We start from the raw sequence: 72,089 nt of genomic DNA, 5'->3' as shown, positions 1-72,089 counted from the left end.
GGGACTGTCGTTCAACTCTCGAGATCCGTGATCGAAGAAGGTCATGCCGAGATAAATATTACGAGATTAACCTAGGATTGGAAGAATAAGTATATTGAATACTTAAAGAATGGAAAGCTCCCATCGGACCTAAAAAATTCGAGGGCCCTACGAACCAAAGCTGCTCGATTCACATTAGCTGCAGATGGAACGCTATATCGAAGTACATTCGATGGACCATTGGCAGTATGCTTAGGTACATGAGACACCGATTACATCCTACGTGAGGTGCACGAGGGCACTTGTGGAAATCACTCCGGTGCCGATTCATTAGTCCGAAAAATAATCAGGGCAGGGTATTATTGGATCGAGATGGGCAAAGATGCAAAGGAGTTTGTTTGAAAATGCGACAAATGTCAAAGGTTTGCACCAATGATCCATCATCCCGGAGAGCAACTTCACTCGGTCCTATCCCCATGGCCATTAATGAAATGGGAAATAGATATCGTCGGCCCTCTGCCATCGGCCCCAAGTAAAGCTAAGTTCATTTTATTTATGACTGACTGTTTCTCTAAATGGGTTGAAACACAGGCATTCGTGAAAGTATGAGAGAAAGAGGTTATAGACTTTATCAGGGATCATATCGTATGTCAATTCGGGATGCCCACCGAAATAGTGTGTGACAATGGGAAATAGTTTGTCGGCAGCAAAGTGACGAAATTCTTCGAAGACCATTATCACGACCCAAACTAACCCCTGTCGTGATGGCGCCTATCGTGGAACTAGGCAAGCCGACTCATTTCCAAAACAAACCGATATTTTTATTTCAAAGATAATTTCAATGTTATTTCACATAAAAACCTTCGTAAAGGAGTTCAAATCAAAACAAAAGTGCGGAAAAGAAAAGCCCGACATCGGGGTGTCACTAGTCATGAGCATCTACTACCATTTGTATGACAATATCAAGACTAACATAGTTTGGAAATTAACTAAATACAACTAAAGGAAGATAAGATGGAGAAGAGTAGGGGTTGCGATCGCCAAGCAGCTACCTTGCTATCCCCGAGAAAATCTGCAACCAGAATAATCAACAACTGCTACCGTGTCCAGCTACACCTGGATCTGCACACAAGGTGCAGGGAGTAACGTGAATACGCCAACTCAGTAAGTAACAACAATAAATAAAGACTGAGCAGTAGTGACGAGTAATAAAGTATAAAAAGTTCATATCATGAAATCTCAATAAAATACCACATGCTTTTAAAATCAGGATTTGAATCAAAACATCTTGTTTAAACCCAGTTCCAGTAAAGTCATTTAAAGATATTATTCAACAGTTTTCAAATAGAGGCTAAATGCAAAGGTGAGAAACAAATGATGAAATCATAAACAGCCCCTCGGGAAAACCTTACAATCACTCATGCTTCTCGGGCATACCTCACAGTCACTCATGCCACTCGGGCATACCTCACAATCACTCATGCCGCTCGGGCATACCTCACAATCACTCATGCCGCTCGGGCATACCTCACAATCCCTCATGCCTCTTAGTCACTCAGCACTCGACACTCGCACTCAGTAGGTACCTGCGCTACTGGGGATGTGTACAGACTCTGAAGGGGATCCTTCAGCCCAAGCGCTATATCAAGCCAAATCATGTCATAAATCACTCAGGCCTTCGGCCTATATCGCACATGATGAGGCGTGCAGCCTGATCCCATAAATATCCTCACAAATCAAGCCCCCGGCCTCACTCGGTCATAAACCTCTCAAGCCACTCAGGCATTTCAGTAAAAACCGGGCATTCAACTCAAAACAACATTTATATGCATTAAAATAGAGTAATAAAACTGAGTTATGCAGTAAACAATTATAACCTTGACTGAGTATAGATTTTCAATCGAAAACAGTGAGAGGATAGTAAGAAAAGGCCCCTAAGGGTCCAAACAGCACTAGCACAATGCCCAAACATGGTAGCCAAATTTACAGAAACTCTTTCTAAAACATATAAGTATCATATAATTCCAACAAAATATGCAACTTTACAGTTTATACGGGATGGACCAAGTCACAATCCCCAGCAGTGCACGCCCACACGCCCGTCACCTAGCATGTGTGTCACCTCAAAATAGTAGAATGATACGGAATTTGGGTTTTCATACCCTCAAGACTAGATTTACAATTGTTACTTACCTCAAACTGGTCAAATCTCCACCCTGCAATGCTCTTGTCTCTCGACTCGGCCTCCAAATACTCCGAATCTATTCACAATCAGTACAATACCATCAATATACGCTAATGGAATGAATTCCACAAGAAAAACTATCAAATTAGCCCAAAAACCAAAATTAGCTCAACCCGGCCCCCGGGCCCACGTCTCAAAATCTAACAAAATTTACAAAACTAGGAAGCTCATCCACTCGCGAGTCCATACATACAAAATTTATCAAAATCCGACATCGTTTGATCCCTCAAATCCTTAAATTAAACTCTCCAAAATCCCAAGCCCTAACCCCTCATTTTCACAAATTACATGATTAAACAATGGGAAATCACCATACAAACGAGTATTAAGGCTCAAGCAACTTACCTCACTAATAGCCCTTGAATCACCTTTCAAAAATCACTCCAAAAGCTCCAAAAACCGACTTGAAAATAGTGAAAATGAACCAAATTCGCGAAGGGTTCTATTTATGGTTTTTGCCCAGGCTTTTCGTACCTGCGACAATTTCTCGCTTCTGCGCCACCGCACTTGCGGTCCAACCAACCGCACCTACGCAAGTCACTTAGACGCCCAGACTCTGCACCTGCGCTCTATTTCCGCATATGCGACCACACAGGTCCGAAAAATACCTCGGACTTGCGGCCACTGCCTGACTTCCTCACTTCCGTTTCTGCGTCACCTATCCACATCTGCAGACTAGCAGATGCGACCTATCCTACGCACCTGCGGACCCAGCCTACCTCGACATTGTCTCCACTTGCGACCTCTTATGCACTTCTGCGGACTCGCAGGTGCGAGAAACTTCATCGCACTTGCGCCTTCTGCCCAGTTCCTCCAATCTCACATCTGCGACATCCCGCTCTCTTTTGCGGGATCTCACATGCGATGAGACATCCGCAGGTGCGATTATGATAGTTGAGTTCTAGCTTCAACAATCCTCTAATATCCAAACTTGTTCCGTTAATCATCCGAAATCACCCCGAGGCTCTCGGGACCTTAACCAAAAATACCAACAAGTCATATATCAACATACAAACTTAGTCAAACTTTTGAATCACTCAAAACAACATCAAATTTCCAAATTACCCTCCGATTAAAGCCTAAGAACTTCTAAACTTCCAAATTCGACATCTAATGCTGAAACCAACCAAACCACATCCGAATGACCTCAAATTTTGCACACACGTCACAAATGACACTACGAACCTACTCCAACTTCCAAAATTCCATTCCGACCCTGATATCAACTTTTCCACTGCCGACCAAAAATCGCCAAATTTCCAATTTCGCCAATTCAAGCCTAATTCTACCACTGACCTCCAAATCATATTCCAGACGCACTCCTAAGTGAAAAATCACCTAACATAGCTAACAGAACCATCAGAATTCAAATCCGAGATCGTTTACACATAGGTCAACATCCGGTTAACTTTTCTAACTTAAGGTTCTAAATAAGAGACTAAGTGTCTCATTCCACTATGAAACAACTCCGGACCCGAACCAACTAATCTGGTATATCATAATATAGCTTAAGAGCATAAAAGAAACAGAAATGGGGGAAATGGGGCTATAACTCCCGAAACGATCGGTCAGGTCATTACATTAAAATAAAAATGATATTATCAACACCATATCATCCCAGTGGGAACGGACATGCCGAATCAACGAACAAAATTATCATTCAAAACTTAAAGAATAGGCTGAACGACACTAAGGGAAAATGGAGATAAATCCTACCCGAAGTTCTTTGAGCATATCGAACAACATCAAAATCCAGTACGGTAACCCTGTTCTCCTTAGTATATGGCTCTGAAGCCTTGATTCCAGTCGAGGAACCCAGTGTCAGGTTTCGATATACAATAGAAGAGTCAAATAATGAGGCTATGAATACTAGCCTCAAATTATCGGATGAGAAACGAGAAGTTGCTCTCGTCCAATTGGCCGCCCAAAAGCAGCGAATAAAAAGATACTATAATCGAAGAACCAAGCTTCGCTATTTTAAACTCGGGGACTTAGGGCTAAGGAAAGTCAACCTTAGTACCCAAAATCCAAACGAAGGAAAACTAGGACCGAACTGGGAAGGACCGTATCAGGTTCTCGAAAATGATGGAAAAGGATCATACAAGCTCGGTATTATAAACGACAAACAACTATCAAGCAATTGGAATGTTCGCACCTAAAATGATATTATTGCTAAGGTATAGCCCTCCCGTATTCGTTTACATTTCAAAACTAACCCCTACAGGAGTCCGATCAGGAGCTAGGATGGATCCTTCAATACAAAGCCCTAGGTCTGGAAGAACGCATTGCACTATTTTTCCCTTAGACCGGTTTTATCCCAAATGGGTTTTTTGGCAAGGTTTTTAATGAGGCAACCAATGATTGTGCTATACTTAGAGACAATTCGACAGTATCCAAGGCCTCTTTAGAATCGACCTCGAATACTAGGGGGGAATTAGCCCTCAAATATATCAAGTTCTGATGCAAGAAAGTTATTTAGTAACAACAGGGTTCCAATAGGAAAAGTTGTAAGAGCCAAATGGTCAAAACGAACCATAATCATGTAGAACGAACCATGATCATGTAGAACGAACCATGATCATGTAGGTTGCCCGAGCCTTGACGTAAATCGTGAACATATGTATAATGACTTGCAAAGAAAGTTCTCTTCTTTACCGATATCTTATATCCAAGAAAAATTCCTCTATGTCGAGATTCATTATGCAAACAGGATTGAGATAAATTTCTGAGTTCGAGCAAGCAATCACTCAACTAATAATCCTACATGCTACTCCTATTCCGAGTTTGAGCAAGCACTCACTCGATCATTACGCCTACGGGCTACATTACTTCAAGTTCAAAACATTCACTTGACTACTAAGCCTACGGGCTACATTACTTTGAGTTTGAAATAGTCACTCAACCGTTACACCTACGTGCTACATTACTTCGAGTTCGAAATATTCACTCGACTAATAAGCCTACGGGTTACTCTTATTCCAAGTTCGAGCAAGCACTCACTCGACCATTAAGCCTATGGGCTACATTACTTCGAGTTAGAAATATTCACTTGACTAATAAGCCTACATGCTACTCTTATTTCGAGTTCGATCAAGCACTCACTCGACCATTAAGCCTACGGGCTACATTACTTCGAGTTCGAAATATTCAGTCGACTAATAATCCTACGGGCTACTCTTATTCCGAGTTTGAGCAAGCACTTACTCGACCATTAAGCCTACAGGCTACATTACTTCGAGTTCGAAATAGTCACTCGACCATTACGCCTACGGACTACATTACTTTGAGTTCAAAACAGTCACTCAACCATTACACCTACGGGCTACATTACTTTGAGTTTGAAATAGTCACTCGACTACTAAGCCTACTGGCTATTTTTATTTCAAGTTCGAGCAAGCACTCACTTAACTATTACACCTACATGCCATATTACTTCGAGTTTGAATCACTCACTCGACTAATAAGTCTAAGGGCTACATCATACTTCAAGTTCAAACAATCACTCAACTCGACTACTAAGCCCATATTCGATCAAATTGCCTAAATCCTTATGAAAACATTCATAAGGCATGAGTAAAATCTTCACAAAGCAGGAAACAAAACAGAAGCAAGTCGGCAAAAGAAAAAGATATTTTTATATATACAAGATTGTTTACATGATTGATTACAACATAGAAGCTAAGGGATAAGCTTTTTGGTTACCCCCATCAGAGGTCTCTTCTCTATCGGGTTCCCCCCTCTACCCCGTTCTCGGATCCGCTCTTACTCCCATCATTGTCATCATTATCATCATCATCATCATCGGAAATCAAGGCTTCAACATCGGCTTCAAGTTCTTTAGCTCTTTTTATCTCTTTAGTGAGATCGAAACCTCTAGCATGGATCTCCTCGAGGTTCTCCCTCCGAGATCGGCACCTAGAAAGTTTAGCGACCCAATGTGCTCGAGTATCGGCGGTCTCGGCTGCCTCTCTTGCTTGGACCTGGGAAGCTTCAGCGTCGGCTCGATATACGGCCATGAGTGCATCTGCATCAGCCTTTGCCTTTTCAACGTTAGATTCGGCCTTGACAAGTTCAGAGGCCAACCGAGCCTCGAGCTCCTCTATTCTTCTCGCTTGAACTGAGATTTTCTCCTTCATACTATGAAGTTAGTTTTTAGCCGATGATAATTGGGCTCGAGCTGCTTCTTTCTCTGCAGCAAAGCGATCCATACCTTCTTTCCACTTCAAAAACTCCGCTTTTATCTCATCGACCTCCTCACGGAGTTTCCTGATCAACTCAATTTTCTGCTACAACTGTGAGACCAAACAATTAGCCATTGTTCCAGTATCGAGCCCATAGGATTTTAAAAGTATCATTACCTGCTCGGACAGATCGACCTGATCTTGGTAAGCCTTGGCCAACTCAGCTCAAAGATCTTTTATTTCCTCTTCCCTTTACCCTAAGAGGAGCTTACTGGAGTTCCTCTCCTCCGTAACTCGTTGAAGGTCGGACTCATATCGACGCGGCTCGGTTCGGGATCGAAAACATGATTCTCGATAAACTGCCGCGGCCTGCAAAGAAAGAAGAAATGATGTTAGAAAAGAAAAGCAAACATAAAGGTAATGCCATATAATTTAAGGCTTACCTAATTCAAAGCCTGTTGCACTCCGTAAAAATGATCTGATGCGTCACTTGTACCGGTAGCATCCTCGACACTGGTAAACAAGTCACGAAAAGGATCTTCTCCATGATGAGGCTTGTCCAGTTTGAGGACCCTCGAAGTTTGGGCTTCCCGAATCACCCCTGAAGAAAAAGCAGGGAAAGTGGGAGAGTATATTTATAGATTAAAACAATGGTTGTTCAGTATCAACGGTGGCCGACTACCGTCTGACATGCATTAAATGCCTTGAAAAACTAAATCGACGGGACAACTATCCTATGCGTCATGATCGAGCCTAATGTGAACGTCAGCTTATAGTCCAATCGATCCATTGAGAAATCATATCGTTTCTCACCATATCCTTTCCAAGAAATGAGGGGACTATCTGTATATGGTCGAAATAAATTTCGGCCTTCGTATGATTGATCGAGGTCGAAACGAAATGGATCGAAGAAAAGACTTCGTAATATCGAGACAGGTTCCGAAGATGGTACAAACAAGCTTCAGATTTCAGGTATAGGTCAAACATCGAGTTCGAAGTCATTATCGAGCTCGGGTCCGAATCGAACTATGGTGAGATAATTTCGAGCTTAAAGGGCAGAGGCCAACCAGGATCGAGTCCGAATTATCACCTGATTGCGAGTCCATATCGAGTTCTAAAAGCGATACCGACCAGCACCGAGGCCGATCGAGCTCGAGCTCATAAAGAAGAGCCGTTGCAAACACACTAAGGGAGAGAATCTCAGCAGAAATTAGGAAAAAACTGATTTATCATGGGTTTTCTATTATGTACTTTTAATTATATCTAAAGTAGGATCCTCCACTATAAAGAGCTTGTCTACATTTCTATAGAGGGCAGTTTTTGCTTACATTGTAATGCAACCACCATATTCTCAGATATTCAAAGATTATTCTTTAAGCTTCATTAATTGATTCACTATGCTTAGTCCTAAAAATCATCTTCTTTCCAACCTTGTTCATTTTGCATTTTTTGCAATACATATTTGATACTTCTATTTATTCCTACGATTTATATCAAGCTATATCACATATCCTTAGAACTACGTACAAATTCAACTCTATCTATTTTTCGGGTACAAATTCATGTATATGGATATTGGTATGGCCGTATAGGCCAGTACGTCATATGTATCAGTCAGTATATCAAGTTGGGTCACCCTATATTGAGTATTTCCTCATCTTTTATTCTACTTATATCACGACAGTCTCCGGCTCAATTACCTATGATAGTATGATACGAAAGATACATTACATTGGTACTCGGTTGAATAAGGTATCGGGTGCCCGTCGCGGCCCATCGGTTTGGGTCGTGATAAAAGTGGTATCATAGTAGTTCTTTCCTAGAGAGTCTACAAGCCATGTCTAGTAGAGTCTTTTTTATGGGTGTGTTGTGCACCACACTTATAAGCATGAGGATACGAGGCATTTAGGACTGTCACTCTTTCTTCTTACTCTAGATCGTGTGGTGGAGCTCAGTTGTAAGAAATTCAAACTCATAAGTTCTATTTTATTCATTATACAACGACATCTACATCCAGAAAGACAGTTGGTAAGAGATTGAATGTGGTTGTGGAAGAGTTGAGTCAGAGAAACTCGATTTAGCATCATGCTTATGATGAGTAAATGTAAGGCCTTCAATAGATATGTGTGTACTACGACGTGTGAGCCTCTTGATAAGGATCCCTAAGGCATGAATATTTATCTACCCCTATGGTAAAAAGCAACTAGAGAATCAGAAGGTAGATTCAACAAGTAAAAGAAGCTAGGTGAAGAAGGATACGAGGTACGCAGTTAGTGAAGATTATATGTATTTACAATTCAGGCAGAGAAATATAAGCATTCTGAGTTACATTCAACAATAACAAAGATATATTCACTTGACAACACCCATTTCAGTTATGCCCTGTGGGAGCTAACACATATAATTTAAGAGAATGATGGGATATCAGCATCCAGTTGGGGTTAGAGTAACCCAAAATTGTGGATGGATTGTTATCATTAGCTCACATTTCTGATGGATATTGCAAACGTGGTAATGGTTCTCCTTGTGAGGTACCCAGATGGTGAACTCTAGAATAGTACAATCAGATATAAATACTAGAATGTTCAGAAATTTCAGAAGATTGGCATTGGAATCCTAGAAGGGATAAATATTTAGCTTTGTATGGCTTTCATCCTTAGTAAAGAGAGAGTGTTAGGCGACCCGAAGAGCCAGTGAGTTGAATCAAGGGGGACTAAAAGTGAAAGAATATTTTGAAGAAGTTTTCATAATAAGGTGATAGACAGAAATATTAGGAGGAGAATAAAAAGAAAGTAAATGAAGCATTATGAGTAAGATATGATAAATGGATGATAACGGTAAATCAAAACATGACAAGACTACAGATTCTATAGTCAATTGAAGGAAAAGACAAGAAGTTACAAGCCTTGAGACAATAAAAGAGTATAAGCCATAAAGTCATGCCCCCATTTCGAGAAATGAGTTGGTGACTCATACATGATTACCAGAAGTAAAAGTTAGACCCCCGAAGTAATAGAAATTAGTATGGGCTAGAGAATAAGATAAACTGAACATGAATTTGGGACCGAAGGATTTGATAATAGTTGATATTGTGAGAATTTCAGAGATCGCGTTCCGAGCGATAATTGAATGGACAACAGAAGAATAACTTTTAAAGGTTATTCAGGAAGACGTTTTCCTAAAACAAGTGTTGTGAGCAGAGTTAAGCTTAAGGGACTAAGTGTGCAAGTTACACTAGGTGTCACCTTTGTGTGTAAGAAATTAAATTATCCCTTGTACGGAAGGGTTAACGCAAGGCAAGTAAGAGTCCGTGAAGATGTGAAAAGATGCCAAATATGAAGAGGTGAAACATTTATAAGTAAATCATCATAGCAATAAATGTTAGTACTCCCCTAAAGGGGGGAAGATGGTGTGATATGGTATTAAGTCAGAGTTATGTGGTTAATGTAACTATGGAATAGTAAACGAAGAATGTGGTAGAAAGGCAAAAGGAATGAGATTGCATGTATTCATATCTTACGGATATGATACGACTCCGGAACATTATGTAAGCATGATGACGGGGAGAGGTAGAAAGGGTTCCATCACTAGATGTTATTGATAAATAAGTGCAAATGAACACTGGATACACAAGGAACCAGTGTGCGGGGTAAGTTAAGACAAAGGATATAACCCAAGAGAGATTACATAGAATATAGATATGAGAATGGACTAACGTGTAGTTAGTAGTTGATTCAGGAAGAACCTAGCCATGGCTAAACAAGAGGATACAAACAAATCAGCAAGTTGTGCAAGATAAACATAGCAAAACCCAACATAGGGAATTTAGTCTCGCAAATATGATGACGTCGTAATCCTTGAGAAATATTCAAATAGGAGTTGGGGTTATTAAAGGTACCGTATAAGTGTTAAGGAAAACAAAAGTGCCACTGAGAAGACAGTCCAAATATTTCTGTTCAGAATCAACCTTACGAGTACAAAGGCGCATAGGTAAGTAATTAAGGATAATTATAGGTGAGTAAGAACGTCAAAAATTCTTTCGAGTATACGATGTAATAAGATCGCAGCCTTACAGGAGTCAAAAGGTCCCCCCTAAGTCTATAAAGAAAGACTAGCTGAGGAAATAAGGAAGAAGGCTTCAACTTAAGCATAGTGACATAAAGAAGAAATGATCTTGTAACAACATTCTCACTACAACATTGTATGCACTCCATAAGAAAGTGGCACCTATCGTGGCTAATGAACGGGGAAAAAATAATCAAAATATGATATTTGAGATCATATGAGTTACAAGAAATTCCAGTATTTGTGGGCAATGAGATAAGCCATGTATTCATGCAACAAATGGCAGAACGACCATGAAAAGTAATTGCTTATGTTTAAAGACAACTAAGAAAGCACGAGAAGAATTATTCGACCCACGATTTAGAGTTAGCCGCGGTGATTCATGCACTAAAGATATGGAGGCACTATTTGTATGGCATTCATGTTGATATCTATACGGATCATAAGCTCCTTCAATATAGCTTCAATTAAAAGGAATTGAATTTACGCCAAAGGAGATGGTTGGAGCTACTGAAAGACTATGACGTTAATATTTTATACCATTCGGGGAAGACGAATAAAGTAGCCAACGCCCTTAGCCGTAGATCTAAGGGTAGCCTGTCATATTTACAGCCAGAGAAGTGTGGGATATCCCATGAGATTCATCAGCTAGCTAGTCTTGGAGTTCGATTACTGGACTCCGGTGATACCAGAGTTACTATTTAGGACACGAGAACATCCTCTTTAGTAACTGAAGTGAAGGAACGCCAGTATGAGGATCCTGTGATAACTCATTACAGAGATACATCCCCTCAAAAGGAGAATACACCATTTGAGATTATAGGAGATGGAGCCCTCAGATATCGAGGTCGATTATGTGTTCTAATGTGGAAGGGTTGCACCAGCAGGTTATGAGAGAAGCTCACTATTCTCGTTATTCTATTTATCCAGGAGCGACGAAGATGTATCATGATATCAGGGGAATATACTGGTGGGACGAAATGAAGAAGGATATAGCAGAGTTTGTTGCTCAGTGCCCTAATTGTCAACAGGTTAAGATTGAGCTTCAGAAACCTTGTGGATTATTACAAGCTATAGAGATTCCGACTTGGAAATATGAAGTGATTAATATGGATTTCATCAAAGGCTTACCTCATACCCAACGTAAGTTCGAAGCTATATGGGTTATTGTCGATAGACTTACAAAAGCGGCCTATTTTCTGTCTGTCAAGACTACCTACTCAGTAGAGGATTATGCAAGGCTTTACATTAGGGAGATAGTACGACTTCATGGTGTCCCTATATCTATTATCTCAGATAGAGGTACTCAGTTTATAGGTAATTTCTAGAGGTCCTTCCAAAAAGGATTGAGGACTCAGGTAAGTCTTAGCACACCATTTCATCCCCAGACAGATGGTCAGGTTAAACGTACTATTCAGACATTGGGGGATATGCTACGGGCTTGTGTGATAGTCTTCACGGGTAGCTGCGATGATTGTTATATCCCATATTTTCGTACGTGAAAGTGCGCCATAAATAAAGTTACGAAAGCTTGGAAATGAGATTATTTTAAGATTATAAGCATTTTATACTATTTCAAATAAGTGATAAATAAATTCGTGAAGGTGAGAGGGTAAGAGAGTCGAAGGAAATGAATTTCGTCAAAGTTTGACATTTTGGGATAAAATACGGCCCGAGCTAAAATACCCGATATTTATGGACTAGTGCTAAAATACCCGGTATTTAAAAATAACGCTACTATACTCCATAACCCAATTACTTATTATAACACTTCATTTTTAATGTCTTGAATACAAGACACTACAACCAAAAAAGAATACCTACAATTCCTTACACACACTACAAACAGAAGTGAGAACGTTAGCAATTTTCATGAGTTTTCAACAAGACTTATTGCAACCAATTCCTACAAAAATCCATCGAGAATTATTAGAATCTCAGCAATGTAAATATTTTGCGGTTCTAAAGGAATACGGTGCAACCTTTTTCAAGAATATCATACGGATTTTCCCCTACTCTAGGTATGTTAAGGCTATCCCTTATTTCTTTTGGCATGATCAATACGATACAAAGAAACGAGCAAACGCACAGTTTTCATAAACGACTCTATTCATAGAAGTATTAAGGATGTCTATCTCCTTGATTCCCCATGTGAATTATTATTATATCTTCTGTTCATGGGTCTCAGAAAAATACGTATTTGATAAAATTTATCCGACATGCATATTAGTTTTATGACATTTCGAGAAAATATTATTAACGTATTTCTTATACATTTCATGCATTTATATATATACATTGACCCATGACCAGATGACGTTATATACGCGTATATATGTATATTATATGTATATATGATATGAAAAAAGGTTATGACGTTATATATGCACCATCACCCGATCAACTGGTATACGTTGATGATTTGCCCACAATGGCCGAAATGATATGATGGGATGCCCTCAGAGGCTTGATGATGTTATGAACACATATACCCATGCATGGTATGCCATTTATACCCATATGCATGACATTATAAAAATGAAATGATTCACAGAGCTATGCAGACGTACATGTCGAGTCTTTTACTCAATGTTTCTCTCATGTCTATTATTTACTGATTTTCATTCCTTACATACTCGGTAATTTATTTGTACTGACGTCCCTTTTTCCTGGGGACGTTGCGTTTCATGACCGCATGTCTCGATAGACAGGTCGAGAGTCCTCCAAGTAGGCGATCAGCTCAGCAGAAGATATTGGTGCACTCCATTTGCTCCGGAGTTGCTTGTTTGGTCAGTATGATTTAGATGTGTATGGTTTGGTATGGTGAGGCTCTGTCCCGACCTTTATGATAATTATGTACTCTTAAAAGCTTGTAGACATATGTCGTGTACGTGAAAGATTGTACGGTCTTGTCGGCCTATGTTTTGAGTTTATAAATGATCATGTTGGCCTATTAGGCCCGTATGTCACATGTATATGATAAAGTAATAAGAAAGATACGTTATGTTGGTACTCGGTTGAGTAAGGTACCGGCTGCCCGTCGCGGCCCATCGGTTTGGATCGTGACAATGATCATCTTCCACCTATTGAGTTTGCATATATAATAGTTATCATTCTACCATTCAGATGGCTCCATACGAAGCTCTTTACGGACCAAAGTGTAGGTCTCCTATAGGATGGTTCGAGATTGGGAAAACTAAGTTAGTAGGACCAGAGTTGATACAACAGGCAGTTGAGAAGATTAAGCCTATAAGGGAAAGGTTATTAGCAGCGCAGAGTCGTCAGAAGTCCTATGCAGATAACTGACGACGAGACTTGGAGTTTCAGGTAGATGACTAGTTATTCCTAAAGGTGTCACCGATGAAAGGCGTTATGAGATTCAGTAAGAAAAGAAAGCTTAGCCCTCGGTACAATGGACCTTATAAGATTATATGCAGAGTAGGCCAAGTAGCAAATGAGTTAAACTTACCTTCCAAATTGGAGTCTGTACATCCAGTATTTCATATGTCTATGATCCGTAGGTGTATTGGAGATCCCTCTAAAGTCATTTCAGTTGACGATGTTTAGGTTACAGAGCGGCTATTATATGGGGAAGCTCCCATTGCTATACTAGATAGACAAGTTTGGAGATTAAGAACGAATGATGTAGCTCGATTAAAGTACTTTGGATTAATAATAATGTGGAGGAGGTGACTTGGGAAGCTGAAGAAGAAATGAAGACTGGGTATCCTCACTTGTTTCTACTTCCGTAGAAGGATCAGACATAGGCATCACAACCTTTAGGTACGTATATGGTACTTGATTCTTATGTTAGATATTGTTATTGGTCGTTTGAGGCCATTGGTGTTATTGATGATTCTGGACCTGTGTGGCTTTGTATTTTTGGGTTTGCTGTGTGAAAAGTTGGTAGTAGTACCATTACAGAGGAGACTCTGCCAAAATTTCTATTGATTTCTAGGAGTTTAACATTCGAGGACGAATGTTTCTAAGGGGAGAAGATTGTTACACCATGTGCGTCCCAAGGTGACGTAATGAATATGAGACTTGTTAATCATGATTTAAATGATTTTAAAGTCATAATATGGCTATATATAATGTTTGGATAGAAAATATGAGGTTTGGAAAAATCGAATTAAAGTTGCGAAAACATCAACTAAAGATTTGCCATGTAACAGAGCTTTTTGAGAAATACATTTCGTGTGCTATATAAGGTCTTTTTGGAACATATTATATACCAAATTCATTCATACGACACCTGGATAAAAAGTTATAAGCGTTGGAAGAAGGGTCAATCATAGGGTGCCAAGTAGCACCTTTTTTACTTTTAAAAAAATGGGATATTTACATCTCATCTCGTCTCTTTATCCATTTTTCGAGAGAGCTCACCCAAATAACACCCCTAACTTTACTATTAAGCTCTTTACAAGATCTTCAAACAATATTATCATCCCGGGTACGGAATCAAGAAGCGATAACATTAAAACGATCCCTTCGACGTAAATATCGCTATATCGCCTCTCTTTTTCTTTGTAGTTTGAGTTTTGGAAGGTACTTCATAGTTAAGAAAATGTGTACTTTCTGTATTTAAGTGTTAAAATATCAAGGAATGTTAATAAATTCGTTTCCTAATAGTTAGAACTCACGGGACGGTGATCGAAAATCGTGAGTTTGAGTTATTTGACTTGTAATGGACTGTTTTGTGGGTTGTTTCGTGTTGCCTTTGGGCTGTATATTTTTCTACTGTTTAATGGAGTTTTGGAGGACAAATAGTGTGGAGAAACACCACATAATGATGGAATGGTGGGCTGGTCGTTCGTCGTTATATTTTTTAAGTTGTTTGACACTACTTTGGTTGTAGTTTTATGTATGAAGTGATTAGGGTGTGTGGGCTATTTTATGGCATATTGTGATGGATATAAGGTTAGAAAATGATGCTTATATTTTGTTATTGTTGTATTCTTGTTGTTGTTGGTATATGGTATTGGAGGAGGGCCTAGTTACAGGGGAGATGCTGCCCAAATTTACGTAAACGAGCTACTAGTTTAAGTTGAGGACTTAGCCTTTACTCAACACTGATTTTGAATCTCCTTATGATGTGGTAAATTAAATTGAGTTGTTTGAAGAATTTCTTGGAAGGTATTAAGGACTCAACGGAGTTATGGTATGTTAAGGCTATCCTTTCTTTTCTTTTGGCATGATACAAACGAAATGAACAAAATACGCAACTTTCATAAATGACTCTATCATAGAAATACTAGGTGTGTCTATATCCTTGATTTTCCATGTGAATTATTATTATATCCTATGTTCATGGGTCTCAGAAAAATATGTATTTGATAAAGTTTGCCCGAAAGGCATATTGATTTTATGATATTCGAGAAATCTTATTAACGTATTTCTTATGCATTTCATGCATTTATACATGAACATTGACCCATGACCAGAAGGTGTTATATACGCATATATCATATATATATATATATATATGGGATATAGGAAAAGGTTATGGCGTTATATACGCACCACCACCTGATCAGCTGGTATACGTTGATAATTTTGGCCACAGTGGCCGAGATGATTTGATGGGATGTCCTTAGAGGCTTGATGATGTTATGAACGCATATACCTATGCATGTATGATATTTATATGCACATGCATGACATTATAAATTTTCATGATTCACAGAGCTATTCAGAATTTCAGGTTGAGTTCATTACTCCATGTTTCTTTCATGTCTTTTATATACTACTGTCATGCCTTACATACTCGGTACTTTATTTGTATTGACGTCCCTTTTGTCTGAGGACGCTACGTTTCATGCTCGCAGGTCCCGATAGACAGGTTGAGAGTTTTGCTAGTAGGCTATCAGCTCAGCAGAAGGTGTTTGTGCACTCTACTTGCTCCGGTGTTACCTATTTGGTCAGTATGATTTGAATATATATTGTTTGGTATGGCGGAGCTCTGTCCCGACCTTTATGATATTTATGTACTCTTAGATGCTTGTAGATAGATGTCATGTATACGGATACTGGTATGGCCTTATAGGCCAGTACGTCATATGTATAAGTCAGTATATCAAGTTGGGTCACCCTATATTGAGTATTTCCTCATGTTTTATTCTATTTATCTCACGACAGCCTCTTCAGCTCAATTACCTATGATAGTATGATACGAAATATATGGTATGTTGGTACTCGATTGAGTAAGGTACCGGGTATCCGTCACAGCCCATCGATTTGGATCGTGACATTTAACTTGATAGGTTCGGCCTTTAAGATTCTCAATACTAAACTCATTATACTATAAGACCATGAATTCACATCTAATATCTTTTGAAATTCAGTGGATTTTTGCATATATACCTACGTTGCGCGTCGAGAATATTAGATTAAGATGAACTCATTTCCTAAGAGCTACATCCGCCCTTAGTGATAAAGGAGGTTTAAAATTTACTTCTAATCACAAGTTCAGACCCCAAATGTTATACTTTTACATCTTTAAGACATCGTTTGGTAAGATATATTAGGGAAAATAATATATGTATTGCCTTTGGTATCATTAATTCATAGTTTAGTAGTGTTTTTCAGCTTACGTATAACCCTATTCAGTACTATTATTATACATAGCAAACCCTGACATCAACAATACCATAATTTTTAATACATATATTAACTTGTATAAAGACATAACTGTCCTTTTAAAATCTTTAATACACCAAACCAACACAATCAATAAGAAATAATCCTAGCATAGCTAATCTCAGTATAATTAATCTCAATATTCCTAATATACCCTATTCAATATTATTCTTATACATCCTACCAAACGATCAGGGACGGATGTAGTGTGGTAGCGCTGTGTTCAATTGAACCCATAACTTTCGATGTGGAGTAAAACTTTATGTGTAAAAATTTATTAAAATTACAAAAATAGTACATATTAACTCATAACGTTAAAGTATAATGAGTTTAATACTAAAAATCTTAAAAGTTGAGCCCATAAAATCTAAATCCCGAATCCGCCTCCGCAAACGACCCCTAAATTCCTTGATTAGATTTCCTGGTTCGGATCCATGCTGCATCAGCTCTATGTTGGATGTAGGAAAACGGGGACCTTTTTGACATTGGACATAATGTCATGTAGCTAAAAATACTATGGCCCCTAAGATTTGAAGCAACCAATATGAAAACTACCTGTATTTGGAAGTACCTTATATTAGTGACAGAGAGCATGATACCTTCTTTACCCATAATGTCTCTATCCCTGTCTCCACCTCTAAAACAGGTTGTGATCCTTAACCCTCCTACGTAGCCTCTTTTTTCATCATATAAAATTCGTTTCTCTGTAATAAATTACTTCCTTATCTTTTTTGTTTGCCTTTCTCTTAACAACTAATCATGGATATGATAAAGAAGTAAAATCATGATTTAAAGTTTATGAGTTTTAAAATTATTATCGAATTCACGAAAATCGTCATCTTAGTTTATTGAGTTTGTTGTTAAGTATTTATAGTATATATTTAATAAATTTTTTAATTTAAATATAGAATCTAAGTAAAGCCGTTATCCTTCGAGTGCGCACTGAGTAACCTGTTCACTGTACAATAGCTCGCAAACCACACAGGAGATGTAAACCGCACTTGACAAGCTCAGTGCCACGAGCTCTGACTGGGAAGGCTGCTAGCGAGGGAATCGAACTCAAGTCTCCCACTTGGAATCACTCACCCGACCAACTCAGCCACCTCTTGAAAACAAGTTGGATATTATTATTACCTTGCAATGTAAAGACAAAAAGTTCATTTAGAAAGTATTTCCAGATTGTTTTTCAGGGTGTCATCTAGATTTTTCTTGCATTTTCATGATCCTACATATATGTAAAATCCTTTCTGCAGTTGTGGATACTATTCTGTCGTCTGTTAATGCTGTTATTCATGCATTTAATATTCTATAGATTTTCCACCAAAAGAATATTCTATAAAAGTATAAGAGCGTACACTGATATTACACTATTAGGCTAATTAAGTTGACCTAAAACAGTAATTCTTTATAACAAAACTAAGCGGCGGGGCTACATTGCTGCAAGGGATGTCAATTGATACCCGTTTGCCGAAAAAATACATTGTTTTGATAGGTAAAAATAATTTTTATGTATATATATTATATATTAAATCTACTTAATTTATTCGTGTATTTACTTCTTTAATTAACTACAATCCATGTTATATTAATAAATAATAATAATAATGACAAGAACATTTCTTTCATTACAAGAAAAACAGAGTTTGTGATGGAATATTTATGACAAACAATAAAGGTTTTATGATGGAATCGGTTTATTACGATTTTATTCTTCCTTCACAATCTCTTTCCCAATTTAATTTGGTTTTTCTTGTACTGTTAATCTTTCATTCTAATGTCAGTAAAAGAGATACTGCAGGAATATGGTTCCAAGTTGATAGAATTTAGAGTAAATATCAAAGGCGTCAATGGTGTACTTGTAATTTAAGGTAAAGGTATTATACATATCAAGTTTTGTAGGAAAGGAACAAGAATGAAAATATGATCATATGGGAGTACAAATGAAAAATCATAGAAGATATTTACTATAGTTATAAACTTAAATCTAAAGAGAAAATGATACATCCCATACCCCTTATGGCAGTAACAGTAACAGATGCATGCAAGAGGCATACAGTGGGCCTAAAATGCTCAGATCTATATATGAAGATATTTACTATAGTTATAAAATTAATTTCTTAATCGTAAGATATATTATTCATTAAAAGTTGTCCTAGCTAATCCTACCATTTTCTTCCTAGAGTTACACTCATATTACTTAACAGATAATTATAAGTAATCTTTTATACAATGTGAGATTAGTAATCTAAAAAATATTACAAGTTATCAGCTGCAACATGTTAGTAAAATATAATGACATACAATATAAAAATTCATGATAGTGTCAGTCGATCTTAGAAAAAGAAATTTAAGAGTAACTACTCTTAAAATGTGAGATTAATAACCTAAAAAGTAAGGCAACTTGTCTACTACATACAACATGTTAAAATATACTGATATACAGTATAAAGGGAAGAGAGATGCGGAGAAGAGTTAGAGAGTGGATCTGAGGATCTTGAAAGGCAAAAAAATTATTGTTTCCTCATGTGAGCTACTTGCGCAGAAATGTAAAACGTAGCTTTCAGAATTTTCAGTGGCCAAAAATTTAGCCGTTTTGCCTTTTTTTGGAGGATCGATCATTCCTATCGTTGGTGGCCTAGGGCAAATGTTATGCTAAATTAAGGCATCTGTGGCTTTAAGGAGACCAATGTTTGATAGATTTAAGTTATACACATCGATATAGTAAACAGAGGCGGACTTATATATAACGCTGAGAGGGAGGGGGTTATCAGACCTCGTAAACTTTAGCAAATCTTTTTATATATATATATATATATATGTGTGTGTGTGTGTGTGTGTGTGTGTATGTGTGTGTGTCTCTGTATGTCTATCTGTCTTGAGTATGATTATATAAATAACTTTGCACCTTGAAAATGTGAAAATAGTATGGGCTAGCCAATTTTCGGACCGATAATCGGAAAATAGCATGAGCTAGCCAATTTTCGGACCGATAATCGAAAAATAACCAGCATTTGCAAATTCATTGAAAAATAGCTAATGTTTTTCTAAAACACGAAAAGTTCCAGCATAATATGCGGGATTAAGGAGCCCATGCGTATAAACTTCCAGTATATTATGTTGGAACTCCATCACACAGAAAATTCCACCATAATATGCGGGATTATGGAGCTCCTACATATAAACTTTTCGCATATTATGTTAGAACTCCAACACATTATGAAATTCCAGGAAGCTCATATGGAATATTTCCGAATTTTTAAGGGTTATTTTTGTTCATCAGATTTTATCTTTACATGAAAAAGTTACTAAATTTTGATTACTTTTGAAACTGTGGTTATTTTTCAATTACCAGTTGTAAATCTGGATATTTTTTATTTTTTCCCCTTGAAAATTAAAAGCCTTGATTGAGTAGAATAGTAGTGCCTCATCGCGTTAAAATCTTGGGTCAAGCCTCTGATTGTTAAGTTCTTTTTTTTTTTTGCACTGTTAGTGAATTTTAATTAAAATGTGATAGCAAATTTATTATCATTTTACTAGATTATTTGATGTTTGGCTAAAAATTCATATTTTTGCATGTAATTTGCCTTGCATTATACCTCAATCTAGTTAATTTTTGTGTGAATATTTGTGACTCGAACTTAATAATATTATTTATATTTGTAGGAGTCAATTGGAAGTGATTTGGGGAGTTTGCATGCAAATTGACGTAAAAAAGGGAAGAATTTGGAGGAAGTATAAGTTTGGTGCCCAGGTTGGTGCCGACACCAACCAAAACGCCATTGACAGAAGTGGAAAAAGTTTGCTATCCAGGTTGGCGCCAGGCGCCAAGCGAGACGCCAAAGAACGGATTTTGTCCTAATTCGGCTGGGACTTGGAGATTTCAACCCTACACATCCCTAACATGTATAAAAAGGGTTCTACACCTATATTTGAGGAGGATCGAACATATTTTGGACCAAGGGAGAGCACGAAACCGCCGTGGAGGCCGGAATTCATCAGATTCCATCTTTCTTCCATCAAACTTATAAGTAATCTTTATGTTTCTTTGGATGAATTGTTGTTTTGCTACCATATCTACGTGGAGCTAAATTTCGTGTTCTAGGGTTGTGGTTGACATGAATATTGAAGTTTGTTAATTACATTACCGTTAACTCGAACTATCGTTGTTGGTTGTTTCTCTAATTATGTGCATAATAGCTTAATTGTTTGGCCAGCGGTTGAGTTTTATTTACTATCTATGATATGATCGGGAAAGCCGCATTTAGATTAGAGTAGAATTAGAGAGAGCTTATTTCTGAACCCGTAGCTCGGGGAATGATTTCGCAGTTAAGATAGGAATATACCTAACAATCTTGCTTAGTTGAATGTTGTATTATATTTGTTCATGATAGATTCAATACCATAGGAATAAAGGGTTGATATATTGTGGATAGACAGATAGTATTGTGGGAACATGCTATTTATATAAATGATCTGGATAACTAGCAACCATAGATATTTCGGATTAGCAGGTGTAGGTACGAACTCAATAGGATTGATAAATCGACCACAACCCTAGAATCTATATCTCCCTTGGTCACGTGTTTAAATTTCGCAATAGTAGTTGTAATATGAAAACGAAACTTTTGATTATCTTGGACAGTTAATTGATTTTAGTTTGCTTAGTTAACAATTAATCTAAGTCTATGTGGATTCGACATCCGACTTTCGAGTCACTTTATTACTTGACGGCCACGTATACTTACGTGTACTTGGGGAACCAACAAGTTTTTGGCGCCGTTGACAGGGACTTAGTTATCGATTGTTTATCTAAGTTTATATTTTAGTTGATTTTTGTTCAAGTTTTAAATTTTCTTATTTAGTTAGTATTTGTTTTAAAACTTATTTTCACATGGCATCTTGGAATGAAAATTGTTCGAATGATGGTTATTCGTACTATGATGATCCGTGTCCATATTGTGGAGGACCTCACTGGTGGAAAAATTATCAAAATATTCCCGAGAGCGAGTTCGGTGCACCATCTCAATCTTATGAGTGGAATATTTGTAATATGTGTGGTGGTCAAGGTGTCCATTGGGATGACTGTCCTAATTCTTTTTATCCTTCCTCGAGCCCTTATTGTGATGTTTCTAATACCTTTTGTGAGTTTGATAGGAACAAAGTGGAGAATGTGAAATATGATGCTCAGACTACGGACCTGTTGAGGCAAATAATGGAGCAAACTAAATTTTTAATGGAGAAAACTCATGAACGTCGAAAAGAGATGGAAAATCTCAAGGCCACAATGAAGAGAATGAAGGCCAAAGTAGAAGAATGTTTTGAAATATTCGATGATCAACAAGTTGCAGCCTTAGTTGATAGTCAGGAAGAGCTTAAAATTGGAGAAGAGAGTGAGTTCCAGCAAGAGGAAAATTTTGAAGAAGAGGAGATTTTGAGCCAAACCTGGCTAATGGAACAAGCCGAACGATTAGAAATATATAAAACTCAACGTAAGAAAATTACATATGGGATAAAAGACTTAATAGAAGGAAGAGCTGAACTGGGATAAGAGATCGAAAAATTTGGCACTACTATTCACGACTTGGAAGCTCAATTGAAAGCAAAGTTTGTTGCGCCTAACGCCCAACAAAATAGTTTTGAGTTGTGTAAAACTGATCTTATATGCTAAATTGAGAAGCTAAAAGTGGAGAGCCAATCATTCAACCATACTTTTATTGATGATATCCATGTTGAGGAAACCACACTAGAGTCATGTGAGGAAGTAGATAATGTTATATTTGAAGACTCTAGTGTGTGTACATATGGGGATGTAAATAGTGACGCATATCTAGAGTTGAAGCGTATTGGTCCTCATTTCATGCATTTTTCAACATTTTGTTTGGATGATGATATGGGAATTGAGTCATTCGAGCCTTTGGAGGAGCCAACGGACGAGGAACAAGGTGCTTACATTCTGAAATTTATTGTGCTAGAGAGAAAGAATTACATACCTCATCTGAAGGCCAAGAAGTGTAGAATGCGAAATTGGTTACTTGGCCCAATTACCTTTGTCCCACTACCTTGTGAGCTTAGAAAAAAGCTTGAAGACAAATTGGGGGCTCAATTCATAAGTTCGAGGTGGAGGCAAAAAGCGGTTCAAGTCGTGCCGCAACGTTAAATCAGGCGCTTGTTGGGAGGCAATCTAGCTTTACTGCTTTCTTTTATTTTATTTTTATTATATTATTTTTGTAGTGTGTGTCTTTATTTTGTAGGATTACAAGCATAGGAAGCGAAGCCATTGGATAAGTGCAAAAGCGAGCTAGATTGTAAGAACTAAGTGTGCGGTACCCACACAAAGGACCATGCCTAGGGGAAGTCTGAGTACCTCGTAAGCCGCGATTGTTTCGGCCTTTGGCCTTTCAGGGAGTTTCTTGTCCACCCTCGTTATTTTTCTTTTGCTTTATTTGTGCATTGGAGACACTGCACTCTTTTAAGTGTGGGGTGGAAGAATTCCTCTAGATAATTAGTAGTAGTATGTTAGTAAAAATGCTAACTTCTTATTTTTTTTATTTTCGTAGTTGTGTAGTATTTTAGTAGCTTAATTGTTTTTTAAAATAAAGAAAAATAAGAAAAAAAAGTTGAAAAATTGGACTTTTTCCGACAATGGATCTCCTAGACAGTTTTCTTGAGGGATTAAAGTCTAAACAAAAATCCAAAAAATATGTCTTTTAGTTTCTTTTAGGTAGTAATAATCCCCCGTAATTTTTCTTTGTGCCTCGGTTCTTTTTCATAGGATGTAGTTTGAACCGAGTAGTAATTTTGTTTAGTGTAGGACTTAGGAAAAAATGGAGGAAGAAAGATGAGAGACCTAGGAGCCCTTGACTTGTTTGATAGTAGCATATTTAGGCTTTGAAATGTGTAGTATCTTTCCTATATTTTGAAATTGATCATGATTCCGTTATAAAATTAGAATGCATATCTTGTGACGCCTATGTCTCGTATTCTTGACTTATGTTCACTTTGTGCTTAATGGTTATCTTGTGGTTCCATGAATACTTGCATTAGTTTGAGAGTCGGAATGAGACCATCCTTATTGAGTCATGTGCCATGTGTGAAGTGAGAACTTTGTGTAGTCCATGTCATTGTACTTGTGTCTAGAACTTACCCGGAATGTGAGTCGAAGCAAAATTTTAGGTGAGACTCGGTTTAAAAAATAATTTTAGGTTGTCTTTGTTCTTTTTGAGTTTAATTCTTATCACAAATAAAATCTATTCTTAGTTAACTATTTTGAGCCTATACACTTTTATTTGGCACCCACATTATAAGCTTATACCCTTTTTGTTGTTAATTGATATTGTTTTGATCCTTTTACCTCTAAAGGCACTTTAATTATGAAATGAGCGCTAAAAGAAATAAGGAGGGAATTTGGGTGGCTTTCGAGTGGAAGCAATGAATGGAAGAAAGATGCACTTGTTTTGTAAAAGAATACACCAATAGCGAAAATTGTAAAGAAAATAAAATCTGAAAAAAAAAGAGAAGAAAAATATAGATGAATAAATTAACATCTTGTTCTTGCTAGTGGGGTATGAATTAAAGTAGTGCTTAAAGAAAAATGGATAGTCTTTTGGGTGATGTTAGTTGTGAAATTAAAGTTGGGATTGAAGAATATGCGCTTAAAGTTAATTATGTGTTGTGTTAAAGTGCTTAGGAGAGTTAGCCATTATTCCTAAATATATCATACCCATCTCTTAGCCCACATTACAACCATGAAAAAGTCCTAATTGATTTTAGATCGAACGAGCCTACATTAGTAGGGATTTACATTAAGGGCAAGCCTGTGGTACCAATTGCATGCATGTGACTCCTTTTGTAAGAATGGGCGATTTTCTTTGATATATATGAGTCCTTAAAATATATTTGAGCATTTGATTTGAATGTGTGGATTCAACTTACTCTTTTGTTCTTGTTGTGAGGGAACATGATTTCACGACGGATATGTAACGTTATTAGACTTCTCTAGGATGTTAGTTGTTCAAGCCATAAGTGCATTGTAACATTGAGTCGGTTTTAGAGGCTGGGGTTGTTATCAGCATGACGTCTTTGTTGTGAATATTTTTGAAGAATGAAAAAAGTTAAAGGGGGGTGTAAGTGATTGCATATGCTACAGTTTAATTGTTACTATCAGCCGTGGTCATTGGAGTAGTTTGCTTCAAATGTATAAATATAAAGTGCTCAAGAATAGTGTTAATTGTTGATTGCTTGAGGACGAGCAAGAGCTTAAGTGTGGGGTGGTGTTGTTTGGCTAAAAATCCATGCTTTTGTATGTAATTTGCCTTGCATTATACCTCGATCTAGTTAATTTTTGTATGAATATTTGTGACTCGAGCTTAATAATGTTGTTTATATGTGTATGAATAAATTGGAAGTGATTTGGGGAGTTTGCATGCAAATTGACGTCAAAAAGGGAAGAATTTGAAGGAAGTATAAGTTTGGTGTCCGGGTTGGTGCCAACCAAAACGCCATTGATAGAAGTGAAAAAAGTTTGTTGTCCAGGTTGGCGCCAAGCGAGACGCCAAAGGGCGGATTTTGTCCTAATTCGGCCGGGACTTAGGTATTTCAACCCTACACGTCCCCAACATGTATAAAAGGGATTCTAAACCTATATTTGAGGAGGATCGAACATATTTTGGACCAAGGGAGAGCACGGAGCCGCCGTGGAGGCCGGAATTCATCAGATTCCATCTTTCTTCCATCAAACTTAGTAATCTTTATGTTTCTTTGGATGAATTGTTATTTTGCTACCATATCTATGTGGAGCTAAATTTCACGTTCTAGGGTTGTGGTTGACATGAATATTGAAGTTTGTTAATTACATTACCGTTAACTCGAGTTATCGTTGTTGGTTGTTTCTCTAATTATGTGCATAATTGCTTAATTGTTTGGCCAGCAGTTGAGTTCTATTTACTATCTATGCTATGCTTGGGAAAGCCGTGTTTAGATTAGAGTAGAATTAGAGAGAGCTTGTTTCTGAACCCGTGGCTCGGGGAATAATTTCGCGGTTAGGATAGGAATATACCTAACAGTTTTGCTTAGTTGAATACCGTATTATATTAGTTCATGATAGATTCAATACCATAGGAATATGTGGTTGATATATTGTGGATAGACGGATAGTATTGTGGGAAAATGATATTTATATAAATGATTTGGATAACTAGAAATCATAGATAATTCGGATTAGCAGGTGTAATTACGAACTCAATATGATTGATAAACCGACCACAATCCTGGAATCTATATCTCCCTTGGTCACGTGTTTAAATTTCGCAATAGTAGTTGTAATAGGAAAACCAAACTTTTGATTATCTTGGACAGTTAATTGATTTCAGTTTGCTTAGTTAACAATTAATCTAAGTCTCTGTGGGTTCGACATCCGACTTTCGAGTCACTTTATTAATTGACGGTCACGTATACTTGCGTGTACTTGGGGAAACAACATTATTGATTAATGTGTATCAATAAATTTACTTGTAATTATCTAATAAATGACATGATTATAAAAAATATTTTTACACAGTACATGTTTTCTTGTATCTTCTCACTCAGCACTGACAGTACATTTTTCTTTTTTACTTGTTAACCTTACAGAGAATTTTAAATTAACGATTGGAACGTTGCTCAGTTAACAGATGATATTGTACTACTACTTGGCCTGCACAGCATTGAATGCAAGTTTTGGCAATACTAAGGTGACAATTAAATTATTGTCATGCAAAAATCTAACTTTTCGACCACTGACATGCACATGATTTTTACAATGAGACTGGATATTCAAAGAAATTAACATATAAATGAATAAATTACAGTACCAAAATCATAATAAAACTACCATGTACTCAACTCAAAATCTCAAATACATTAATATACACTACAAGAAAAAACAATAACGAAGAATCCGTCACAATTTATAAAAAAATTCAAGCGTAACTAAAATTTTGTTACCGAGAATAAAACCGTCATAACATTGTCACAAATTGATGCACTCTATTATGCTTTTCTTGTATTAATTAATAATTGTTTTTACGAGTTTTTCGAAGTAAGATTCTCAAAAAAATATTTTACGTCTAACACAAGTTAACTACATCCAATATATATATATATATATAGTAATTTTGCCCTGGTGGATTTCTTTCTCAGTTAATAAATATCTGGAATCTTGGATTACTAATTGGTGGAATACTGGGCAATCCGAACTTTTTTGAATAATATTTAAGAAAAGAGTCTTCTACAAAAATTCATAGAATTAGAGGAACTCCTCTTCTTGGACGAAATGATCAAGGAATACTCGGAAACACATCTCGAAGAGTTTGGGATAAGAATCCATAAAGAAACGATCCAATTAATCAAGATACAAAATAAATCCAAGAATCATTCATGCATCTTGGGTTAATGGCTTCGATTTTCAGAAATTTAAATTTTGGATTTTGCGACTAAAAATCCACATTTGATTTTTCAATAGAAAGGTAAGAGGAAGCTTTGAACATTATGAATTTGGAGATAGACTCAATCAAAATTGAAAGGATGAATCAAACCCAATCAAAAGGGAAGAAGGATTAGGATTAGGATGAATCAAACCCAATAAAAATGCAGCTCAGTAATGCGGAAAAGTTTTTATCTATTTTGTATTTGTAGCATTTTGGCGACATGGCCGAGTGGTAAGCAGAGGACTGCAAATCCTTTTTTACCGGTACAATATATATATATATACCGATGACACAACTTTCCTCAAGGTGCATCTTAGATTGTAAAGTATCCCTAATACTATATGTAGTATCTCTAATACTATATCTATTAATGTTTTGATTATTAATATACGAGGTAGGGATTAAGCCCAACCCCGATCCTAGAAGTGGCTTTTGATTGAAAAAAATATCTCTCTGCTGAAGGAGTGTGTGTGAATTGTGATAGAAGCTTAGGTACATCTCGCGCCTATGGTTCGCTATAACTATATATCCAAGAAGACAGTCAAAATTATAAGAATAAACAACTAACGTAACCCACTTGGTGAACTGTCGAGCTACAAGTTCTGATATACACTTTGATTCACAATAAGAAGAAATTCCTTTTTTTTTTCAATTGAATATGAATTTTCTTTTTTGCTAATAATATGAATATGAACTACAACAAGGAAAATCAATCATTAGAAAGACATAAAAACATTGGATGAATTTCTTTTGTGCCTAAAGGCATATATCTAGAATTTTCCTTTTATCAATCAAACACTTTCCAAAGCTATAATAGCTTCTTAGTTTTAAAAAGTTTTCTTGTTGGATCTCACCAAAACTCTCTCTAGTACAGTATAAATCTGACTTTAGTTAGCTAACTTCAGGAAATCAAAGTTAATTATCCGAGCATTATGAGGGAAGTATCGTAGATATAAATTTGTTACACATTACCAATTATAAGGATATGATTAATCTTAGACCAAGCTTCATCCACTTCCTACTTATTATGAACTCGAATCATTACATGGCTGATAAAGTAAGCTAAGCTTCACACGACCCTGACGAAATCTCCTTTCTGATTAAAACCTAGTTACACGCGTATGAAATTAAATTCAAGACTCACAATTTGATGAATACCTATATAAATTGTATTTTTGTCATCGATCAACTTCGGTAACGGGTTCGGCCGAACCCAGTAGCTTTAATCCAAACCCTATATTTGTCTTATAAAATTTATTGAATAGGTACAACTTCTTACTTTAGAACCCAGTAATATAAATGGGTTAGAATCCCGAACTCAATAACTTCAAATTTTGGTTCCGCCTCTGTCGATCGACTACTATTTGTATGTCTAATTTGAACCAAACACAAGGGAAAACCCTAAATAAGGAAGAGAAATAAGAAAATATTAGCAAAAAAGAAAGAGTTGGTAGATGATTGAGGGCACATGAGAATGCTATGTGTGGTTGACATAGCCTTTGTCCAAACTTCATAAGGTTACGTTGTTATTATTGATAAAAATATTTTCCAATTAATTTTGACTTTAGGAATTATTATTAATTGAGGGATGAATCATGAAACTTTTGAAGATAGGGTTCTGTCATTTGGTCGTGTGGTAGCATACTGCTCCTCTCCTTTTTGTTTGTCTCTTTTAACTTTGTTTGTTTGCTTGTCCTCAAGTCACGTGAGTGCCCCTTTCTTTTCTCTTTAAAATAGTTTTACAACATTCTTCAATTACATTTTCTTTGATCATTTCACAAGAAGAAAATCTTCTTTCCTTTTCCTTTCTTCTTTTATTTTCCTCTTGCTTCCCATGATTCCCACTTACAGAAATTCTTCTTCTTCTCCTTCATTTCCTTTTGAACTTAATAATAATGAGGTTCATGATCTAAGTCATATTAATCCTCTTGTTAGCCCTAGCTATCAAGTTGCTTCGTCATCTTCTTACTCGTCTTGCCAAACTTTCTTCAATAATTCAACTACTAATCAAGATCAAATGGGATATTATCGTTCTCAATTTTACCAGCCACAATACCAACCCGAGGTATACAAGATTAGGGTTCTTTGTTTTCATATTGGATCGCGTTTCTTTTCCTAATTTGCTTAAGTTTGGAGGTTTTAACAATCACTTGGATCACATTCTTTTTTTTGAAGAAATAATTAACTAAAAGTATGGTATGATATTTAATAACTTAAGCTTTTAGACTAGATAATCACATATTTCAACACTATTATTTTGAACTACTACCAGGCACACCACCAACCCGAGGTACATATAAGAAAAGGGTTTCTTTTTAATATTGGATTGTGTTTCTCTTTCTATTTTCTTTTTCGCTCTCTGGGTTGTATATTTTTCACTATCACTTGGATCATGTTAAAAATATGCAAATTAAGTGGTCTTTGCTTTTTTGTCTTTAATTGTTCCTGTTGATCATATAGGTTGATAATTTTGCTTCAAGAAGTGGATCACATGATCATCTAGAGAAGAAAAACAAGGGACTCAAATTAACCTTGTGGAAAAAAGGAGATAAGTTGATGCAAAAGATGAAGAATTCAGATCACGCACATATCAAATTGAAGTTAGAAGATCAGAAGAAGCAGCAATCATATCCTAATTTGGAAACTGATTACAGCAGCAACAGCTCTTCCAACAATAGTAATAACAACAATATTCCAATTAGGGTTTGTTCTGATTGTAACACTACTAAAACCCCTCTTTGGAGAAGTGGTCCTAAAGGCCCTAAGGTAATTATATTTTCTTACTAATTAACCAAATTGCACGAGTCAAATGAAGTATATATTCCAATCTTTTCAGTTTTTTTTTTAAAACTTTCCGTATAAATAATTTTTATATTATCAGTACATTTCAACTAGCTAAAGCAAGTGAAATTATAAATGGGATTACTATAGACGGTTACCTATGTTGTAGGTTATTTTATGGTCTAAAAACTGTATACAAAAATTAGATTCACTTAAAAAGATCCTATTTAAATTAGATCCTATTTAAACTTAAGGATGTAATTATATGTACTGATAATATAAAGATTTTTATAGGGCAGAGATCATTTTTAGTCCGCGGCTGAAACTATTTACATACAGTTGCCGCAAAAGTGTATAAGTTAATATATTTTTTCTATACAACATACAAATATATATATATATATATATATATATATATATATATATATATATATATATATTTTTTTTTTTTCGGCTATTACTTTGAGAGCGGTTGCACAATATCATTTTTTCCTTTTTTATACTATCAATGTAATTTTATCTGTGTTAGTAGTTAGTTACCATTTATCAGGCGTCCAGTTAATACTTGTCAAAAAATTTTATATGATCTGATTGTGTATATATTTCTTTAAATGGTACAGTCACTTTGTAACGCATGTGGAATTCGACAAAGGAAAGCAAGGAGAGCCATGGCAGCAGCAGCAGCTGCAGCAAATGGGACAAATTTCACGACTGAAACATCAACAACAACAACAGCAACAGCAACAGCAATGAAGATAAAAGTGCAACAGAAACAGAAGATAACTACAAAAGTGAATAACAATCATGTTGTACCCTTCAAGAAAAGGTGCAAATTCATAACATCTACTACTGCTGCTGCTGTTGGATCATCTTCATCTACTATTAATAATGCACAAAAGAAGATTTGTTTCGAGGATTTCTTCGTCAACTTGAGCAACAATTTGGCGTTACATCGCGTTTTTCCACAGGATGAGAAGGAAGCTGCAATTTTGCTAATGGCACTATCTAGTGGCCTTGTTCATGGTTGAGTAATATTTAAATTTCTTGAGTTAATTAAAGGGATTAGCACTAAATTAGTAGTGTGAAATTGAGTTTGAGATCATAATGATAGCTAGAATAATATTAGTGAGAGTGAGATCAGTTGTAGCATGTAAGTCAAGCTACGTACGAAAATTTTAATAAGAAATTAAGTAGTACTAGTAGTAGTAAGTTTGATCTTGTGTGGTGGTGATCTTTGTAAGCTTATAATGATAGTTTTTGAGCAAGATGATAACAAGAACATTTATCACTTGTTCATCTATCTGCTTGTGTGATGATTTTCAAGTTTATTGATGAATATTCTCCCCAAAACCGTAAATATTGTTTTCTTAGGGATATTTACAGAAATATTCGGTCGGATTAACCGTTTACGTTTTTTGACATGTATACATAAATTATACACATATTATACATAATATTATGGATCAATCGACTATTTTTAATTAAAGAGGTCGGGTAAACGGATTTTAGGTTAATTCTTCTATTTCTTTTATATACTAGTTCATAGATATTACAACAACAATAATTAATACCAGACCTAAAATAATTTCATAAGTGGAGGTCTGTGGAATATAGTGTGTACATAGTATAAAGACTGTTCTCAATAGACTTTCGGCTTAGAAAAATCACTAGTTTATTAGATATTATACAGAACAATTCTTTTTACCTTTTCTTTCTTTTATAAAACGCATGAAAGAAGTGAATTCTGTTAATTAACTAGGGTGACAATTACATATAAAATCTTAACATTTACTTAAATTATATTTTCAATATTCCTCTTTACGCGCAGTCCTATTTTAATTTTACGAGTCAAGTACTCGGAAATTCTTTTTAATAACGTGTGACAGTAAAAACTTGAATTCAGGAGCTCTATGTACTCAAATAACATGGTGAAGAGTAATAAGTTTCTTATTTCAGTAAAATATCAGTCAGTACAATGATCAACTTGACAAAAATATGTGGATGTTTAGGTTGGGTACGCAAAGAGAGTATTAGGGTTTGGGACCAGCTTCACAAAAGAAAACAAATTATGCTTTTAACAGAAATATAAAGTGACACTTACACTCTGCGCGGCTGGCATGAATGGCTCATATCTATGAATCATTATTCTGATGTTTCATTATAAACAGTAGCTCTTGATGTTCGCAGAAGTCGTTTGCAGACTCAGGGGAGGTACAGTTTTATATAAGGATTATGCAGAATTCGATAACTTTGGCTCATACGATGTATATTTGTATTAGACAATCAACTTAACATGTAAAAATAAATTATCCTGGACCCAATAAGTTGTATATTTAAGAATCTAGAACTCATTAACTCAAAATCCAAAATTCACTCTTTGAACTGAAATAAAAGGTAGTATGTACCTTTATAAGAAGTTAAAATAAGGGGAACTACAATTTTACATACGGATTTGGCAGAACGCAGTGACACATACGTTATATATTTGTATTAAAAAAATCAACTTAGCAAGCAAAAATAAATTATCCTGGACCCAAATAAGATGAATGTTTTAGAATATAAAATCATAAAACTCAAAACCTTGAAGCCGTCCTTGAATTTCAGTAGAAAGCAGTACTTACTTTTATATGAAAATAAAAGCGAGCTTCACTTTTATGTACGAATTCAACAGAACTCAATAATTTTGGTCTATCCGTTGTATATTTGTGTTAGTAAATCAAATTAACATGTAAAAATAAATTATCCTGGACCAATAAGCTGTATGTTTTGGAATCTAGAACTTATTAACCCAAAATCTTGAACCCGTCTTTGAACCGAAGTAGAAAATGGTATGTACTTTTATATGAAAATAAGAGAAAACGAAAAGAGATAGAAAAGCTTATTAGAATTTCTTATTTTTTCAGTGTCATCTCAACCTCATCCCACGGTCCCGTACAACCCACAACAATAGAAAACAAAAAAAAAGTTTGAACGTTAACGAAATGTTACAAACACGTACGCCTGAATTTTCCTTCTTACTTTTTGTTGTAAATTAGGAGGCTTTTGTGTTCTTTCATTTCATCTGGTTCTATTAGAGTCAACACGAAAAGATGACATGATACATTAGCTATTTACCAGTATTAGTAAATTTCATGCCACCTTAAATTGTATATATATTATATTAATGGTGTAATTTTTTTTTTTTGACATTATCAATGAATATTAACCTGCAATAGCAAGTTAGATATAATTTAGGGAGAATTTCATAAAAGTACAACTGAACAAAATACATTTCAACCGCTTAGCCCAAAACAATATCTTTATCGGATGTCTGTGAGCACGTAATTTTTGCCCAATATATGAAATTACTCCTAAGCAATCTCAAAAATAGCTTTTAATTATTTTATAGAATTTTAGGATTTTTTCTATATTTTACTTGATTTGTTTTGTGCGTATTTGTGTGTGGTGCATTTTAGTAGCATTTTAAATCTTAAAAAATAACAAAAATATTGTAATCTTTATATTTTTAGATTTTAGTTGCATAATTAATTGTATTTGTAAAACATTAAAATACCAAAAATACATTAGGCACTTTACATGCATTATTAGTTAAATAATTTAGTTAATTGTTAGAAAAATGGATAATTAGGTTAAATTTGCAAAGTTAGCTTTAGTTAGAATTAGATTGGTCAATTTAAAAAATATTTAGACTAGGAAAGAAAGAGGCTATTTACTTTGTTTTCAAATGGCCAGTGATAAACGGCCAAATTCTCGCCCCAAACCCATCTGCCTAAAACCCTCACACTCATATACATTCATAGACCCTCCGATGGAACAAAAGCCCTAGCCGCCTCCCTCCTCCTCCTCTTCTTCTTCTTCTCTCTCGAGCAGCCGCTCACTTCCGCCTCCCTCCTCAAATGAGCTTCTCAAACAAAGAAAAAGATTTGAAAAAACCAGGGGTTGTGAAAAAAATTCATTCTCTGCCGATTTGTTTGGACCAATTCAGTCGGTTTTCAAGGTCAAATCGAGTTCTTAAGGGGCTGTTCGTTGCTGCTGTTGCGATTGTTGAGTAGCTGAGCTCCATTCCTCATTTTAGACTTTTATTTTGCCGTCTACTGCTGTTCTGTAATTGTTAGGTGCGTCTTATTGTCCTCTTATTTGACTATGAATGAATATTTGAGTGCTAATTCTATGAACATGCTAAATCTTATGGAATCCGGATGCTTTGACTACCAGATTTGCCTGTTTGTTTCTATCTGTTGATAATTTTGGCTTTCGCTGCTGCTATTTTGTTCTAAACTCAGCATGTTAGTGGCTGAATATCATCATGTTTGGGTACTGTTAATTGAGCACTTAGTGAATTCGCAAGAGTTTTGAATTGGATTGTTTGTTACTGAAATGATCATACCTTGAGGATAAAAATGTCAATTCATCATGAACATGAATTTAAGTTACTAACATTGAATAAAAGCTAGAATAAGCAGTGAATTAGTTTCGTGGTGAGTTGTTGTGAAAACTAGCAGCATATTTTCATTACATATGTTGGCTCTATTTACTATGAATTGATTACTGTTGTAGCTTTAGATCCTGAATGCTATTGTAGTAGGATATAAATCCATAAGTAAAGGTAAATCAGTGATTTTTCAGTTATGTAATTAAATGGGTTATGTTTGACTAGTTCCAGCATTTGATTCCATATTTGGTTTTGTTGTTCCATACAATCCATTTCATAGGCTTCGGCAGAAGTTTTTTTTAAAGTTTAAAAGCCAATGGCCTGATTTTAACTTGAGGCAAATTTCAGATTAGTTTTAATTCGCGACTTCTTAGATATTGTAAAGATAGAATATTAGCCTTGAACCAAGACATAATGCAATCCATCTTATGAACAAATTAACTATCCAATCCATACTGCCTCACACTCCTATCCATAATTCATGGCCTCACATGGATCTCAAATCATAGGAAAATAAATAATTTAAAAATATTCGTAGTGTGCGTTAGGCGCGATTAATAATAAACGTCGTGACTATGGGTACGGTTCTCGTGGCATAGTTACGATACGTAAACTCCAATTCGAGTGTGCCTTTCACGTAACTCGACCATAACTTCAAATAATAATAATAAACATGTTGTAAATCGCGGGTGTGTTTCACGTGACGCGATTCGCGAAGTGTTCAAAAAAACAATAAGTGCGCGACATCAGGACTTATTCAAATAAATTCCATAAATACAAAAAGCGATTGAAATAATTAAAAGCGGTTAGAAAGTTAAAAATGCACAATAGGTTTCAAACATGTAATTAATCAAATAATTAAGTCAATTATTAATAGTTGAGCGACCGTGCTAAAACTACGGAATCCGGGAATGCCTAACACCTTCTCCCGGATTAACAAAATTCCTTACCCGGTCTTCTGTGTTTGCAAACCAAAAATAGTCATTTTACTCGATTTGGGATTCTAAAATAAACTGGTGACTTGGGACACCATAAATTATTTCAAGTGTCAACTCTAAATAAATAAATAATCCCATTTTGAATAATGTCACTTTAATTGGAAAAGCTTCCTATTCCTTATCCCTCGGTAAAAAGGAGGTGTGACAATGGCCCAATAAATGTTAACAATTAGTTCTTTTTCTAGCAATATGATATCATTCACATGGTATGGCAGGATTTTTTTTTTTTTTTTTTTTTACAATCTCTCAAGGTTACACCTTCCCCTCCCCCCCCATATCCCGAATTCCCCCACAAAACTTTTGTCCATGCCTTTGTTTCTTTTTCTTCCACAACTTAAATACCAACAAATTATGTATTAAAATAAACATTTCTCCTATTTTCTCTTTTTCTTATGGCAAAACATGATTTTTCAATAAAATATTCCAATCTTCTAGTACTCTTTTACGTGGTGAATCATTTGGGTTTTCACATATTAAAATTGTTAGTCAAATTTTAGATTAAAAGTGAAATTTTATGTGCAATTGCTGAAGCAATCGAACACGATAAACGAAAAATCAAAACTTGGTAAATGAATTGTATAATCCCTCTAACACATATAAAAACTTTTTCATATTGCCCATAACAAAAAAGAAAGAGAAGAAAGTGTCAAACTTCCATGGAGGCCTCTTATGCACAGACATTGTATCTAGATTCTTATAAACTAAAAACATATAATTATACAACATTATACATAAATACACACATTTATACACAGTTATACATAAGTATACAACACTATATAACTATATATAAACACTAGTTATACAATATTTTCACTAGAAAACACATTATGTCCAACACTACATTAACTGTAAATAATATATCAATGTATACCTTATCAAAAAATATATCAACTTGTATAAACATGTATAATACTATATAAGAGGTATTTATACATTCATATACATAATTATACATAATTATACGGTGTTGATACAAACTGCTACATGGTTATGACTTTTTATTCCAACTTCGAGTTGTAGCAGCAGGTATTACAACTTTTATGCGAACGATTCCGAATTTAATACCCAGACAAGATACATCCAGTTTAAGATCCGAGACTTCAAGGTTGTAACAATACTGATCCGAATTTCAAACTTCAAACTCTTCCAAAATTATTAGTTATTTCTCGACGCAAATCAGGTTTGAGAGCTAAAGATTTCAGATATTCATGGGTTTTCATTTTTCTCTCAAAATCTTCAATTCTTCTTCTGCTTGCCGCCATCAGATTTGGTGGGCTTGGACGACAGAGGAGGAGCCTAAGCCAGAATTGTTTAGAGGAGGAATAATGGAGAGGATGATTGGATCTGTTTGGGTTAGAAAGAAAGAAAAGAGAGGTGGTAGGGAGAGAATTGGGTGCGTTGGGAATATAAAAAAAGAAAGAAAAAACCTTTTAAGTGCTTTGTGCTAACCGATGAAAACTATTTTACAATTTATGTACAAACTGTGTTAAATCGGGTAAGGACCTAAAATATGGGCCTAATTTTGTTGGCATGTTGGGTCAACTGACAATGGAGGTAATTTTCTCTATAATTTACAGCCCGTTAGGCCAAGCTGCCAAAAATTGCTTATTTTGAAAAGTATTTTTTTTTCTTCAGAAGTGCACTTTTCAAAAGTACTTTTGAAAAAAATAGTTTGTGTTTTGCCAATTCATTTAAGTACTTTTTGCAATATTTGGTAAACAAATTGTGTTTGGCCAATCTTTCTAAAAAGTGCTTTTGAGTGTCAAATTACCAAAAGGATAGTACCAAGGTCTTATAATTATTTTAAAGAGAAAAATGAACTTAAATATTTATGGTAAGAGACTTTTATTATTTTTTCTTTTATTTAATTAAAATATAAAACATAAAGTAAACATACATATTAAAGATTTTAATCAAGATAACATATATAGTTATAACAAAGCATATAATATTATCTAGTATAATTACTTATTGTCATTATTCAGTATGAATTAGAAGTCTATTCTACAAATTACAATATGTTGATAATCCACCATGAAATAATAAGCAAAGTCACCCATACATGATAATATTTTTCAACAATTTCATCTCTAATTCTATCACACAACGCCTCCATATTAGCAGAAGATTTGCCTTGCATGTCTAACACAAGTTCAAAATTGAATTCTTTATCGGTAGAAGAATGTCGTCGGATGAAATTATGTATAGCCATGGTAGTTGTAACAAGATGATTATGAATGTCAAACTTGAAAGATGGCATCAACCGTAAAATAAAAATAATTCTAAATATATAAAAAAATATTATTTTCGCAAAAAAATAGTTAAGTATGTTTAAATTCAAATTTGACTAGAGTAACTAATTATTAACAACACGTAATGCATAATAATTTTAAATTTTTTTTAAAAAAAAAACTAATTATTACTTAACCTAATTAACTTTGTCCTAAATTGGCAAGTGACCTATTGTGAGACTGTTACTTGGCTTAATGTGTAGCCTTTTTTTTCTTCTTTTAATAATATATAGATTATGCGATGCAATTGTGAATTTATTACCTATTTGTAGGTAATTTTCACAGATTAGATTTGATAACTATTTTAAAGATTCGGGAATTAATAGCCTATAACAGAAGAAATTATAAATGATTATTTGTAGAAAGAGAATTGATAATCCAAAAAGGTTGTAGATAATTTACTTTAGTGTGAAAAAATAAGAAGTTTATAGTTACTTTCTAAGTGACCACATTGTGTAATATTCTAAACACCATAAATGCGGAGGTAAGGTATATAAAGACCTATCTTATACATATAATATATACAAATATAACCTTATCAAAAAAAAATAATATATACAAATATAGCATTTGAACATTATGAGTTGGAGTTCGGAATTCTCTCCCACAACTCATTCGATTTTCTATATTTGAAATCTATTGTTTGTACTTTTTAGTGAATTTTTCAATGCATTTACAAGGTTTTAACCATAATTATTGGGTCGGATGAATCCGTAACTGAAGTATATACATTACATCTGCCTAATTATCACCACATCTGCTTAAGTAATCCCCTTCTTCTCTCCATATTCTAAAAAGAATTAGAATGCGATCTTCTACAAGTGCAAAAAAATTAAAGCTCCATCCAAACTACATAACTTACAATTTGAAGAGTCAAAAAAATTTATTCTTGACCAAGATCTTAATATTTTTATTTGTTTAAAATTCTAACGAATATGTTTGAAAAGTACGGTTCCTAAAATTTGTATGCCCAAATTAAAACCAGAAATTGATTATTTATTTGTAATCCAGATACATCATATCCTTTGGGGAAATGAAGATTATTGCAGTGTGACATTTACTTTACCGGGAGTCGGACCAATCCGAAAAGATCACTCCCCATTGTTTTGAGCCTCCCTTTTTCATGAAACTCTACTAGTTGATACATTTACTTTGCGCTTTGTTTTGAAGCGAGGCAAGCCCCTGTCGCTTTTTTGCGCTTCTCGCTCTCAAAAACACTGCTATGAAAGAAAAGGAAAGGAGAATAACTCCACAAATAAGATATTTTTGTGCCACTATTGATCTTTTGGCTTCGATAATAAATTTTTTAGGATAAAAGCCCATGCCAAAATTTTAAAACACGCTGGGCAGGATTTTGCTCGATTGTCTCATTGGGCATAATATTAAACACAGAACAAATATGGTGATCGTCAGAATTTTGCCACAAAGTTCTAACTATCACTAGAGCTTTGTGGTTGAAATTCTTGTGATGGACTGCTGTTTGCTATATATCAGCTAGCAAATGTAATTATTTCTGGTCGACCGGCTTTATGTATAATATGCCCTTTAAAAAAGGTCCATCCAGCGTCATTTGGATCCATTCGAATGGACTTGGACCAGCCCAAATCTTCTAGTGGGCCTCAACTTCTTGCCAACACCACTAACTTGCTCTAATTTTGCAGCAAACTCGTCAATTCTTCAGAGTTCCTCGCGACGGAATCAAATTTAAAATCAAAATTTATCTTCGTCTGTTCCTCTCTTGGTATTTTTCTCTCTCGATATCTAATTAGCTTATTATCTTTTGCATTTGGCTATGCTTTTGAATAATATAATACAAATTATGGCGAGTTTTGCTGTGTTTGATTCATTTCTTAAACAAACTCTCAGCTTCAATATCAGTTATTTTTGAGTTACTATAATTTGCTATAGTTGTGATGGTGTGTTAATTTGATGAGTATTTGTGCCACTGGAGGCAGTGGGTGCACGCCTTAATTACTTGTTAACTGATTAATTTTTTTGTTATGTTTTTCCCTATTTTGAGAGCTGATTGTGTGTTGATTTGAAATTGAACTGATCTCTAATTATAGTTTAATGTGTTACTGTGGTTTTTCTTGCTAGTACTGGATTTCTATTTCCTGTATAGAAGACCAAAAATTTGATTAACTTTTAGCTAATTATAAAAATTAGGGTTAAATTACTGAACTCCATTTTTTTCTTAGTGAAGTTAGTTTGTAATGCAATTGAAAATATGAAAGCTAAAAGAACTTATATGTAAAGTATAGTGGAGGATTCGACACGGGTGTGGTGGATTTTAGGAGGATCCGAATAACGTAGTTTATAGTGATCATTAGTGTAGAAAATAACCAGACATTAGATTCTCACCTTGTAGGTTGCTGATGATAACATAGAGATAGTTAAACAGCAAGAATACTCTGTCCTCCTTAACAGATCTCCCTAATGTTACCAAAAATGTTACTCTTCTTTTCTCTTGCAAATTTTCCGCCTGTTAATATTGATTCTTTTATCAGTCTTCATCCATATTGATATTATGTTTTTCTAGAATGATTTGTAAGACTGCTTTTATGCCAATAAATTTACAGTAATATGGGCTATCTAAAGTTGATACATCCTGCATTAAACAAAAATATCCCTAATAAATTGTCTTACTGCTTTCTGCATGTGGACATCTACATCTTCCAATTAATCAGATATTTCGTTTGTGCAGTTCAGCTGATAATTAAAGGATATCGTGGAAATGGCAACCTATATGTGGAGGAAATATGCAGATTACGTGTACACAAAGTGGGAGAAGACAATTCTATGGGATATGGTAGAACCATTTAGGAGACCAAAATCGTTTACGCCTCTTGTCACAATCTATGTTTGTGCATTTTATACTGGGGTTATTGGGGCAGCCATCACCGAGCAACTCTACAAGGTATAATATCTTTAGATCCTTAATTTCGTAGCATTAAATGCTTGGAAATTCCTTTTGACAGATTTGAAATTGGACCTTTGTGAAGTTAGTTTTGGAAGTTAAGAGCACCATTGTTGGAGTGGCATAGGCAGGGTATGAACTCCCCAGTATTGACTGGGAATGCATATAATTTTCTTAAACTGATCACGCTGACTTACTTCACCTTACTACTTTGTTTAGGAGAGGGTCGCTGGCAGAAAGTACAAACTAAAATGATTAATCATATTTACTTGAAACTTTTGAATAGTGAGTGGAACTCCTTTTTCTTATTAGTAAATGATGTGTGGAATTTCATTATTTGAATTTGTACTTCCCATAAAAATGAGTTAGGAACAAAAGTTAGGAGTTTGAAGTGTAAGAACTCATCACTGAACAAGCTTCAGTTATTAGTTTAGTATTTTCAATGTGCAAATCAAGTTAGCCACTCAACTGTTTAACCTATGTGTACAATGGGTTGGAACCAGCATATAGTTTGACCTCGCTATCTGAAAGGATTTATTCATTCAAGGTAGGAGAATCATCTGAATTTGTCTTGTCTAGTCAAATTGCTGTATTTCTTTCCTTCTCCTAGATCTAATTCTTATTTTTTCAGTATGTATCTGCTTTTCGGAAAAAGTTATTTTTCCTCTAGCCATAACCTTTTCTAAAAATGTTGTGTGTAGGTCATTGCCTTTAGAGAAGATAAGTAGCCTACTCGTGTTCTGTATAATACGAGCTATGTAGTACTTATTTGTTCAGAGTAGACGACTTTCCCTCGTATATTAAGAATCGGATTTTCTTTTTCAGCCTTTAGTTTACTATTAGTTCAAATTCGTGCCTTGATATAATAGCTTCTTTTCCCATAATGACAGGAAAAATACTGGGAAGAACACCCTGGGCAAGAAGTGCCTCTAATGAAACCAATGTTTTATGGCGGCCCTTGGAGAGTAATGAGAGGTGATGTTCCTCCTATGGGAAAGTTCAAGCTCTGAGCTTCAGTCTGTAGATAGTTATAAGGTATCTAATATAAGTTCTATGAAAAGGACAAGTAGCGAGATATGTTGTAGGTTCGAACTACTCTAAGAGAACTTATAATTGAAACCATATAGGTAGGTTTCTAATGTTTACTAATCTATTTTGGTCCTTCCCCATCTTTAATTTCCCCTTGTCTTTCTTATAAATTGGTGATATTCTTTTCAAGTGAAATTTCATTACATTTCTAGTTTTTTATTTGTGTTTGTATAAAATATCAAAGCAAATGATTTAACTCGACTGAATTTCATGTATAAAGTTTGATTTCCATCAATGCCTGAAAATTTTGTTTAAAGGACATATAGTATTTTAGTGGAGTGTTTTCTCTTTACAATTGCTTGTTGCAGATTACTGAAATGATCTGTCAACCAAGGGTTATAGCTTAGTGGCGTGGGTTGAGAGTTGGGTTCAAATTTTAACGAAGGCAAAAAAATAATAGGTGATTTATTTTTATATGTTGAGGTCTTATTGGACTGAGTTACCTCGTACTTGTGTTAATGAGAGGTAATAGGTAACACCTAAAATTAATCTAGGTATGCGGGAAACCACAATTATCAATAAGGATTATTGAAATGGCCTAACCACAAAGGGACAACTCTTAACAATTTTAATAAAGCAACCCAGCACACTGAACTCTACTTGTCAATTAGGTTGGGCTGGGTGAGAACTTAGATCCCAGCCCGTCTTCAGCCCATGGGTTCCAGGGACAAGTCTTAAGGAGCCCAGTTGGGAGTTGGGCCACTTTGACATTTGAGTTGCTTGACACACATCATGACCAAGTGAAGGGAAAATGATATTGTATAGATAGTAGCCAAAAAATTATATAAATTCTTTTGTATATATTTACATTTATGTATGTTATATACAAAAAATATATAAAGTTTATACACTTTTGCAGCTACCTGATGTAAATAGTTTCGGCCACGAGTTATAAGTGATATTTGCCCTTAAGTAAATTTGTTGGGTCGGGCCAAGTCCATGTTTAGTTGGGCTGGGTTTTATTTGTTCTATACTATTTTATTTTAGGGAAACTACTAGCCAATTAGCTATTTGTATTATTAATATTAGCCAATTAGCTATTTGTAGTAAAAATAATGTCAATTTTTTGCTTTCTTAGCGTGTTATTAGAATATCATTTGTGTATCACATATCTATCAAGTGTGTATCACATGTATATCCATGTACTACGTGTGTATACATGCGTGATATATGTGTCGCAGAAGAATTTTTTGAACTCGATTTAACTACGAATTTTGATACCAAATCAGTCCAAATCACCTCCAGTCTTCCTCAAAATTTGTATATTGACTCATCTATATGTTTTCAATGAATTTCAACCATACCCATTGAAAAACGGTCCTTTTCTTTGCTTAAATTTTGGGAATCTTGTATATATATATTTTTGTATTTCATCATCTTGTTTGCTACCTCATCTATGTAATTTTCTTTCCGTCTTGCATCTAATGTTGCTGATCATGCTCAAAATATGGAAGGAGATCTTTGCGTGTGATTCCTGAAAAGGAATAACCTTATTTATTTGGATTTTAAATTTTTATATGTGCTTGACTAGTTTTGGTAATGACTAGAGTTTGGTAAATTGGAACTTATTTGGGACATTTTCGTGAGATTTCCTTTATTTTAATACAAAAAGAAAAGTGTTGGACCTAGAGACGAGAATTTGAAAACAAAATTCAGTATTAACTTTCAAATTTCAAAACACTACAATTTGCAAGTAGCATTTTGAATTTTAAACTTGGAAGTACGTTAAATCTTTAAAATATTAAAATAAAATTTACATAGCTAGAAATTTAAACCGAATTAACTAAAGTGTACTATAGGTCACAAACTTTTTCGATTTGAAATAACATATTAAATATTGAAGGGAACATATTGTTATTGGAAAAACATTCCTCGAGCTAAACCCTTAACACTTATGTCTTGAATTCGGGCGATGAGTTTCGAATTGCCTAAAATTTTGTGGGCCCATCAGAAACGACCTAATTAACAGTAGTAATAACTTCACCATGACTGTTTCTCGTTTTTGACGTTTAAGGGCCATAAAATAGGAATTCAGAACGATTTTCAATTTTTCATGTGCTAATGTCCATGCCATCTTCATGAATTCGGGAGACAAATTGCGGATCGCCTAAAATTTTGTGGGCCCATCAGAATCGACCTAAAATAGGAAATATAGACGATTCCTTAATTTTCATGTGCTATAGTCCACGCCATCTACATGAATTCGTGCGATAGGCCCCGAATCCTCTACATGAATTTATTATGTTATTTTTTATGGGCTGACAAAATTTTAGGTGATTGACGAACGGAAAATCGGTGTATAACACTTAGGCTCGCTAGTCAAAGATAGTACAATATTAGATCGTCTCCACAAGGATTGGTTTAAATAATGTTCTAATAAATCTTCAGCTTAACATTACTTAGGAAAATAAACCTTTGATTTAAGTGTTGCCGACTAATAATAAAAACTTAGATTATTGATGGTGAGAAATGAATAGAAATTTCGTGACTAAGTAGCAACAATTGAATATCAAGGTGCGAAGTAAGGGATGTGACAAGATATGTGATCAACTATTATTCTGGGTAACTCCGTGCTAAGTTCAGTCTTAACTTCTTTTGACTCTTTCGATTTCAATAGATGATTAGGCTATCTTGAGGATTCAAATTCTTCTTCCGAATGATTGAGAGTTCCGTTAACCAACTAATGACAGGTCCTATGAATACATACAAAAATACAGTGAATGAATGATCTTTCGAAGAACATCTCTCGACTATTATCCCAAATTGGGTCAATTGATGACTCTCTAAGATCTTTCGGTTACCTATAAGAGGCGTAAAATCAACCCAAACGAGATAAGACAATGCGAATTGCAACAACACTTCTCTTTCGATTAAAGTAAAACCAATATTGACCTTGCCATTCAATTAATAACTCATTCAACGAATTCAGGAAACTAACATAGAGTAAACCCCAAACAATAGTCAAATCACAATATCTGTCAATAACTCTAAGAAAGATTACTCCATAGTGGAGAAGTTATTTTTCACAAGAGTATTAGAAGAATAAGAAGACATTACAATTCCCAAAATCAACCAAACTTCCGTATTGAATGAATTAGATGAAGTATTTTGAGTCTTCGTAGTTTCCTTGCCTTCTTCTCTCCAAAAGATGCTCCAAAATCTGAGATACTTTGTTTTGAGACGAGCTAGGCTTCATATAGGTCAAAACTAGCCGCCTCCAAAATTACAAAAATAGGCTTGGGTAAAGTTCTCGGAAGCGTACATGGCCGCGCACCTCTAGCAGTACACTGCATCACTTGTGCGCCCAAGTGCGCGCTGGGGGTCTCTCAAGCGCGGTCGCGCACCTGGGTTTTCCTCCTGCTAAACTTTTTTTTCCTTCCACTAAGTGCATTATTCGTCCATTAATCCCCGAACATGATCCCGACTTAATCCCTTGGGCTTTTACTCAGACTTCAAAGCTCAAAATAGCTCGAATTAGCTCCACAACATCTACATAACTCAGAATCTCTCCTACAAGGCATAAAACACACGCTAAGTGCAAAACAATACATTAAAGCTCAAACACAAATAAAGTGCAGTGAATTCTAGTGCAATAATCGACTAAAATACGAGATTATAGCCTACCATCAGTGATACGGGTCAGGGCGCTCAGACCCATGCAGATGGCGTGGGTTATAGCAAACGAAAATCTAGGAATCAGGCGGCATTCCATTTTTATGGCCCTAAAATGCCAAAAAATAAGGAACGTTCATGGAGAGGCGATGGCTAATGTTTCTTAGATCGTTTTTGATGGGCCGATAAAATTTTAGGTGATCTGGGTTCAGGCTTTGATAAGTGGAGATTTTGACTACTTATTAGCACTTTGTTTGCTTTTATTTTAGTCCGAAAGTATTGATTTATGTTCCCGAAACTAATGAAATTGTGAAAATTGCAGGAATATTGGAAGTTTGGTCTACCATGATGAAATCCGACTAAAAAAGGAGTGTTCTGAAGCACAGAGCATTGAAGGGCGTAGAGGCAAAGAAGTGCGGTCCGCAGAAGAAATTGCGGACCGCAGAATTCCATCTGCGGCCGCAAACCAAGCAACAAAACCCAACATGATTTTGACCAATGTGCAGACCGATCATGAATTGTGCGGCCACAGAATAGGGCTTTCACTGACAAAAAAATTCAAAGTTCAGAGAATATGCAAAAAGACCAAGTCCTGACACGTTGATGAAGTGCGGACCGCACAAGAATGGCGCGACCGCAGAAGTTGCTTTCCAGCCATAATCCAGAAATATGTGGCTGCAAAACCCACTCTCCTGCCAGATGAAGAAATTTGCGGACCGCACATGGAATTATACGGCCGCAGAACCTCCTGAGGGGTATTTTTGTGAGCGATATTTGGCCCACTATAAATAGACGAGTTTCACAATTTATAGGTCAACTTTAAAAGTTTAAAGCTGTTGTAGCCGTTACCTTTTAGGATGTTTTTGATTATTTTAGTGTTTAAACATTATACTTCATCAATTTAATCTTTGATTATGGATTTTATTTGCATTCCTTCTCTATTTTCTTCAATACCCATTATGAGTAGCTAGATTTTTACTAGGGTTGCCCAACCCTAGTGTGTAAACCTTATGGGTATTTAATTTAATGCTTGTTTATGATTGGGTGTTGATTATTTAGCCTAGTTTATTGCTTAAATTTTAGAATTAATGGTTGCAAACATTGATTCATGCCTTTTTGGCTTAGTCTCTACTTGAGAAAGATGGACCTAGTCTAGGATAACTTGGCTAATGAAAAATTAGGTTAATTGAGAGTTAGATTAGCCTAATTCAAGGGTTCAAACTAGAGATAGTAAGAACCCTACTTGAGCTCATATCAACTATTTTGTTTGATACCTATTTGGGCTTGAGAAAGTCAAATTGGGCAAAATCACTCTTTGACCGAGAGGTATTGAGTGGGTAATGTGGAGTTGAGAGCTATAATACACTCCAATCAACAAAATAATTATTAACGTTTGTATCCCATTAGGCGAACACCGAGCTTATAGTCACATCCCTAATCTTTTAAACTATTTGGAAAAATACCAAAAAATATTCATTTCTAGTTTATTTTACGTAGCTCGCAAGTGTTAAAGAAATAGTAGAAGTAGAAATCAAAACTCTTTGTGGAAGTGCAAATTTAGTTAATCCATTCGCTTTCTTCAAATATATACTCCTAACACCCCTTATAACCCTCTGTGGATTCAACTTCGACTCATATTTAGGTAATTTATATTGCATACGACCGTATCATATCTCTTATCGAGGTGTGTTGTGGACGTCATCAATCTTTGGCCAGACCCATCATAATCGCGTGGGCAATAGCACGCGAAAATATGGAATCATGTGGAATTCAAATTTTATGGCGCTAAAACGCCAAAAAATAAAGAAAGGTAATGGCGAGACAATGACAAATATTCCTTAGGTCATTTTTTATGGGCCAGCTAAATTTTAGGCGATCCATGTCCGGCGCTTGGACCAATGCAGTTGGCGTGGGCTATATAGCAAACGAAAATCTAAGAATCGGGCGGAATTCTAGTTTTAAGGCCCTAAAATGCCAAAAAATGAGGAACGTTCATGGCGAGGCGATAACTAGTGTTCCTTAGACCGTTTTTGATGGGCCAACAGAATTTTAGGCGATCTGGTTCAGGGCGCCCTGAGCCATCTTGATGGCGTGGGCTATAACACATAAAAATGTGGGAATCAGATAGAATTCTAGTTATACGGCCGTAAATGCCAAAAAAATGAGGAACGGTCATGGAGAGGTGATAAATAATGTTCCTTAGGTTGTTTTTCATGGGCCGACAAAATTTTAGGCGATCCGAGTCTGGGCGTCGGACCCATGTGGATGGCGTGGACTATAGCACACGAAAATTTGGGAATCGAGCAAAATTCTAGTTTTATGATCCTAAAATGCCAAAACACGATCATAAAAAGAGGAACGGTCATGGAGAGAGGATAACTAATGTTCCTTAGGTCATTTTTGATGGGTCGGTAATATTTTAGGCTATCCGGGTCTGGGTGCCTGGATCCATACGATTGGCGTGGGTTATACACGAAAATATAGAAATAGGGCGAAATTCTAGTGTTATGACCCTAAAACGCCAAAATGCGAGGAACGGTCATGGCGAGGCAATGAATAATGTTTCTTAGGTCATTTTTTATGGGCGAGAAAATTTTTAGGCTATCCATAGCACACGAAAATATGAGAATCATGCGGAATTCTGATTTTATGGCCTTAAAACGCCAAAAAAGCGAAAAACAGACTTGGCGAGGCGATGGCTAATATTTCTTTGGTCGTTTTTATGGGCAAATAAATTTTAGGCGATCCGAGTCGCGGCGCCTAGACCCATGCAGATGGCATGTGCTATAACACATAGAAATATGGGAATCGGGCAGAATTCCAGTTTTACAGCCCTAGACCGCCAAAAAGTGAGGAATGCTCATGGCGAAGCGATGAATAATATTCCTTAGGTCATTTTTTATGGGTCAACAAAATTTTAAATGATCCGGGTCCGACGCCTGCACCCATGCGTATGGTATGGGCTATAGCACACGAAAATCTGAAAATCAGTAGGAATTTCGGTTTTACTGCCCTAAAATGCAAAAAATGAGAAATGGTCATGAATAGGAGATGATTAATGTTCCTTAGGTCGTGTTTAATGGATCGAAAAAACTTTAGGCTATCCATAGCACACAAAAATCTGGACGAACGGAATTCCAATTATATGGCCCTAAAACGCCAAAAAACGAGGAAAGGTAATGGCGAGGATGCTTCTAAGGTCGTTTTTGACGGGCCAGCAAATTTTTATGAGATCCGGGTCCGGACGCCTGAACCCATGCAGATAGCGTGGGCTACATAACACATGAAAATCAGGGAATCGACATGAAGAGCCGATGACTAATTTTCCTTATATTGTTTTTGATTGGCCGGGAAAATTTTAGCCGATCCGAATCTGGGCGAAAGGGCCCATGCGCATGGCGTGGGCTATAGCACACGAAAATCTGGGAATCAGGCGGAATTCTAGTTTAATGGCCCTAAAACCAAAAAAAGTGAGGAACGGTCATAGCGAGGCGATGACTAATGTTCCTTAGGTCGTTTTTGATGGGCCGGAAAATTTTTAGGCGATCCTGGTCTGGGCGTCTGGACCCATGCAGTTGGCGTGGGCTACCGCACACGAAAATCTGGGAATCTGGCGAAATTCCGGTTTTGTCTCCCTAAAATGTAAAACAAAGGAGGAATGGTCGTGACCAAAGGATGACTAATGTTCTGTAGGTCATTTTTAATGGGCCGGAAAAGTTTTAGGAGATCCAAGTCCGGGCGCCAGGACCCTTGCAGATGGCGTGGGTTTTTGCACATGAAAATCTAGGAATCAGGCAAAATTTTAGTTTTGTGGCCCTTAAATGCAAAAACAAGAGGAAAGGTCATGGCGAGGCGATGACTACTGTTCCTTAGGTCATTTTTGAAGGCCAACAAAATTTTAGGCTATCCGGGTTCAGGCGATCGAACCCATGTCGGGGGCGCACAAGAAAATCTGGGAGACGGGCGAAATTCTAGTTTTATGGCCCTATAATACCAATAAATGAGGAACAGTCATGGCGAGGCGATGAGTAATGTTACTTAGGTCATATTTTATGGGACGACAAAATTTTAGGCGATCCGGGTCCAGGCGCTCTAACCTTTGCGGATGACGTGGGCTATAGCACACGAAAATCTGAGAATCGGTTGAAATTCTAATTTCACGGACATAAAACACAAAAAACCGATGAACAATCATGAGGAGACAATGATTAATGTTTCGTAGGTCATTTTCTGAAGGGCCGACAAAGTGTTAGGCGATCCGGGTTCGGGCGATCGGACCCATGCGGATGTTGTGGGTACACACAAAAATCTGGGAGACGGGCAAAATTTCTAGTTTTATGGCCCTAAAATACCAAAAACCGAGGAACGATCATGGTGAGGTGATGACTAATGTTTCTTAGGTTATTTTTTATGGCCGACATTTTAGGCGATCCAGGTCCGCGCGCCTGGACCTAAGCGGATGGCGTGGGCTATGACATACGAAAATTAGGGTATTGGCCGAAATTTCGATTTTATGATCCCAAAACATTCAAAAATGAGGAATGGTCATAAAGACCCGATGATTAATGTTCATTAGGTCTTTATGATGGGTCTGCAAAATTTTAGTAGATCCGGGCACCCTGACCCAAGTAGATAGTGTGGTCTATAGTAGACGAAAATTTGGGAATCGAGCAGAATTCATGTTTTACGGCCCTTAAACGTAAAAAAATAAGGAACGTTCATAGCGAGGCGATGATTAGTGTTCCTTAGATCGTTTTTGATTGGCCGACAAAATTTAAGGTGATCCGGGTCCGGCCGCCTAAACCCATGCGGATGGCGTGGGCTGCACACAAAAAACTAGGAATTGGTCGGAATTCTAGTTTTATGGCCCTAAATTGCCAAAAAATAAGAACAGTCATGGCGAGGCGATGACTAATTTTCCTTAGGTCATTTTTTATGAGCCGACAAAATTTTAGGCGATCCGGGTCGGGCGCCTAGACCCATACGGATGGCGTGGGCAGCACACGAAAATCTGGGAATCGACCAGAATTCCAGTTTTACGGTCCTAAAACACCAAAAAACGAGGAACGTTCATGGCGAGGTGATTACTAATATTTTTAGGTCATTTTTTATGAGCCGACAAAATTTTAAGTGATCCGGGTCTGAGCGCCTGGGCCTAGGCGGATGGTTGGAGCCATAGCACACGAAAATCTAAGTATTAGCCGGAAGTCCAATTTTACGGCCCCAAAACGCCAAAAAACGAGGAACGATCATGAAGATGCGATGATTATTATTCCTTAGATCGTTTTTGATAGGCCAGTAAAATTTTAGGCGATCCAACCCATGCGGATGACGTGGGGTATAGCACACGAAATCTGAGAATCATATGAAATTCAAATTTTACGGGCCAAAAATACCAAAAGGAGCAACGGTCATGGTGATGCAATGACTAATGTTTCTTAAGTATATTTTGATAGGTGGCTAAAATTTTAGACCATCCCAGTCTAGGCCCCCGGACCCAGACGATTGGGGGGGCCATAACACACAAAAATCTAGGTATCTGTCGGAACTCCAGTTTTATGCCCCTAAAACGCAAAAAATGAGGAACAATAATAAAGAGGAGATAACTAATGTTTTTAGATCGTTTTTGATCAGCCGACAAAATTTTAGGCGATCAGGTCTAGGCTCTTGGACCAACACAATGGCATGGGCTATAACACACAAAATTAGAGAATCAAGCGAAATTCAAGTTTTATGGTCCTAAAACATCAAGATCGAGGAACGGTCATGGCGAGGCGATGACTAATGTTTCTTAGGTCGTTTTTTATGGGCGGTTAAAATTTTAGGAGATTGGGGTCCGAGCGCCCAGACCTATGCGGATGGCATGGGCTATAACACACAAATATTAGGGAATTGGGCGGAATTCGAGTTTTAAGGCCGTAAAATGCCAAAAAGAGGAAATGTCATGGAGAGGGATGGCTAATATTCCTTAGGTCATTTTTTCTGGTCCGGCAAAATTTTAGGCCATCCGGGTCCGGGCGCCTGGACCCATGAGGATGGCGGCACAAGAAAATCTTGGAATTGGCGGAATACCAGTTTTATGTCACTAAAACGCCAAAAATCGAGTAACGGTCACGGCGAGGCGATGACTACTGTTCCTTAGATCATTTTTGATGGGCCGACAAAATTTTAGGCAATCCGAGTTCGGGCGCCAGACCCATGCACATGGTGTGGGCTAGTGCACACGAAAATCTTGGAATCAAGCAAAAATCTAGTTTTACGGTCCTAAAACTCCAGAAAAATAAGGAATGGTCATGGCGAGACGATGACTAATGTTCCTTAGGTCATTGTTTAAGGGCCGAAATTTTTTAGGCTTTCAATAGCACATGAAAATCTAGGAATCGAGCAGAATTCTAGTTTTATGGCCCTAAATACCAAAAAATGAAAAACGTTCATGGCAAGGTGATGATTAATGTTCGTTAGATAGTTTTTTATGTGTCGGAATTTTTTTAGACGATCCAGCTCTGGGCGCTCGGACCCATGCGGATGACATGGGCTATAACGCACGAAAATTAGGGAATCGGGCAAAATTCCAATTTTAAGGCTCTAAAATGCCAAGAAACAATGAACGGTCATGGCGTGGAGATGGCTAATATTATTTACGTAGTCTTTTATGGTCCAAAAAGGTTTTTGGAGGTCCGAGTCCGGGCGCCTGGACCCATGAGGATGGCGTGGGTATATAGCATACGAAAATCTAAGAATCGGACAAAATTTCAGTTTTCTGGCCCTAAAATGCCAAAAACGATGAACGGCCACTACGAGGCGATGACTAATGTTCCTTAGGTTATTTTTGATGGGTAGGCAAAATTTTAGGCGGTTCAGGTCCAGGAGCCTGGACCCATGCGAATGTCACGAGTCGAAATTCCATGATAATTATAGAATTGAGCGAAATTCCAGTTTTATAGCCCTAAAATGCAAAAATAATGGGAACGGCCATAGCGAGGCTATGATTAATGTTCCATAGGTTATTTTTCATGGGACGACAAAATTTTAGGGGATCCGGGTCCGGGCTCCCGGACTCATACGGATGGCGTGAGCGATAGCACACGAAAATCTGGGAATCGTGAGGAATTCTAGCTTTACGGCTCTAAAACGCCAAAAACGAGGAACGATCATGGAGAAACAATGACTAATGCTCCTTAGGTCATTTTTTATGGGTAGAATAAAATTTTAGGCGATACCCATGCAGATGGCTTGGGCTATAACACACGAAAATCTGTGAATCACGCGGAATTCTAGTTTTACGGCCCTAAAACGCCAAAAAATGAGGAACGGTCAAGGCGAGGCGATGACTATTGTTCCTTAGGTTGTTATTTATGGACCGACAAAATTTTAGACGATCCGTGTTCGGGCGCCTGGATTCTTGCGGATGGGTAGGGCTATAGTATACGAAAATTTAGGAATGAGGGAGAATTCTAGTTTTACGACCCTAAAATGCCTAAAATAAGGAGAGACCATGGTGAGGTGATGACTAATGTTTTGTAGGTCGTATTTGACAAGCCGGCAAATTGTTAGGCTATGAGGGATCGGGCTACCGGACGCATACGGATGGCGTAGGATATAACACACGAATATTTGAGAATCAGGCGGAATTCCAATTTTATGGCCCTAAAATGCCAAAAAATGAGGAACGGTCATGACGAGGTGATGACTAATGTTTCTTAGGTCATTTTTGATGGGCCTAAAAGTTTTTAGGCAATTCAGGGTTAGACGCCCGAATCCATGAGTATGGCGTGGGCTATAGCACATGAAAATCGGGAAATTAGGTGGAATTTTAGTTTTATAGCACTAAAATGCCACAAAATGAGGAACGATCATGGCTCGTGATGGATAATGTTTCTCATGTCGTTTTAATAGGTCGGAAATTTTTTAGGCGATCCAGGACCGGGCGCTTGTACCCATGCAGATGGCGTGGGATAACACACAAAAATTTGGAAATCGGGCGGAATTCAGATTTTACGGTTCTAAAATGCCAAAATACGAGGAACGATCATGGAGAAGAGATGACTAATGTTTCTTAGGTTGCTTTTGATTGACTGACAAAATTTTAGGGGGTCCAGTTCCTGGCGCCTGGACCCATGCGAATGGCGTAGGCTATATCACAGAAAAATCATAGAATCACGCAAAATTCCAGTTTTACGTCCCTAAAACGCAAAACAACGAGGAACGTTCATGGCAAGGAGATGACTAATATTTCTTAGTTAATATTTGATGGTCGACAAAGTTTAAGGCTATCCAGGTCTGGGAGCCCGAACCCATACGGATAGCACGCGAAAATATAAGAATCGTGCGGAATTCCAGTTTTATGGCCCTAAAATGCCAAAAAGGTATGTTTATGGTGAGGAGATGACTAATGTTCCTTAGGACTTTTTTATGCGCCGACAAGATTTTAGGCGATTCGGGTCTGGGTGCCCGGACCCATCCGGATGGCGTGAGCTATAGGATACAAAAATTTAGGAATCAGGCGGAATTTGTAGCCCTAAAACGCTAAGAAATGAGGAACTGTGATGGCCAAACTTTTAGATGATCCGGGTTCGCGCAAACTGACCCATGCGGATGACGTGGACTATAGCACACGAAAATCTAGAAATTGTGCGAAATTCCAGTTTTATGGCCCTAAAACGCCAAAAAATGAGGAACGGTCATGGCGAGGTGATGACTAATGTTCCTTAGGTCATTTTTGATGGGCTGATAAAATTTTAGGCGATCTGTGTCTGGGCGCCCGGACCCATGCGGATGGCGTGGGCTATAGCACACGAAAATCTTGAAATCGGGCGAAATTCCAGTTTTACGACCCTAAAATGCCAAAAATGGAGGAACGGTCATGGCGAGACGGTGACTAATGTTCCTTAGGTCATTTTTGATGGGCAGGAAATTTTTTAGGCGATCTGGGTCAAGGCGTCTGGACCATGCGGATGGCGTAGGACACGCAAATATCTGGAAATGGGGTGGAATTTCAGTTTTATGGCCCTAAAACGCCAAAAATGAGGAATGGACATGGCGAGGCGATGACTAATGTTCCTTAGGACATTTTTGATGGGCCAAATTTTTTTTAGGCAATTCGGGGCCGACCCCCAGTCCCATACGGATGGCGTGGGCTATAACACATAAAAATTTGAGAATTAGACGGAATTCCAATTTTATGGCCCTAAAATGCCACAAAATGAGGAACGATTATGGAAAGGCGATGACTAATATTCCTTAGGTCATTTTTGATAGGTTGAAAAAGTTTTAGTCTATCTGAGATCGGGCACCCAGACCCACGCGGATGGAGTGGGTTATAACATACGAAAATATGAGAATCAGGCGGAATCCTAATTTTACAGCCCTAAAATGCCAAAAATATGGAAGGGTCATGAAAAAGAGATGAATAATGTTCCTTAGGTCATTTTTGATAGGCCGACAAAATTATAGGCGATCCGGGTCCTGGCGCCCGAACCCATGGGGATGATGTGGGCTATAGCATTGGAAAATATGGGAATTAGGCGCAATTCATGTTTTACGGCCCTAAAATGCCAAAAATGAGGAACGGTCATGGCGAGACGATGACTAATGTTCCTTAGGTCGCTTTGAATGGGCCGACAAAATTTTAGGCGATCCGTGACCGGGCGCGCAGACACATGCCGATGACATGGGCTATAATTTATGAAAATCTTGGAATCGGGAGAAATTCCAGTATTACCGCCCTAAAACACCAAAAAAAGAGAAACGGTCATGGTGAGGCGATGACTAATGTTCCTTAGTATGTTTTTGATTGTCGGCAAAATTTTAGGCGATCCAGATCTGGCCGTACGGGCCCATGCAGAAGGTGTGGGAGCCCACGAAAATCTAGGAAACGGGCAAAAGTCCAATTTTATGATCCTAAAATGCTAAAAAATGAGGAACGGTCATGGCAAGGCGGAGACAATTTTAATCGATCAGGGCGCCCAGATACATACGGATGGCGTCGGCTATAGCACATGAAAAATTTGAGAATCAGACAAAATTCTAGTTTTATGGTCCTCAAATGCCAAAAAAACAAGGAACGGTCATGGAGAGGCGGTGACTATTGTTCATTAGGTCGTTATTGATGGTCCAACCAAATTTTAGGCGATCTAGTTCCGGCCGCCTTGGCCCATGTAGAAGGCGTGGGCATAGCACAAGAAAATTTGGGAAACAAGCAAAATTCAAGTTTGATGGTACGACAAAATTTTAGACGATCCGGTTCATGTCTTACGGTTCCACGCAGAAGGTGTGGGCTATACACACAAAAATCTGGAAATCGGGAGGAATTCTAGTTTTATGGGCTTTAAATGCAAAAAGTCAAGGAACGGTCATGGCGAGGTGATGACTAATATGTCTTATGTTGTTTTTGATGGGCCAGAAAATTTTTAGGCGATCCGGGTACAGGCGCCCAGACCCAAGCGGATGGCGTGGGCTATAGCACATGAAAATTTGGGAATCAGGCAGAATTATAATTTTATGGCCCAAAAGTGCCAAAAAACAAGGAACGGTCATGGCGAGGTGATGACTAATATTCTTTAGGTCATTTTTGATGGGTAGAAAAGTTTTTAAATGATCTCGGTTTTGGCGCCCAGATACATGCTGATGGCGTGGGCTATAGCACAAGAAAATTTTGGAATCAGGTTGAATTCTTGTTTTACGGCCCTAAAATGCCAAAAAATAAGTAACGGCCATGGCGAGGTGATGACTAATGTTCCTTAGGTCATTTTTTATGGGCAAGCAAAATTTAGGCAATCCGGGTCAGGCTCCCAGACCCATGCAGATGACGTGGACGATAACATACGAAAATCTAGGAATCAGACGGAATTTAAAATTTATGACCCTAAAACTCTAAAGAATGAGGAACGATCATGCCAAGGATGTTTATTAGGTCAGTTTTGATGGGCCGATAAAATTTTATAAGATCCGGGTCTGGGCGCCTAGACCCATGCGGATGGCGTGGGCTATAGCACATGAAAATCAGGGAGTCGGCAGAAGAGGCGATGACAAATGTTCCTTAGATTGTTTTTGATGGGCCGGGGAAATTTGAGGCGATATGGGTCTGGGCGTCTTGACCATTGCAGTTGGCGTGGGCTATCACACACGAAAATTTGGGAATCGGGCGAAATTCCGATTTTATCGCCCTAAAATGCCAAAAAAGGAGGAATGGTCTTGGCGAGACGATGACTAATGTTGCGTATGTCATTTTTTATGGGCCTGAAATCTTTTAGGCGATCCAAGTCTAGGCTCCTGGACCCATGCAGATAATGTGGGCTATAGCACATGAAAATCTGAGAATCAGGCGAAATTTTAGTTTTGTGGCTCTAAAATGCCAAAACACGAGGAATGGTCATGGCAAGGTGAGGCGAGGCGATAACTAATGTTCCTTAGGTCATTTTTTATGGGCCGATAAAATTTTAGGCCATCTGGGTCCAGTTTTACGGCCCAAAAATGGCAAAAATGAGGAACAGTCATGAAGAGGCGATGATTAATGTTCCTTAGGTAGCTTTTTATGGGCCGATAAAATTTTAGTATATCCGGGTCTGGGCGCCCGAATCCAAGTTGATGCGCGGGCTATAGCACACGAAAAGATGGAAATCAGACAGAATTCTAGTTTTACGGCCCTTTAACATCAAATAAAGAGTTACGGTCATAGCGCGGTGATGACTAATGTTCCTTAGATCTTTTTTGATTTGCCGGTAAAATTTTAGGCGATTCGGGTCAGGTCGCTCGGACCCATGAAGACGGTGTGGGCTATATAGCACACGAAAAACTAGGAATCAATCGGAATTCTAGTTTTATGGCCCTAAAATATCAAAAAAAAAGAACGGTCATGGCAAGGCGATGACTAATATTCCTTAGGCCATTTTTGATGAGCCGGAAAAAGTTTAGGCGATCCACATCCGGGCGCTTGGACCCATACGGAAGGCATGGGCAACACACGAAAATCTGGGAATCGGCCGGAATTTCAGTTTTACGGCCCAAAAACGCAAAACAATAAGGAGCGGTCATGACGAGGCGATGACTAATATTCCTTAGGTCACTTTTGTTGGGCCGACAAAAGTTTAGGCTATCCGGGACCGGGCAATATCCTGACCCTTGCAGTTGGCGTGGGCTATCACACATGAAAATTTGGGAATCGGGCGAAATTCCGATTTTGTCGCCCTAAAATGCCAAAAAAGGAGGAATGGTTTTGGCGAGATGATGACTAATGTTCCGTATGTCATTTTTATGGGTTAGAAATTTTTTAGGTGATCCAAGTCTAGGCTCCTAGACCCATGCGGATGACGTGGGCTATAACACATGAAAATCTGGAAATCGGGCGAAATTTTAGTTTTGTAGCCCTAATACGCCAAAACACGAATAATGGTCTTGGCGAGGCGATAACTAATGCTACTTAGGTCATTTTTGATGGGTCGACAAAATTTTAGGTCATCTGGGTCTAGTTTTACGACCCAAAAATGGCAAAAAATGAGGAACGGTCATGAAGAGGCGATGATTAATGTTCCTTAGGTCATTTTGGATGGGACGGAAAATTTTTAGTAGATCCGGGTTCGGGCGCCTGGATCCAAGTTGATGGCGCAGGCTATAGCACACGAAAATTTAGGAATCGGACAGAATTCCAGTTTTATGGCCCTTAAACTTCAAATAAAGAGTAACGGTCATAGCGAAGCGATGACTAATATTCCGTAGGTATTTTCTGATTGGCCGAAAATTTTTAGGCGATTCGGGTCCAGTCATCCGGACCCATGCAGCTGGTGTGGGTATAAAACACGAAAAACTAGGAATCGGCCAGAATTCCAGTTTTATGGACTAAAACGTCCAAAAATGTGAACGTTCATGGCAAGGCGATCAATAATGTTCCTTAGGTCATTTTTGATGAGCCGGCAAAATTTTAGGCGATTTACATCCCGGCGCTGGACCCATATGGAAGGAGTGGGCAACATACGAAAATTTTGGAATCGGCCGGAAATCCAGTTTTACAGCCCTAAAATGCCAAACAATGAGAAACGGTCATGGCGAGGCGATTACTAATGTTCCTTAGGTCATTTTTGATAGGTCGGAAAAATTTTAGGCGATCCAAGTCCGCCTGAACCCATGCGGATGGTGTGGGCTATAACATGCGAAAATCTTGGAATCGGACGAAATTCCCGTTTTATGGCCCTAAAATACAAAAAAATAAGGAATGGTTATGGCGAAGCGATGACTAATGTTCCTTAGGTATTTTTTTATGGGTCGGTAAAATTTTAAGCGATCCGGGTCCGGGTGCCTGAACACATCCGAATTGAGCGGGCTATTGCACACGAAATTAGGGAATCGGGCGGAATTCAATTTTTACGGCCCTAAACGCCAGAAATTGAGGAACGGTCATGGCGAGGCGATGTCTAATGTTCCTCAGGTCATTTTTGCCTGGCCGACAAAATTTGAGGCTACCTGGGTACGAGCTCCCGGACCCATGCGGATGGCGGCACGTGCAAATCTTGGAATCGGCAGAATTTCAATTTTATGCCCCTAAAATGCCAAAAAACGAGGAACGATCAGGGCGAGGTTATGACTAATGTTCCTTATATCATTTTATGTGCAGGAAAATTTTAGGCGATACGGGTTCGGGCGCGGGACCCATACGGATGGCGTGGGCCATTTGTACACGAAAATCTTGGAATTAAGTAGAATTCCAGTTTTACGATCCTAAAACTCCAAAATATAAGGAACAATCATGGAGAGATAGTGAGTAATGTTCCTTAGGTCATTTTTGATGGGTCGGCAAAATTTTAGGCGATCCAGCTCCGGGAGCTTGTACCCATATGGATGACGTGGGTTATCACACATGAAAATGAGAGAATCGGGCGAAATTCTAATTTTACAGCCCTAAAATGCCAAAAAAGATGAACGATCATGACTAATATTCCTTACGTCGTCTTTGATGGGCCCAAAAGTTTTTAGGTAGTCCGGGTTCGGGTTCCCGTACCCATGCGGATGGTGTGGGCTATAACACACGAAAATATGAGAATCAACAGAATTTTAGTTTTATGGCCCTAAAAGGCCAAAAAATAGGAATGATCATGGCGAGGCGATGACTAATGTTCCTTAGGTTATTTTTGACGGGTCGGCAAAATTTTAGGCGGTCCGTGTCCGGGCGTCTGAACCCATGCGGATGGCATTGGTTATAACACACGATTATTAGAGAATTGGACGGAATCAAGTGGAATTTCAGTTTTCTGGCCGTAAAACGCCAAAAAATAAGGAATGTTTATGGCGAGGTGATTACTAATGTTCTTTAGATCATTTTTATGGGCCTGCAAAATTTTAGGCGATCCAGGTCTGTGTACGCAGACCCATCCGGATGGTGTGGGCTATAGCATACGAAAATCTAGGAATCGGGTGAAATTCCAATTTTATGGCCCTAAAATACCAAAAAACGAGGAAAGGTCATGGCGAGGAGTTAACTAATGTTCCTTAGGTCATTTTGTATTGGCCTGAATTTTTTTAGACGATCCGGACTAGCGCGTGTTGTTCCATGCGGATGATGTGGGCTATAGCACATGAAAATCTGGAAATCGAATAGAATCTCTGTTTTACGGCCCTAAAATGCCAAAATACGAGGAACGGTCATGGTGAGGTGATGACTAATTTTTCTTAGGTCGTATTTCTATTGGTCGGCTTAATTTTGGGATATACGTGTCCGGTCGCCTAGACCCATGCGGATGGCATGGGCTATATAAGCACTCGAAAATCTGAGAATCTGGAGAAATTCCAATTTTGTTGGTCTAACATTCCAAAACATGAGGAACGAACATGGCGAGTTGATGACTAATGTTTCCTAGGTCATTTTTGATGGGCCAACAAAATTGTAGGCGATATGTGTCTGGGCGCCCGGACCTATGCGAATGGCGTGGTCTAGCACACCAAAATCTGAAATTAGGCGAAATTCTAGTTTTACTTCCCCAAAATGACAAAAAAAGGAACGGTCATGTCGAAACAGTGAGTACTGTTTCTTAGGTCATTTTTCATGGGCAGGCAAAATTTTAGGCGAACTGGGTCCGAATTTCATGGGGCAGAATTCTAATTTTATGACCCTAAAACGCAAAAAAGGAGGAATGGTTATGGCGAGGCGATGAATAATGTTCCTTAGGTCATTTTTGATGGTCCGACAAAATTTTAGACGATTCGGGGCCGAGTGCCCAGTCCCATACGGAGGCGTGGACTATAACACATGAAAATATGAGAATCAAGCGGAATTACGATTTTATAGCCCTAAAACGCCAAAAACGAGGAACGGTCATGGAAAGGCGATGACGAATGTTCCTTAGGTCATTTTTGATAGGCTGACAAAATTTTTGGCTATCCGAGACCGGGCTCCTAGATCCACACGGATAGCTTGGGATAGTACACGAAAATGTGGGAATTGGGTAGAATTCTAATTTTACGACACTAAAACGCCAAAAATTAGGGAATGGCCATGGCGAGGTAATGACTAATGTTCTGTAGGTCATATTTGACGGGCCGATAAAATTTTAGGCTATCCGGGATCGGGCTCCCGGACCCAAGAGGATAACGTAGGATATATCACACGAATATCTAGAAATCATGCGGAATTTCAATTTTATTGCCCTAAAACACCAAAAATGAGGAACGGTCATGGCGAGGCGATGGCTAATGTGCCTCAGGTCATTTTGATAGGTTGACAAAATGTTAGGCTATCCGAAACCGGGCCCCCAGACCCATGCGGATAGCTTAACACACGAAAATTTGAGAATTGGGTAGAATTCCAGTTTTACGGCCCTAAAACGCCAAAAAAGGGGAACGGCCATGGCGAGGTAATAACAAATGTTTCGTAGGTCGTATTTGACGAGCCAGATAACTTTTAGGCTATCCGGGATCGGGCGCCCGGTCCCATGCAGATTTAGAAGATCCGAGGCCTAGCGCCCAATTTATATGCAAAATTTTAGGCGAATCGAGTCCAGTTTTCATGGGGCACACGAATATCTAGAAATGGGATATAATTCGAGCTCTATGGCCCTAAAATTCCAAAAAAGGAAGAATGGTCATGGCGAGGCGATGAATAATGTTCCTTAGGTCATTTTTGATAGTCCGGCAAAATTTTAGACGATCTGGGCTATAGCACACGAAAATTTGAGAATCGGGCGGAATTTTGATTTTATTGCCCTAAAACGCCAAAAAATAAGGAACTGCCATGGCAAGGCGATGGATGATGTTCCTTGGGTCATTTTTTATAGAAAATTTTAGGCTATCCTAGATCGGACGCCCAGACCAATGCAGATGGCGTGGGCTATAACACACAAAAAATTGAGAATCAGGCGAAATTCTAGTTTTAAGGCCCTAAATAGCCAAAAAATATTGAATAGTCGTGGGGAAGCGATGAATAATATTCCTTAGGTCATTTTTGATAGGCTGACAAAATTAAAGGTAATTCGTGTCCGGCCGCCCGAACCCATGCAGATGGTGTGGGCTATAGCAAGTAAAAATGTGGGAATGAGGCGGAATTCAAGTTTTACGGCCCTAAAATGCTAAATAAGGGGGAACGGTCATAGGGAGACGGTGAGTAATATTTCTTAGGTCATTTTTCATGGGTAGGAAAATTTTTAGGCGAACTGGGTCGAGGTGCTCGGACTCATGCGGATGGCGTGGGGAACAAGAATATCTGGAAATGGGACAGAATTCCAGTTTTATGGCCCTAAAATGCCAAAAAAACGAGGAATGGTCTTGGCGAGGAAATGACTAATGCTCCTTAGGTCATTTTTGTTAGCCCGACAAAATTTTAGGCGATCCGGGGCTGGGCGCCCATTCTCATGCAGATGGCATGGGCTATAGCACACGAAAATCTGGAAATCGGACGGAATTTCAGTTTTATGGCCCTAAAATGCCAAAAAACGAGGAACGGTCATGGAAAGGCGATGATTAATGTTCCTTAGGTCATTTCTGATGGGATGACAAAATTTAGGCTATCCAAGACGGGCACTCAGACCCATGCAGATGGCATGGGCCATAGCACACAAAAATCTGGGAATCAGGTGGAATTTCAGTTTTACGGCCTAAAAAGCCAAATTATGTGGAATGGTCATGGTGATGCGATGAATAGTGTTCCTTAGGTCATTTTTGATAGGCTGGCAAAATTTTAGGCGATTCGTGTCCGGGTGCGTGGACCTATGACGATGACATAGGCAATAACACACAAAAGTCTTGGAATCGGGTAGAATTCCAGTATTACGGCCATAAAACGTCAATAAATAAGGAACGATCATGGTGAGGCGGTAACTAATGTTCCTTAGGTTATTTTTGATAGTCGGCAAAATTTTAGGCGACCCGGGTCTGGCCGCCTGAGCCCATGCAGAAAGCGTGGGCTATAGCACACGAAAATCTAGAAAACGGGTGAACGTCCAGTTTTATGGTCCTAAATGCCAAAAAATGAGGAACGGTCATGGCAAGGCGGAGACTATTATTCCTTAGGTCATTTTTATGGATTGGACAAATTTTAAGCGATCTCGGTCCGGGCGCCCTGATACATGCGGATGACGTGGGCTATAGAACACAAAAGTTTGGGGATTAGGCGGAATTCCAGTTTTATGGCGCTAAAATGCCAAAAATCAAGGAACGGTCATGAAGGTGGTGACTATTGTTCATTAGGTCATTTTTGATGGTCCGTCTAAATTTTAGGCGATCCAAGTCCGTCTGCCTTGGCCATGCAGAAGGCATGGGCTACATCACAAGAAAATATGGGAAACAAGCGAAATTCCAGTTATGGCCCTAAAATGCCAAAAAATGAGGAATAGTGGCGAAGTGGTGTCTATTGTTCCTTGTGTCATTTTTGATGGTCCGGCAAAATTTTAGATGATCCTATTCTGGCATCCCGGGCCCATGCAGATGGCGCAACCGATAACACACAAAAATCTAGAAATCTGGCAAATTTCTAGTTTTATCGCCTTTAAATGCCAAAAATCGAGGAACGGTCATGGAGAGGTAATGTCTAATATGTCGTAGGTCATGGAGAGGTGATGACTAATGTTCCTTAGGTCATTTTTTATAGGCCGAATAAATTTTAGGTTATTCGTGTCCGGGCGCTCGGACCCATGCAGACGGTGTGGGCTAACTATAGCATACGAAAATTTGAGAATCGGGTGAAATTCTAGTTTTATGGCCCTAAAACGCCAAAAACAAAGAACGTTCATGGCAAGGTGATGACTAATGTTCCTTAGGTCATTTCGGATTGGCTGACAAAATTTTAGGCTATCCGAGATCGGGTGCCCAGATCCACGTGGATGGCGTGGGCTATTACATACAAATATTTGAGAATCAGGCAAAATTCCAATTTTACGGCCCTAAAAAGCCAAAAAATATGGAATTATCATGGTGGTATGATGAATATTGTTACTTAGGTCGTTTTAGATAGGCCGACAAAATTAAAGGCGATCCGGGTCCGGGCGCTTGAACCCATGTGGATGGTGTGGGCTATAGCATGCGAAAATCTAGGAATCAGGCGGAATTTAAGTTTTACGGCCCTTAATGCCAAAAAACGAGGAACAGTCATGGCAAGGTGATGACTAATGTTCCTTAGGGAGTTTTTGATGGGATGGAATTTTTTTAGGCGATCCAGGTCTAGGCGCGCTGAACCATGCCGATGACGTGGGCTATAGCACCTGAAAAGCTAGGAATCAGGCAGAATTCCCGTTTACAGCCCTAAAACGCCAAAAAGGTGGAACAGTCATGGAGATATGGTGAGTAATGTTCCTTAGGTCATTTGGCACGGTCAGGAAAAGTTTTAGACGAACCGGGTCCAGGCGCCCGAACCCATGCGAATGACGTGGGGTATACGAAATCTGTAAATAGGGTAGAATTGCAGTTTTATGGCCCTAAAACATCAAAAATGAGGAATGGTCATGGCGAGGCGATGACTAATGTTCCTTAAGTCATTTTTGTTGATGGGTTGGCAAAATTTAGGCTATCTGGGACCGGGCGCCCAGTCCCATGCGGATGGTGTGGGCTATAACAGACAAACATATGAGAATTGAGCGGAATTTCGATTTTATGGCCCTAAAAAGCCAAAAAACGAGGAACGGTCATGGCAAGACGATGACTAATGTTCCTTAGGTAATTTTTGATGGACCGACAAAATTTTAGGCTATTCGAGATCGGGCGCCAAGACCCATGCAAATGGCGTGGACACACGAAAATTTGAGAATCAGGTGGAGTTCCAGTTTTACGGCCGTAAAATGCCAAAAATTGTGGAATGGTCATGGCAAAGCGATGGATAATGTTCCTTATGTCATTTTTGATAGGCCGACAAAAACTAAAGGCGATCTGGGTTAGGGTGCCCGAACCCATGCGAATGGTGTGGGCTATAACACGCGCAAATCTGGGAATTAGGCGGAAATCAAGTTTTACGACCCTAAAATGCCAAAAAACGAGGAAAGGTGACGGCGAGGCGATGGCTAATGTTCCTTAGGTCGTTTTTGATGGGCCTTCAAAATTTAGGCAATCCAGGTCCGGGCGCGCAAACCTATGCCGATGACATGGACTATAACGCACGAAAATCTAGAAGCGGGTCATGGTGAGGCGATGACTAATGTTCCTTAGTTTTGTTTTTGATCGGCGGCAAAATTTTAGGCGATCTGGGTCCGACCGCTCGGGCCCATGCAGAAAGCGTGGGATAGCATACGAAAATCTGAGAAATAAGCAAAATTCTAATTTTATGGCCCTAAAACGCCAAAAATGAGGAACGGTCATGGCGAGGCAGAGTCTATTGCTCCTTAGGTTATTTTTTATAGGCCTGCAAAATTTTAAGTGATCCGGGTCCTGGCGCCCGGATAAATGCGGATATCATGGGCGCACACAAAAATTTAGGAATCGAGCGAAATTCCAGTTTTATGGCTCTAAAAAGCCAAAAAAAGAGGAACGGTCATAGAGAGGCGATTACTATCGTTTATTAGGTCAGTTTTGATAGTCGGCAAATTTTTAGGCAATCCGGGTCCGGCTGCCCGGGCCCATGTAGAAGACGTGGGCAATACACACAAAAATCTGGAAAACGGGTGAAAGTCCAGTTTTATGGTCCTAAAACGCCAAAAACGAGGAACGATCATAGCGATGCGGTGATTATTATTATTTAGGTCATTTTTATGGTATGAAAATATTTTAGGTGATCCGGGATCGATTGCCTGGGCCAAAGCAAAAGGTGTCGTCTATAGCACACGAAAATCTAGGAATCAGGCGGAATTCTAGTTTTATGGCCCTGAAATGCCAAAACATGAGGAACGGTCATGGCGAAGTGGTGACTATTGTTCTTTATGTAATTTTTGATGGTCCGGCAAAATTTTAGGCAATCCGGATCCAACCGCCCTCGTCTATATAGAAGGCGTGGGCTATAACACACGAAAATCTGGAAATCGGATGAAATTCTAGTTTTATGGATGGCGAGGTGATGACTAATGTTCCTTATGTCATTTTTAATGGGCCGTCGAAATTTTAAGTGATCTGGGTCCAGGCGCCGAGATACATGCTGATGGCATGGGTTATAGCACACAAAAATCTAGGAGTCGGGTGGAATTCTTATTTTACGGCCCTAAAATGCCAAAAAATGAGTAACGACCATGGTGAGGTGATGACTAATGTTCCTTAGGTCGTTCTGGATGGGCATGCAAAAATTAAGCGATTCAGGTGTGGGTGGTGGGGCCCATGCAAATGGTGTGGGCGCTAACACACGAAAATCTAGGAATCAGACAGAATTCCAAATATGGCCCTAAAATGCCAAACAATAAGGAACGTTTAAGGCAAGACAATCACTAATGTTCCTTAGGTCATTTTTGATGGGCTGAAAAATTTTTAAGCTATTCGGGTCTGGGTGCTCGGACCCATACGGATGACGTGGGAGATAGCACACAAAAATATGAGAATAGGTCGGAATTTAAGTTTTATGACCCTAAAATGCCAAAACAATGAGGAACGGTCATGGCGATGCAATGACTAATGTTCCTTAGGTCCTTTTTGATGGGCTGGCAAATTTTAGGTGATCCGGGTCTAGGTGCCCAGACCCATGCGGATGGTGTGGGCTATAACATATGAAAATTTGGAAATCAGGCAAAATTCTAATTTTATGGGGATAAAACGCCAAAAAAAGAGGAACGATAATGGCGAGGCAATGACTAATGTTCCTTAGGTCATTTTTGTTAGGCCGTCAAATTTTAAGCGATCCAGGTTCAGGTGACCAAACCTATGCGGATGGCGTGGGCGCTCACGAATATCTGGGAATCGGTCGAAATTCCAGTTTTATGGTCCTTAAACGCCAAAAAATGAGGAACGGTCATGGAGAGGTGATGACTAATGTTCCTTATGTTGTTTTTGATGGGTCGACAAAATTTTAGGCGATTCGAGTCCGGATACCCGGATCCATGCAGATGGCGTGGGCAATTGGACACGAAAATTGGGGAATCAAGTAGAATTCTAATTTTATGGCACTAAAATGCCAAAAATGAGGAACAGTCATGGCGAGGTGTTGGCTAATGTTCCTTAGGTCATTTCTTTAGGCCGACAAAATATTAGGCGGTCCAGGTCCTGGCGCCTGGACTCATATTGATGGTATGGGCTATAGCACACAAATATTTGAGAATCTAGCGGTTTTACGGCCCTAAAATGCCAAAAAAGAGTAACGGTCATGGCGAGGCAATGACTAATATTGCTTAGGTCATTTTTGATAGGCTGGCAAAATTTTGGGCATTCCGGGTCCAGGCGCCCGGACCCATGCGAATGGTGTGGGCTGTAACACGCGAAAATCTGGAAATCAGACGGAATTCCAGCTTTATGGCCCTAAAACATCAAAAAATAAGAAATGATTATGGCGAGGCGATGACTAATGTTCCTTAGGTCTTTTTTATGGGCAGAAAAAAATTTAGGCGATCCGGGTGCCCGTACCCATCCAGATGGCATGGACTATAGCAAACAAAAATATGAGAATCGGGGAGAATTCTAGTTTAAGGGCCCTAAAATGCAAAACAATGCGGAATGGTCATGGCTAGATGATTACTAATGTTCCTCGGGTCATTTTTGATGGGCCAAATATTTTTAGGCTATTGAGATCCACGCGCCCTCATCTATGTGGATGATTTTGGCTATAGCACACGAAAATCTGAGAATCATCCGAAATTTTAGATTTATGTCCCAAAATCGCCAAAAAATGAGGAACGGTCATGGCGAGGTGATGTCTAATATTTCTTAGGTTATTTTTGATAGGCCGGAAAATTTTTAGGCTATGGTCCCGGGTGCTCGAACCCTTTTAGATGGCGTGGGCTATGCTCATGAAAAATTGAGAATCAGGTAGAATTCAAGTTTTAAGACCCTAAAATGCCAAAAAAGAGGAACGGTAATGGCGAGGAGATGAATAAGGCTCCTTAGGTTATTTTTGATGGGTAGACAAAATTTTAGGTGATTCGAGTCGGGGGCCCAGACCCATGCGGATGGCATGGGCAGTAGCAAACGAAAATCTAGGAATGAGGCAAAATTCCAATTTTATGGCCATAAAACGCCAAAAAGAGGAACGATCATGGTGAGACGATGACTAATGCTCCTTAGGTTGTTTTTGATAGGCCGTAAAAAGTTTAGGCGATCCGAGTCTGGCCGCCCGGGCCCATGCAAAATGCCTGGGCTATAGCACTTGAAAATTTGGGAAACACACAAAATTCTAGTTTTATGACCCTAAAACGCCAAAAAATGGGGAACAGTCATGGTGAGGCGGAGACTATTGTTCCTTAGGTCATTTTTTATGGGCTAAAAGGTTTTTAAGTAATCTGGATCAGGGCGCCCGGATACATGCGGATGAATTTTATTGTTCCTTATGTCATTTTTCATAATTCGGCAAAAGATTTAGGCGATCTGGGTCCGGCCTCTCGGGTCCATACAGAAGGTGTGGGCTAACATACGAAAGTCTGGAAATCGGGCAGAATTCTAGTTTTATGGCCCTTAAATGATAAAACCTAAGAAACAGTCATGGCGAGGTGATGATTAATATATCTTAGGCCTTTTTTGATTGGCCGACAAATTTTAGGCTATCCGGGTCCGACCGTCCAGACCCATGCGGATGGCGTGGGCTATAGCATAAGAAAATTTGGGAATCGGGCGGAAATATAATTTTATGGCCCAAAAGTGCCACAAAAAAAAAGAACGGTTATGACGAGTTGATGACTAATATTCCTTAGGTCGTTTTTGATCGGCCGACAAAATTTTAAGTGATCCGGGTCCGGTCACCCAGATACATGCTGATGGCGTGGGCGCACACTAAAATTAGGGAATCGGGTTAAATTCTAGTTTTACGGCCCTAAAACGCCAAACAATGAGTAACAACCATCTCGAGGTGATGGATAATGTTCCTAAGGTTGTTCTTGATGGGCATGCAAAATTTAGGCATTCCGGGTCTGGGCACCCGGACCCATGCACATAGCGTGGGTGATAGCACATGAAAATTTGTGACTCGGACGGAATTCTATATTTATGGCCCTAAAATGCCAAAAATAATAAGGAACGGTCATGTCAAGGCGATCTCTACTGTTCCTAAGGTCGTTTTTATGGGCCGACAAAATTTTAGGCGATTAGGGTCCGGGCGTTTGGACTCATATGGATGGCGTGGGCGATAACACATGAAAATAGGTCGGAATTTCAGTTTTATGACCCTATAATGCCAGAAAAATGAGGAACGGACATGGCGATGCGATGACTAATGTTCCTTAGGTCATATTTTATGGGCCGAAAACTTTTAGGCCATCCGGGTCCGGGTGCCCAGACCCATGTGGATGGCGTGGGCTATAGCACATGAAAATTTTGAAATCGGTCAAAATTCCCATTTAATGGTGCTAAAACGCTAAAAAAGAGGATCGGCCATGGTAAGGCGATGATTAATGTTCTTTAGTTTGTTGTTTTATAGGCTGGCAAAATTTTAGGCGATCCGGGTTTGGCTGTCCGGGCCCATGCAGAAGGCATGGGCTATAACATATGAAAATCTTGGAAACGGGCGGAATTTTAGTTTACGGCCCTAAAATGCCAAAATGAGGAACAGTCATGGCGAGGCGGGGTCTATTGCTCCTTAATTTATTTTTTATGGGCCGGCAAATATTTAAGTGATCCGGGTCCTGGCACCCGGATAAATGCGGATGGAGTGGATTATAGACACGAAAAATTAGGAATCGGGAAAAATTCTAGTTTTATAGCCCTAAAACGCCAAAAAATGAGGAACGGTCATGGCGAGACGGTGACTATTGTTTCTTAGGTCATTTTTTATGGTCCAGAAAAATTTTAGGTGATCTGCGTCCAGTCGACCGGGCCCATAAAGAAGGCGTGGGCGCACACAAAAATCTGGGAATCAGGCGGAATTCCAGTATTATGGCCCTAAAATGCAAAAATTCGAGGAACGGTCATGGCGAAGTGGTGAATATTGTTCCTTATGTCACTTTTTATGGTTCAAAATTTTTTTAGGCGACCTGGGTCAATGCATTAGGCATGGGCTAACACACAAAAATCTCGAAATCGGGCGGAATTCAATTTTCTTAAATGCCAAAAATGAGGAATGATCATTGCGAGACGATTACTAATATTGATTAGGTTATTTTTTATAGGCCGAAAATATTTTAGGCAATCCAGGTCCGGATGCTCGGACCCATACAGATGGAGTGGGCGATAGCACATAAAATTATGGGAATAGGTTGAAATATCAGTTTTATGATACTAAAATGCCAAAAAATGAGGAACGATCATGGCGATGTGATGACTAATATTCCTTAGGTCCTTTTTGAAGAGCCGACAAATTTTAGGCGGTCCGGGCGCCCAGGTGATAATTAATGTTCCTTAGGTCGTTTTTCATGGGCCCATGAGGATGGCATGGGCGATAGCATACCAAAATCTAGGAATATTGCGAAATTTCAGTTTTATGGCCCTAAAACGCCGAAAAACGAGGAACGGTGATATCAATGTGTTGACTAATGTTCCTTAGGTCGTATTTTATGGGCCGACAAATTTTAGACAATCTGGATCCGGGCGCCCAGACCCATACGGATGGCGTAGGCTATAGCGTACACTAATTTGGAAATCGGGCGAATTTCCAGTTTTATGTTCCTAAAATGCCAAAAAACGAAGAACGGTCACGGCAAGGCGGGATTCTAGTTTTATGGCACTAAAATGCCAAAAATGAGGAACAGTCATGGCGAGGCGATGACTAATGTTCCTTAGATCATTTTGATTGGCCGGCAAAATTTTAAGCGGTCCAGGTTATGGAGCCCGGACCCATGTGGATGGCGTGTGCTATAACATACAAAAATCTGAGAATCTGGCGGAATTCAGTTTTGTGACAAAAAAATGCCAAAAATGAGGAACGATCATGGCGAGACGATTACTAATATTGATTAGGTTATTTTTGATAGGCCGGAAATATTTTAGGCGATCCAGGTCCGGGCGCCTGGACCCATGCGGATGGCGTGGGCAATAGCACACAAAAATCTAGGAATCGGGTGAAATTTCAGTTTTATGGCCCAAAAACTCCAAATAATAAGAAATGGTTATGGCGAGGCGATAACTAATGTTCCTTAGGTTTTTTTTTATGGAATGGCAACATTTTAGGCGATCCGCGATCCGGGTTCGGGTGAACGGACCCATTTGAATGGCGTGGGCAGAATCGGGCAGAATTCTAGTTCTATGGCCCTAAAATGCCAAAAAATAAGGAACGATCATGGTGTGGCGATTACTAATGTTTCTCATGTCATTTTTGATGGGCCTAAAATTTTATAGGCGATCCAGATCCGGGCGCCCGGGCCCATACGGATGGCATGGGCGATAACACACGAAAATCTAGGAATTGGGCAGAATTTCAGTTTTATGGCCCTAAAACACCGAAAAATGAGGAAAGACCATGGCTATGCGATGACTAATATTACTTAGGCTATCCGGGTCCATGCGCCCAGACCCATGCAGATGGCGTAGGCTATAGCACACAATAATTTGGGAATCAGGCGAAATTTCAGTTTTATGTTCCGAAAATGCCAAAAAATGAGGAACGGTCATGGCGAGGCGATGACTAATATTCCTTAGGTCGTTTTTCGTGGGCCGGCAAAATTTTAGGCTATTTGGGTCCTGGCGCCCGGACCCATATGGATGGCGTGGGCTATAACACATGAATATCTAGAAATCGGGCGGAATTCTAATATTTTGGCCCTAAAACGCAAAAATCTGAGGAAAGGTCATAGCGAGGTGATGACTAATGTTCCTTAGGTTGTTTTTGATGGACCAATAAAATTTTAGGCAATTCGAGTCCGGGCGCCCGGACCCATGTGGATGACGTGGGCTATAGAACACGACAATCGGGGAATCACGCAAAATTCCAGTTTT

The 72,089-nt window shown here is 38.3% G+C and overlaps 2 protein-coding genes across 3 annotated transcripts; both read left to right on the top strand.

The window, feature by feature from the left end:
• Positions 1–29,321: 29,321 nt before the first annotated feature.
• Positions 29,322–31,689, top strand: LOC104117197 (putative GATA transcription factor 22). Its single transcript, XM_070177106.1, has 3 exons — positions 29,322–29,637; positions 30,033–30,338; positions 30,974–31,689. Exons 1-3 carry the CDS (start codon positions 29,407–29,409, stop codon positions 31,379–31,381), a joined length of 945 nt encoding a protein of 314 aa, XP_070033207.1. The 5' UTR covers positions 29,322–29,406; the 3' UTR covers positions 31,382–31,689.
• A 2,445-nt stretch (positions 31,690–34,134) lies between these two features.
• Positions 34,135–42,242, top strand: LOC104087440 (uncharacterized protein At4g29660). 2 transcript variants are annotated; one of them, XM_009591898.4, is made up of 4 exons: positions 34,135–34,468; positions 39,739–39,818; positions 40,782–40,994; positions 41,885–42,242. In XM_009591898.4, exons 3-4 carry the CDS (start codon positions 40,812–40,814, stop codon positions 42,002–42,004), a joined length of 303 nt encoding a protein of 100 aa, XP_009590193.1. In that variant the 5' UTR covers positions 34,135–34,468; positions 39,739–39,818; positions 40,782–40,811; the 3' UTR covers positions 42,005–42,242. The 2 variants fall into 2 exon arrangements, with proteins under 2 accessions (XP_009590193.1, XP_009590195.1); XM_009591900.4 differs by lacking the exon at positions 39,739–39,818 and having other exon boundaries at positions 34,136–34,468.
• The last annotated feature ends 29,847 nt before the right edge of the window (positions 42,243–72,089 follow it).

Source organism: Nicotiana tomentosiformis, chromosome 6, assembly GCF_000390325.3.
Source record: "Nicotiana tomentosiformis chromosome 6, ASM39032v3, whole genome shotgun sequence".
In the NCBI taxonomy this organism is placed as follows: domain Eukaryota; kingdom Viridiplantae; phylum Streptophyta; class Magnoliopsida; order Solanales; family Solanaceae; genus Nicotiana; species Nicotiana tomentosiformis.
Note: the sequence above shows the minus strand (reverse complement) of the source record. Positions and strands in the feature narration are given on the sequence as shown.

What these genes read in the sequence shown, in the direction of transcription:
- LOC104087440 (XM_009591898.4), top strand. Translation starts at nt 40,812, where the DNA reads ATGGCAACCTATATGTGGAGGAAATATGCAGATTACGTGTACACAAAG. An exon ending in TCACCGAGCAACTCTACAAG is followed by an intron (nt 40,995 to 41,884) that starts GTATAATATCTT and finishes CCATAATGACAG; the next exon opens with GAAAAATACTGGGAAGAACA.
- LOC104117197 (XM_070177106.1), top strand. Translation starts at nt 29,407, where the DNA reads ATGATTCCCACTTACAGAAATTCTTCTTCTTCTCCTTCATTTCCTTTT. An exon ending in AGCCACAATACCAACCCGAG is followed by an intron (nt 29,638 to 30,032) that starts GTATACAAGATT and finishes TTGATCATATAG; the next exon opens with GTTGATAATTTTGCTTCAAG. An exon ending in GTGGTCCTAAAGGCCCTAAG is followed by an intron (nt 30,339 to 30,973) that starts GTAATTATATTT and finishes TAAATGGTACAG; the next exon opens with TCACTTTGTAACGCATGTGG.